The 72,089-nt window shown below is 33.2% G+C and overlaps 1 protein-coding gene and 2 long non-coding RNA genes across 3 annotated transcripts; 1 reads left to right on the forward strand and 2 right to left on the reverse strand.

Moving 5' to 3' along the window:
* Positions 1-11,885: 11,885 nt before the first annotated feature.
* On the reverse strand, positions 11,886-24,520 carry LOC119075849. Its single transcript, XR_005087484.1, has 3 exons — positions 24,510-24,520; positions 13,960-13,964; positions 11,886-12,054 (listed from the first exon to the last, which is right to left on the reverse strand). It is a non-coding gene; the product is annotated as an uncharacterized LOC119075849 (long non-coding RNA).
* A 2,587-nt stretch (positions 24,521-27,107) lies between these two features.
* On the forward strand, positions 27,108-29,855 carry LOC119075572 (nose resistant to fluoxetine protein 6-like). Its single transcript, XM_037182039.1, has 8 exons — positions 27,108-27,255; positions 27,411-27,771; positions 27,836-27,909; positions 27,975-28,122; positions 28,193-28,351; positions 28,409-28,610; positions 28,759-28,946; positions 29,201-29,855. Exons 1-8 carry the CDS (start codon positions 27,108-27,110, stop codon positions 29,853-29,855), a joined length of 1,935 nt encoding a protein of 644 aa, XP_037037934.1.
* Positions 29,856-39,062: 9,207 nt separating this feature from the next.
* Positions 39,063-42,879, reverse strand: LOC119075712. The gene is made up of 3 exons (XR_005087440.1): positions 42,745-42,879; positions 40,765-40,769; positions 39,063-39,073 (listed from the first exon to the last, which is right to left on the reverse strand). It is a non-coding gene; the product is annotated as an uncharacterized LOC119075712 (long non-coding RNA).
* Between the last annotated feature and the right edge of the window lie 29,210 nt (positions 42,880-72,089).

The raw sequence follows: 72,089 nt of genomic DNA on the forward strand, positions 1-72,089 counted from the left end.
AGTGAACAAATTATGAATTTTGTAGAAACTATGATGCTGATTTAGTGGTTGTAATTACAATAAAACTCCACATTTCTTTATGTAAATTTCTATCGTGTAAATGTTTACCGTGGTTTAATGCAATTAATCAGCAAGACATTCGTTACTATGTATACAAGTAACATTGCCACATTGCCACCCATCGTTCAGAAATGTTTAATTTGTCTGCAGCCATTATTCACTCATTCGTATAATAATTCGAAATCCATCTAAATAATTAAACTAAATAAATCAAAATCAGATCATAATGCCCGCAGATTTCTGCTTAAGCGACTTTATTGTGTTATGTACTCCTATAACCCTAAGGGCGCGAAAATCAACCGCCAGTCTTTCCCTATGATATTATGGGATGTATAAGTACTCAATAAGAACATTGATCATATTTATATTGCTAGTGGGTCTTTCATACCATATTGTAGAGCAACCCTAATTTCATTTCAAACTCGATGAAGACTAAAGAAATCTCTTAAATGCAACTTATTTGTTTTTATTCCAAATAGTTATTGTGAACGGTGTGCATTATTTTCGAATTGGATCGGAAAATGGATGGAGTACTGAAGTTATATGGGTTTTTTTCGTCTCTGTCAAAATGTATTTTTCGATTCATTCTCTACACGTGGACGTACATACAAACGACACGTGCGTGATCATACAATGTTTTTTAGTCGACTTTGTGTTTTTGTTATTTAAAAATGTTCGAAACTTCTATATGAATGCACCATTGCACCGAAATGAAAATGAACTAAATGATTTCTGATGATGGAAAGCGTATATATTATACAACATGCTGCGTTAAATGGTCACTATCATTGGATTATTTATTAAACTAAAGCAATAATTTTGTGGGACAACGGGAGGTAAGGAGTACTTTACCTGACTACTCAAAACGTTACCCTTTTGTAAGCAATCTGATCTGAGGGACCGGACACATGGTATCGTTTAGGGGAAGAAATAATAACACTGGATGTTCCCACATCGTTAAGATTCTAGAGTTTTTGAATCAGTTGCATTCCATAAACCCTTTCGCTTACGACATACCAACGCAATTCAAGCAAAAGTGCTTCAAATGACAGCTGACAAATAGAATACTATTTTTGATGAAAAATTTTCTACATTTTTTACAGTGCACAATTTGTTTGATACACTGTCCAGTTTCAGTACTCTACCACTAGTGCTTGAAGTTCGTTGTACCCTATTCTACATTCTTACGTTATAGAATTGACTACTTGCAGTTATTTAAATCTACTGAACTGCCACGTAATTTTTGTGTCATCGTATTTCTCATGATAACTGCTACAACAGACATACGGAATTAGGAAACTATAACAGCGAACGCATAAAAACCAAAGTTTTTTTCTGATGTGAATTAACCCCCTATTCATTTCGGGAAATGATGACCCAGGGATTTAATACACCCCATCCCTTTCCTATCAATTCATAAGTCTATTATGTAAAAAACACAACAACAACAAACAAACAAGAGTTTAATTCCAGGTTGTGTAGCATATTTTTAATTTCTGCTACTCGGATTTTAAATGTCAATTTTCACACGATATATATATATATTGAGGCGAACAACAAAGTCGATTGTTGGACTACATTTTCCGAACAATAGTTCTGTTGAGTACATTTATATGTTTATGCGGGTATAGGCCACGTGCCGCGACACGTAATTTATTTTAAGTTTTGTTGAATTGAAAAAGGACGAACATTGTATATGAATGATATTAGATTGCTGTTTTCAATTTCGGATGACATTAAAATATGTTCGGAGTGATTACATGTAAAGAGTTAAGTTATAAATCAAAACTCAAAAACTATAACCAGCGGGAAATTACAGCAAATGAACGCAATTTTGCAGTTCATTTAGCTTCAATTTCTATGTGAAAACTAAAACCTCTATCTGGGTATGGGTAATAGAATAATCAATTGAAATATGAAACCAACTTAAATTTGTGTGCAAATTTTCCTGACAATTATGCTGTCATAGGACAGAACAAAAACCCAATATAAACGAATACATCATATAGGATTATTGATATATTGATATATCCTTAATGGAAGTAGTACTAAAATTTTTCAAACAAAATATCCTAAACCCGATCCAAAAGCAATAAGTGAAACAAATTCCAATTTTTATGCTTGAATTCATGCGGAATGTTTTTTGCTGTATTCTCTCTGGAAAAACAATATTGTGATAAAATTGAAAAACATCAAAGAAATATTAATGCTTTGGTTGATTAACAATGCACGAATGTCTTTCAGAAAATGTTATTCATTTTTTTAAACATATTTCGACTGATACCGTTAATTCACTGTGTGTTTCCTCAATGTCATTTCGGTGAATTTCCATATTTATTATTCAATGTTACCTTTGCAACATGTAGGAAAATATTTTTCAAACTTTGATCAAACGAATGAAAGAATCAAAGAATTTCCGTCCTGTCGAGACGTTTGTTCTGCCTTTTTAATAATTGTTACGATGAAATCGATGGATTATGTTAGTCCAGTAAAATAATGATGCAAATTGTCTTCCTCTTTTTTCTGTTTCGTCAACCCACAAATCTAGTCACACTTAGAAAACTCTTTATTATCCAAAATAGTAAGACGACCTTGCATGTTTTTACTCGCTACTCAAGCTTTAGTCTTGCAAGACAACATCAAAATATTTAAAGTTGTGTATAAGAACATGTCAATGATCAAATTGCAGCATTTCAACATATGTTTATAATCTGTACTAAATTGACTGCACTAGAAATGCAACCCTTTGTGTAAATTGCGCAACAGTACAGAAACATATAAGCGATGAGTGAGCATACATTTCTTTATACCGATTTTAAATGAAAATTTTCTGATTAATGATGATCCCCACCCATATAAAATATCCTTTAAACTTTGTTACTAATATTATTAAATAACCTCGCAAGGTAATTATGCAAAGGACTTTGATACATAGCATACGACAACGATTACAGCTTTTTACCTAGAATAAGGTAATTCAATTTCAAATATAATTAAAATTTCCACACGCAAGAATTTTAATTTAATGTTGCCTACATTCGAACCTACCTCCAGTGATTCACATTTGAGGAATGCATTCTTTCATGTACAAATAAGAATCGGAAATTGAGCATGACAAGAGATTCATAGTGATAAATATAATGTGTGTATGGTTGTAATCAAAAAGCCATTTTCTGCGCGTTAGTGGAGGTTTTAATTAGCATGGTAAAAGAGTATGTGAAATTTTTAATTCTTTAAACAATGGACAATTATTCAGCGAAATTTATCACCTTCAACTAGGTAAATGTTCAGAAAGATATACGTTCCAACTTATACAAGTTTATCTCTTAGCTATAACTATACGTTTTTTAATCGATTTTTCTTGCACATTATTTAAAGTTAAGGCGAAGTATATAGCACGACGGAAAGCAACTTATGTGCGATCATGAATTTTTATATTCGTTATAAAATGTTCAGACATATATCGAAAAACGGTGATGTTCTTCTTTTCTCGACTCAATGGCTTTCAAAATTTCAACAAAAAATTCGTATGCTTCGCTCTTATTGTGCTTCAATAGTCCTCGAGATTTACAGCGTATTAATTTAGTCATAACCACTTGAACCACTTCTTGAAAAATTATGTAGATAATATTTTGCCGCAAACAATAGTGACCAGGATGAATGTTAAGGGCTATATCATTTTCGCATAACAATATCTCGGTTGCTTTGGCACTTGAGCACGTATCGGTGCTTCTCTATACATTTTTCTTTCTTGAATTGAATGTTAGAATGTTAGGAGCTCATTTTTTGCTTGTTGATATAGAGACCCAAACAGACAAATTAATTATGTTTTAAAATTAGTTGAGCTAGATGATAGCTGAGACATTGCCTTGTACCCAAAAATTCATTAAAAGGGTAGTCTGATGTAGTCAACGGAACTATTTGGTACAAAAGTTAAAAGTAGTTTGCTTCGACATTCATTTTTTGCTTGTAACGATATGTAAGCAAACGATTTGGTCTCTTTGTTGGAAATATCTTATGTTTGACACAAAATTTTCTGCTTCATTTCCTTTAACTGGAGATCGTCGATCATTTTTGTGGCTACAACGGTAACAAATGATTTTAGTTGTTCCTGGATGTCGACTTTCATAACGCTAAACACGTTGACTAGTCATGGAAATTCTCGACTTCAATCGACACACTTAAAAAAGATAAATGAAATTGCAGCTTGTGTGATATCTTAAGCCTTACATTCTCGTTCACAAAACTCTCATATATTTGGCGTAGACATTATCAATAGTGCAAAAGTAATTACACCACTTTGCAATCGGATAACAATAAATTCGGTCATAAAAACAGTTTAAAGTTTATGTACCGTTCTAATACTAAGGAATCCGGATATTTACGACTTCCTTTAAAGACCATAATATATAATGTCCAAATGTATTAAAACCATTCCCACTGATAAGTCCGAAAACAATAAAAATATTCCCTTCCTTTAAACGAAAATTTACGTCAGACGAGCTTTTCGTGCTCACAATCTCAAGTAATTATTCAATCAAAAGTGAATCGAACTGAAATGTGGTTTAAAATTGCAAATGGATTACAAATATATATAATACTCTGTATGTTTGTGTCGCGTCGTTCTTTTTCCAGAATTTATAACAAGCATAAAGTGTATTGCTAATATCCACTTTTCATGATAAACATAATGGTGTTTTACCAGCCATCTGACTAATAAAGAATTACATTTCGTGCTAAAACTAATGATAAATTTAATTCAGCGGTACACGAGAAACACGCTCACTTTTTCGCTTCCACCATGATGTTATACAGTCATTTTTATATATCCAAACAAGTGACATTAAAATACTGTCGCACAAAGAAATACCTTGACCTAGGTCATAGACGGTTAGATTAGAGAACAAATTGTAAAAATTATGGTTTTCCGAAGAAATTTTATTTCCGACGAACGAATGTTTTTGTTCAAATATTTAATGGAATTTAATGACAATGACATTCAGATATATATAAAGAGTTATATTGTGGATGATGAATGTTTTATGGTAAGTCGTTTATATTGTCGATTGTTTTGACTTTCAGTATTATTATTCCTTTATGATCCAATAGCTAAGGTTGAATGTACTTACATTATATAAAAGGCATTCGTGATGTGAGGATGAATTATATCTTTGTTATAATCGTAACGAGTCAATAAAGGCTCCAATAAAACTTCCCGTATAATATGAAACTTCATTCTCTCCAGAAGTATCGAGTCCATTACTTTTTTGATTAAATTTTTATCAACACTGCTTATTGGTAAAAAATCTTTTACTTCATTAGTTTAAACATCGTATTATGAGACCACTTTCGTCAAGATAACAGATGTCAGCAGATTGTAGTTAATTTTGCTCGAATCATTATTAACATTATTAACGACTATGTTCGTCTTTTTCATATATATATACGGTTCTGCAAAGTTATGCAAACTAGGGAATGCAATCCCGGTACCAATCCCGGTACCAGTACCGGAAAATCCCAGTCCCGAATCCCGGTATTGATCAAAAAATCCCGAGATTAGTACCGAAATTTAAAATCCAGTTTTCACTGACAAAAAAGTTTCGAAAAACTCACCTGTTGGAGGTAACTTTGTCTACAGGTAATCTACATTATCTGCCGCAGCTGTATTTTTTGCTTGGGGCGCTACAGTTGTGGCAGCTATTGTATATTACCTGGAGACAAAGTTACCTGCAACAGGTGAGTTTGAATCTTTTTTGTCAGTGTTTTTTTTATAAAATTTTGAAATCGATCAACTTGTATGATTCAAACTACTATGGCAATATAAGATAAACATTGAAACATAGGATTAATTAACGTTTTTCTCTTATGTCGTATTATTTGCAAACACAGAAAAAGACGTTTTTAAAACTACGATGGCTAGCAACGCACTTCACGCATGCATGATCGATCATAGTGGTCGGCTGCAGAAAGTACTCTATTTTACACGGAAATATTTTTATAGTGTTCTACGTTTGTATAATACACTGTCCAGTTTCAGTACTCTATTTAGAGTATCATCCATGCTTGAAGTGTTTAAAATCTTTCTGGTGAGTGTCTGCTGCTCATCAAACCAACTAGCGTTGAATCTGAACGTGCAATTCCGGCTTGCCGTTACTTGCGTAGTAAAATATATTGTGGATTTAGGCGATATTTCACAAAACTGCCACTAATTGACGCTGTCGGAAAGTCGGTCTTCTGTCACTTCACACGATTTATATTTTCAAAGGCAGCGTGCTTGAAAATTTACATTACCTAACAAATCAATTAATTTTTAAATCACAAAGCACAAAAATTTGCGATTGTGACGACAACAAGTCCCACAACTTATACGTTCAAGATTGAACGATGATACGTTAAGTGCATTGTGAGCATTTTTCCAAAGAGAAAATCGAATTTACAATGTGACATCTACGCTGTTGCAAACATAAGTTAAAGTTACCCGGCCTTCACACAGCGACGTAAGTATCGAATTTCTTTTGTCGTAGTGTCAAATTTGATTTTTAGAACAAAATAAATTCGATACGTGTTTCACTGTGAGTAAGCACACTTAACTGTACCATTAAAAAACTTAAAAAAATGAGAATAAAATGAAAATAATTTCTTTTACTGATAATTAATCCATATCTTTTCAGTACCGGAAATCCCGGTACTGGTACCGGTACTGAGTTTCTCAATCCCGAATCCCGGGATTCAAAAATCGGTACGGGATTGCATTCCCTAATGCAAACGGATAAGTCCTTTCTTTCCGAAATCGCCCTCAAATATTTGAAATTGAATGGCCATATATACATTCTAAAGCCATATACGTTTCGATCAAATAAACTCATTACTTCTTTCAGAAACGAGACAATAAATTCAAATGATTGATGCATGGATTTATGTCATACATTTTCCACATGTCTTATCTTAAATTTAAATCTGCCACAGAGTTAAAAATATAAAATCTTTCTAATTTCCATGTCCTCCACTGCAGGATGGAAATGGAAAAGCCTTCGGGGTGATTTTTAGTGTTCATATTTTATGTTTGTATAATGTGTTCTACTTTGCTTCTGTATAAAGTTTTTATTTAGAAAAAACTGGAAGCAAACAAATACATCGGTACAGTTTGATAGCATTCAACTTCAGAAAAGGTTGTTTTATATGTTATTTATCTTTTGATAGCTATTCAGAGTATAGGAGTATAATAAAAGGGAAAAAAATCCAAATAGGGGACTCAATACACTTTTATCCACAAAGTAAATATCAATCCACACAAAAATATATCGAAAATCTTCACAAAAGGAATTTTATGATTCGCTATCAAGAACTATAGCAATATGAAGACTCAAAATAACAAGAGTCATAATATTTACGTTGTTTATTTATTTAGGATTTAAAATGGTATTCGTTATGACTATCGATTGATTAAATTGACCTAATCTATGACCGGTCACAGATTTTATGGAGAGTATGTTGTTGATTAAAGGTTATCACATCCTAAATCAACACTAGTCACACATTTTCGTGTTTATGCAACATAAAAATTGTTTCCAATTTAAGAATAAAATAAAAAAAAAACAAATTAATACTTTTGAACCAAAAGCGAAGTGTTACTTTCATGACTTTAATAGCCAACCTGATTTCGATTATTTCTTTATTAAAAAAAAATTGATACTTAAATCAAGCAAATAAATTATTTTCGTTACAATGTTCGAAAAGATCTGAAGAGAGCCTAAGGTTTAGGTAAAAATTAAATTAGGGATCTGCACGGGGACAACTCTTATTTTACTAACTATGATTTTAAGAGTAGAACTCAGTTGATTGGTATCAACAAGGTATCCAAATTTCAGACCCTTCACAACAGAATTGATTATGTCACTGCACAAAATAAGAATCGAAAAAAGGCTATGCAAGGATATGTGTTTGCAATCAGAAACTAAGGAAATTCTTGCGGAACCCCATCTCTTCGCACTATCGAAATTACTTATCGTAAGTTTATTTCAATTAAAATAAACGAATATGCTGTTGGCACAGGGTGCCCGGGCTAATAGCACCAGGTGCCAATAGTCTCTTTATTATACTAATGCTAATCGCACCCGGTGCCATTAGCCACAGTATTATAAAGAGACTATTGGCACACGGTGTCATTAGCCAAAGTATTATAAAGAGACTGTTGGCACCTGGAAAAATTAAAATTTGAATAAAAAATTCGGGTGCCAATAGTCTCTTTATAATGCTGTCGCTAATGGCACCGGGTGCAAATAGTCTTTTTATAATACTGTGGTTAATGGCTACGGGTGCGATTAGCATTAGTATAATAAAGAGACTATTGGCACCCGGTGTCATTAACCACAGTATAATAAAGTGACTATTGGCACCCGTAGCCATTAGCCACAGTATAATAAAGTGACTATTGGCACCCGGTGCCAATAGTCTCTTCCTAAAATAAAATTAATATTCGAAAAGGCTGTTCGATGAATGGTGTACAGTGTTTTGGTAGGTTTGGACAGACCATTACTATCTGGGTAGGGTAATGATGAGTTCGTAGTCTCTTTGCTTCAGAAATACTATTGTTCACCGAAAAAGGTATGACGAACTTTTTCCAAAATAATTGATTACTCTAACTCATTGGTGCATATGACTTAATGATCCCGAAATTAATCATGCATAAAAATCATAAATTGCTTCGTTTTAACACTTTAAATTGTAAACATTTATAAAATTGCCAATAAAATTGAAATATATTTGAATTGTAAACCGATAAAACATAAATTAGTCGTTCACCAAACCCCTTTCGAATTAAGGATCATAAATTCAAATAGGCGATAATAATTTGTTACTGTTGGAAGTATACCCAATATAATATAAATGGATGTGCCTTCATATTGTTCCAGTTGCGTGGATTATTTTACGATAGACAAGTCAAATCAATAAAAAAAAGATTTTAAATTTAACTTTTAACAAAAATAGTCCAACTGTCATCAATAAAATTAATCACGCAGAAATGATATGTCGATATGGAAATATGGACGCATTTTAGCAGTCAAGTCATTTATGGAAGGGTTGATCATTGCATATGGCTGAGAAGTGTTGCGTTCAATTTCATAGTAGGAGATTACATGAATTTTTGTTGGAATTTCAAATGTTCTTTATTATCCACTGTATCATCGACACTAACGAAACTTGATTGATAAGACAAGAGTAATTAATGAACTATCCGGTTTATACATTATGTACCTAACAAGTCTGTGTTATAATAGTAAAATGATGCGAAATGAATATAAAGACAAACAAAAGCTCGTTGTACAAAATAATCCAGATTAATGCTTGTCCCTAAAGTTAATTAAACCAGGGCTATGTACTTATACGTGTGTTGTGTGTGCGTATGGTAGGGTGTGCTCAATGTACACATTATAACCTCCATTATCGTACCGCTTTGCCATGAAGGCACTCGGCCAAATGCGAGTAGGTATTTCGGATATGCATATGACATCATCAGTTATCGTCCCATTATATTTATTCATTTTGTCAATTTCCGACAATTGTATCACCAATTTACATAGAAGTAATATTGTGGCTATAGATTTTCATATCTCAATCGGTTACAGAGAAAACTCCTTTCCATTCCTTCTCACGCATGATGATGCCAACATTCTTTCGTCTGAACAGTTTCGTTCACGGTTCTAAGATTAATGTTCATAATGACCGATAATTAATAGATTTGCTATTGTTTCGGATATGCTATCAGTTTGATATAGGATGTTTCCGAGTTGTCACATGGGTTTTTTTTCAGATGCTGAAAATGTCAGAATATATATATGTATACTAGATGCTTGTTTGAGCACAGATAACTAAAATAATCACACTCCCATGCATATTATGTGTCTGCAAGCTAAACTAAAATAATCTTGGCAGAACGGTACATGACTAATCCCAGGGTATAAATGGCTTTTCCATAAATTTATTCCAAACATGAATTTCTGAATATCAAATGAAACTGAAGGTAGATTCGTCCGAAAGGACGAATTATTGAGGATTTCCAAATATGTATGTGCATTGCGCACACATCTACCGTGTTTGGTGTGCGGTTTTGTAAATGAGTTATTTTGAAGTAGGTATGTGGACACGATTACACATACTATGTTGTGACATCAAGGGAACGTATGCAGATTTTTCCATTCGAGAATTGACAGTTTCGGTTTAACAATTACGGTACAGGTATGTGTCCTGTACATTGTTTAAATGGTTTGTAAAAGCATTTTTGAGAACATGCAATAGAATAGAGTTTGTGACCACCTGAACATAGCGGTCATTTAACCGACTGAGTTACAGGAAATTTATTTAACAATTAATTGAATGCACTCAAAGCCATTTGTGTGCGTAATGGAAGCAGGTTAATTGCAGTTCAAGTTGGTTCGATTAATGAACTATATTTGACCTTTCCGGATCTGGGTCTGTTCTTAATTTGTATAGTAAGCTACATCAACGAAATTTTTTTTATAGATTCTGCCTGAGAATAAAAAAAAAATTACCGAAAACTTATCAAATCAAAAAATCAATTTAAAATCGAAATATAAATCTCTTGTCAACAATGATTACAAATTTAGAATTTCACCCTTTTCACAGTACCCAGCATTAAAAATGGGAAAACATTATAAAATTGAAAATTTGAACACAAAATTCCTTTCGGTGGCGTTTTATAATAAATGATTCTTCCGATAGATAGATAGTACGGGTACATTAGTGTTCAACATTCGAATGCTAAATTTTATTATTTGAAAAATGATGTGCTGCAATTTAGTTAATGGAGATTCATTTTACTTATTGTTGTATTGAAAAGGGTGAATGTGTCATGTGGTGGAAAATAATTTGATTTTTTTTTCTCGTAAAAATAGTTTTTGTATTATCGGATTTGAGACTTTAATGTGAATTCTTAGTTATGTTAGTTCAAGCATGAAAATCTAAGTCTGTATGCGATTGAAAATATAGCTGACATTGTTGCTGGTAATTTAACTTTTAAAAATAGTAATCGTCTCACAACAAAATAAATTATATCTGTGACTTCATTTAAGTTTAATGTGGAATCTATTACTTCAATATTTGTGTCATACATGATACGATACGCTATTATAAAAGAGTACTAATCAGAACTCATAGCTTGTTCTTGTGGCCAATGTCGCCAATAGATGACTATGAGGGATTCTTTTGAATTTCGACTGACCGAAATCGGCGCTATTTTTTCCACGACTTTTTTATATATGCCTAGTTAGGCCTTGGTGCCTAGGCCCCAAAACGAGTCAAAACAGATATTTTTGATCTTCCTTACCTGGTTGGTTGTAAGTGGCCAAAAGTCGAAAAATGGGGTTTCGTAGTCCGGATTTCATTTCCGAAAGGTGACGAGGACACGGGCGTGTGTGGGTTCGTTGGAAAGCTGAGGTCAAGTACTCCTGGGGCAAATATTAACTTCATAAAATTTGCTGATTATCGGACGAAAATATGACTTCCGGGAAATTTCTCAAAATCAATGCAACTACTAAATATACGTATCGCTGTAAAGCTGAGGTCCTCCACATTCATAATAAGTAATAATTTAATCAAATAATTGCATTAGTGAGGTCACAGAACTCATCAAAGTTCACCGAGGTTACTTTGATTTCGAGAAATTTTCCGGAAGTCATATTTTCGTCCGATAATCAGCAAATTTTATTAAAATAATATTTGCACCAGGAGTATTTGACCTCAGCTTTCCAACGAACCCACACACGCCCGTGTCCTCGTCACCTTACGGAAATGAAATCCGGACTACGAAACCCCATTTTTCGACTTTTGGCCACTTACAACCAACCAGGTATGGAAGATCAAAAATATCTGAAACTGGTTTTGGGGCCTATGCACCAAGGCCTAACTAGGCATATGTAAAAAAGTCCAGGAAAAAATAGTGCCGATTTCGGCCAGTCGAAATTCAGAAGAATCCCTCTATATGTTTGAATACGGTTAGTCAACTCTCCATTCTATCAGATAATCCGTATTATCCATTCCATGTTTTATTTTGAAGGATATAAAAACGAACCGAAGTAGCAACCGCTCATTTCTCTGGTCTTTAATTTAATATTTCGAAATGATTAAAAATCTCCATTATCAAAGAATTAATAGCCTTTGATACAAATATTAAAAGATACGACAAAGTTGCATCATTTCGCTATTATCAAAGACACGAACGCCATTAAAAGCTTTACTGTTTTGTGCTTTGTGTATACATTTGAATATCATCACTTTGGCGCATTATAGTTTATCTTATAACAAAGTAAAGTGTGAATAAAATTGGGTAATCTCCCAGTAGCATTCGTTTTATGATATCATTTTTATGAAAAGAGTTGCACGCTACGAAAGCCATAATGGAATATTCCATTATGATTGAGTGCATTTTTTTATTTTGTAAGCAATAAATGATTTTTTTATCTAAAAGAGAGCACATCACATTTTTCCTGCAATCCTGCATTACCCTGAAGCCAAGTTTCAAGTTAATTATTGGCTTTTACTGTTTCTACTAACAATCTCCTCTTTCAACCATTACCTTTTCAACTCCGTTTGGCATAAATTTACAGGCATTCGACCAACTCCGATCTGAAAGTAGAAATTTTCTGTTCTTATTAGATGACAAAATGTGCTTCATTCAAGACATTGAAAGTTCGACATCGAAATGATTTTACTCTCGTACAAAAAACTGTTTGTTCCTAACTCTTCTCAAAATACTATAACGAAGAGTTCGTAAACTTATCTGGCGGTCTATATTTGCGATCTAATACCTTATGTAATGAGACCCGGAAGTAGCTGTGTTGTAACATTCTCAGAACACTCCACTTTCGCTCAAAATTGATTTATTTTTTTGTTTATCTGTTGTGTTTGATTTCTTTAAAATGTTTATCAATTTTAAGTTAATCTTCAATATTCATCCATTATGTTTCTATTTATTTTGCTGCAGAATGCTCTGAATTTCGAGAAAGTAAAACGAAAAAACTTGATGGGTTTAGCGACTAATGTGCAAATATGTACACATCTAATGTTAGTAAATATTTGCAGTGCTTTAGATACTCTCTTCATTTCATAAACTGTACCCTTTATAAGTGAATAAAAGGTAGAAATTGAGTATTATCATTCACTTTACAAATCGCCTCAAAAATACTTTTCAAACAAATGTCCATAAAAATTTAAAAAAGAGAATTGAGGAGACGAGCAGTTTAACAACAGATCACCTAAAATTTCTTTCATGGTTTAATACAAGCAATAATATCAACTGAAATATTTTCAAGGCCGATGCTATTCGGCACCGGTGTCAAATAGCATGCACTGTGTTGTGTGGCTATTTGACACCGGATGCGAATAGCCAATCAACACAGTGCATGCTATTTGACACCGGTGTCGAATAGCCAGACAACACAGTGCGTGCTATTTGCATCCGGTGTCGATTAGCCACACAACACAGTAGATGCTAATTGACACTAGTGTCGATTAGCCAGACAACACAGCTGATGCTATTCGACACCCACCTTTGGGAGCCAGAAATAAATTTCGCGCGCGCGAAATTTATTTCTGGCTCCCAAAGGTGGGTGTCGAATAGCATCAGCTGTGTTGTCTGGCTAATCTAGACTATATATTTTGTTTTCTAAAAAAATCACAGGTTAACTAGAAACGAAAACTTTATTTGTTTAATAAGTGCTTTTCCCTAGCTGTAGATAAAGTATTTGAGTTTTTTTAACACTTCGCAAAGTTCATCAAACCACCATTTTTGATTTCTCTCACTTTTTCAGATGCATATCTTCGCATTGCATTTTTGAAATTGTGATAAAAAGATATCTAAATCACATTGGCGTCAAATTTTACCATTTCTAGCGTAACTTTATAGGAGAGACCTAATCATTAAGAACAGATACAGTATAGCTTCTAATTTTAACAGACTTTACTCATTAAATTATTTTTAATATAAGATCAGAAACACAAGCATATGGGATCCTAGTTTTAGACCACATACTTTTAAGGAATAAAAATTTAAACCTGACAAGAATTTATGTGATTTTGGGTCATGAACGATCAAGAAGGCTGCATTATAATACACATTGCAATGTGATGTAACGCGTTGAATGAAATCGAGTAGTCAATGCTTAGTATATACGCTTCAACAATACGTTCGGTATAATTGTGTGACTCTATACAAGGCTGTATACTTTGGGGAGGTCACGCAGACCGCCATTTTATTAGATATGCGGGAACACACCTTTTCCATACAAACAAATTCACCAAAATTAAATTTGTATGGCGTAGTGAATTTTTTGTATAAAACGTGGTGTGTAACCCGCGTATCTGCATCTGCGTGACCTCCCCAAAGTATACAGCCTTGACTCTACAGCCGTTTATAAAAATTTAGCCTTCGTTGAAGGTAATAGATTCTTTAGCGTGCGAAAAAAAGTTGGTATCTCACTGCGTGCGAAAAAAAAGTTCATATTGCACTGTGTCCGGGAATACAGTGAAATAAGTACCTTCAAAACGACATTAAATGGATGCATGGAAAGGTGATGATTATGGACCGGAATTGCGAAAAAAAATTTAAATTCTTAGAATTCGTTATTTTGTTGGAACTGTAAGACTGATATGCATTGAAAATAATAAATGTTGGGAATTACGGGTTGAGCCTGGCATTGAAGATGTTTTGGTATGTTTCATTATTTCACTGATGATTTGGATCTGGTTGTGAATTTATAATTTCGGAAATCGTAAACCGTATTGGAATGAAATTAAATTTGAAAAGAAAAATTTGGTTCACGGGTGGGGACCGAACCCACAACCTTCAACTTGCCGGGCTGATGCTCTATCCATTGGGCCACCGTGGACATCTTCTTTTCAACTCTAATTTTGAACCGTTCTTTCAAATGCTACGTCACAGCTCATATCGTGTGTTGCACACAAGCTGATCAATTGTCGAACTTTTCTACAACACACACATACTCAACATGTAACGCTGTCGCTTTCCGTACATACGAACATTTACTGTCTCCCGGCAAGTTGAAGGTTGTGGGTTCGGTCCCCACCCGTGAACCAAATTTTTCTTTTCAAATTTAATTTCATTCCAATACGGTTTACGATTTCTGATAATTATTGTACCAGTTCTAGTTACTTTAACTAACCATTAGTCAAAATTATAATTTCGCTATATTTCGATCCAGGTTTAGAACAATCATCAGACGGGGAACCAATATGATTTAGCTATTTCTTGAGTGCAAAATTGTTTTATTCTTTGATTTTTAATTTTCAGTTTTCTCTATACACTGAGAATATTTTTTACAATTGTCGGAAACTCCAATTAGAAATTCAGAATGTAATTATTTGAAAAGAGAACAACAACAACGGATCTCCAACGTTCAGAGCACCAACAATTTTTAGCTAATATGTCAATTTATCATCGTTACTAATATCGACCCCTCTTGACCTTCTTACACGAAATACCAACATTGCGGAAACCACAACCTATTGACATCAATATTTGAATTTCACATTTAATAGTAATTTTAACCATTGCGTATATTTAAAACCAAACAAATGAGTGCGTCTGGTGTCAATTAGCATGTACTGTGTTGTTGGGCTATTCGACACCGGTGTCAAATAGCATACACTGTGTTGTGTGGCTATTCGACACCGGTGTCAAATAGCATGCCCTGTGTTGTATGGCTATTCGACACCGGTGTCAAATAGCATGCACTGTGTTGTGTGGCTATTCGACACTGGTGTCGAATAGTCACTCCGTATTTTCAATACGTTTTGAATTTCTTTAAGGATTACGACCCTTACAAACTACACAGACTTTGTTTTGGTAGATGCTATTTACTGGGTGCAAATAGTCACTTCGTTTTGTTTTATTTTCCTCCTTTTTTCCTATCATCGAATTCATTTCCACTGAATAATAGATCGTTAAATTCGTTTAGCACCTTATGATAAAGTATCATTGAACGCTTTTTTTAACGTCCTCTTATTTGTGTCATATATACTATACAAGCAGGGAGCTAAGCTAGCGTCTCTATGCATGTAAGTTGTAGGTCTTTACCGACGATAAATGTTTGCTTACTCTACCAATCTAATGCTGTTGGTAATATAACGCCCAATTTTTATCTCAAAATTGAAGTGTTTTTCCGAAGTGCAGCATTCAAGACAATGGCTACATTATAACGTCCTATGTGGATGCTGGTCAAGTCATACAATCGTTATCTGATTGACTATGAATAAATAAAACGCAATTTATTTTTATGTTTATGCTTTATGCATTAAGCACATCGGAAATATTATAGGCAGAGATAAGGTGTCAAGTGGATTATTATTAAGCAATTTACTTTGGCAATATATAGTGAATCGGAATGACGATATTTAAGGACTCCAATGTGTACCCATATGTAGTATAAATGTAAATTTGCAAATCCAAAATTTAAAATGTAATTCATTTGCGTAAAGAAGATAGAACAAATTCTTCCAAAATAATATGTATAGTACACCATACCTACATTGTATTGTACGATATATTTTGAAAATAAAAATTACTTGAAATAAAATAACATGTCAACCTATTTATGGAACCATATGACCCGCTGAGAGCAGTTAAATGAACACAATAAGAAATCGTAAAAAAATATTTTTATCCCGAAAGGAACTAGTTTATTTATATAAATTAGGCAAACGAAGCAATTTGTTTGCAAATGTGTAATAAAATGCAACAATGTATGGTGGACTATGTAGGGATGCATGTGAGTCCAACTCACAATTTTTAGATGTTTCTTCGTCATTCGTTTATGTAGGTTATTATTTTGGTGAATGGAATTGTTTAGTTTTTTTTTCAAATGATAATAACGTTAAACTTCTTGTATACGGTATACACTGTCTATTAGTGGTTGTGTTACAATGTGAACATATTATATGCGTGAAAAGAATTTATTTATTTATTTGTAAATCATAAATCAAGATTAAATATTGTCATACGCAACTAAATCCATCCATAAGCAACATTGTAGATTGAAATGTTTTTGATTTCTCGGACAGATATACATTAACGTTGCACGCATCAGGCTTAAATTGTAAACCTTGTTATGGTCAGCGAAATTTCATCGCATTTTATGGTTAAACCCGTTTCTATATGAATATATCTTGCACAACAGCTAGTGCTTCTTTGGTCCTTAGGGAAACGGAAAGCCGAAAAAAGTTCAGGGTAGTCTGACATCGTTTTCTTTAGAGATTTATTAGGAAAATATGGTTTAGTGTCTCAGTCCATAATATATCTTGCACAGCAGCTAGTGCGAAATGGAAAGCCGAAAAAGTTCAGGGTGGTCTCACATCATTTTCTTCGGAGATTTATTAGGACAATCTGGTCTGGTGTCCCTGTCCATAATATTGTTGAAATTTATGCAGCAACTGATTCAGTATGTCCCATTAGTTTCTCGGTAAATTTGTTTACTACTTCCCGGGAGGGTGTACCAATGTGGACTTACATCTAATAACAATTTTATATTCCACAATCGATTCGATTTGCTACTCATCCATTATGAATTGCTGAGTTCAAAACACACCGAAGACATTATTTAAGAATGTATGGTCGAATAAAATGTATTGACTCGTTGCCAATGTATTTAATAATATATGGGGACGTAATAATTTCCATTGTGATACTGCTAGTGGTTTATTATGATAAAATCCTGCCTCATAAAAATGTTTGCGATTCTATTTTGTTATAAAGAAGATATCGTTAAACATTTTTACGGTGAGAATTTCAAATAGTGGTTTAAATATAATAGGGGTTGTTGTTGCATTGTATGCGCGACGACAAAGAAATAGACTTTGTTGCATGGAAATTTCAAGAAAAGTGAATTATAAAAGAATCTTTGTTGAACTGAATTTATTACTTATAGCTTATGACCTAAGAGATCTTCGGATATAATTTTCATATTTTATAGATCGTGTTGTCAAATCAGTTGTATATTTGTGATTACATTGTTGCATATTATGCAACCGATCAAAAAATCCAGACACAAACAGTGAAATCACAACGAAAACCTGATACACTGCACGTGAAGGTACAAATTAAAAAAAAGTCATTTTCGTTTCAAAATTTTGTCCACCATAATACCACGACAATCAATTAGGTGAATTCAGTTACAGACTTTGGCTTTAAATTTAAAATGCATCGCCGCTTAATTTATAATTCCTTTCGAAATAGTGGCTGACAAACGAAAATAATCTTTTGAACAAAGAGCAAAAAAAGACCTCATCTCGTCGTCATCTTCGATATAATTAAATTAAATCACATTCTTATACATAAACACAGACAGTGAATGATTGACAAGATCTCACCATTCAAGATTAAAACGAAGAAAATAAATACGATTTCATGATTTCTATCCCTTCACGGTCCACTAAACTTACATAATCAAATTTCTTATAGCGCACCTAGATTTATAATATTGAATTACTCAGTTCACCACACTCACCCTTATTATGATGCGACGGAGTATATTTTAATATACACATTTTCTCGCCATGTTACACGAACGAGAAGGCTAAGAAAAAAATCTCTGTTTAGTGGTATATTGTCATACTTCGTGTTATGTAACAAAATGTCTTCTTAATTCTTTTGATATAAATTGCGTTCCATTTGTTACTGTGGGATGATTACATTCAATATTTGGGTGGATGCTAGAAACGTAACAAATGAGATTATCGGAGGGTAAACCGATTTGCTTCCTACACATCTGGATTGTAACACAACACAAGACTTCCATGATCAAATTATTTCAGTTATAGACTATACTTATACTTACGGAAGAGTTATTAGATGTGACAGAACAGAAAATCACCAATAGGGCAATGAGAATCAATGATCCGAGAAAGTAGATCTTATTCTTATCTATCTATGTAATTTAGGGAAAGGTCTGCTGAGGCAACGAATCGAAAACATTTAAAGAGGACATCACATCATTTTTGTTGAGAAAATTATGAAATTATTGTTATGAGCAAATCAACAGTTATCGACCCCTTGTTCACAAGGAAATCCTACAATCAAAATCAAATTACTAACCTTATTCAAATTTAATTAAAGTGGCAATTCAAATCGACCCCTAAAATTTAACTGAAGTAGTCAAAAGTAGCGCACATGAAATTCACTTCCGTAATGAATTAAACTTTTCAGTTTTCTCATTCGAAATTTCCGTCTATCATCGTAAAGCAATTTGTAAATATCCTATCCTCTGTTATGTGTTTCTATAGTACATAGTTAGGTAGATGGAACCATAAAAACCATTAAATTGACCAGCCATCCGTTGGCTATTGGTGTTACGATACAAAACCAGACGATGGTGTCGAAAATGTTGCAACAACATGTAAAATGGGGGAGAATTTTGTAACTTTAAATTAACCGTAAAAGGCAATCAACATTCGATATATTATGTGTGATAAGGCGTAGAGTCTATACACACCCAGCCAAGGGATTATATGCAAACAAAGTTTTCTTTAATGTGAAGAACAATAAATAACTTGAGAATGCATGTACATTGTCAATCCTTTTTATGATCCTTCCTTTGTAGCAGTCGTTTGTCGAACATAGAATTCTCAGAGCTTTGACGTGTAAACATTTGAGTTTGTCCATTTTCTTTTCAGCTTTTGTAGTTTGTAATACATCTTCAAAGGATGTAACCATTCTACGCCTCACATATATGTAGTCAATGGTAATATTGTGTAATCATACAGTTTGCGTTATTGTCCCATTTGCTTTCTATTTCACATAAAGTGTCTGTTCATTCAGTTTCTATTAAGGAGTCTCATATATGAATAAGATGGATTTGACATTTTCTCGGATATGCAAAGTTTGTGCGGTATTTGTTTATACACAGCCAAAGAGGTGTTATCGTAGCTTTCCATCTGAGAAAGTTTTCTTATAAGAGTGTTGGAGGGTTACGGCGAAATGGAAATTTCCTAATATTATTTGTTTGATGTTGTTAAATTACCGTGCCTTTGTAGAATATTTCAAGGATTAATTGGTTTTAGTTAGATGATTTTAATCATTTAAATGTATGAAGGGTGTGAGAGTATGTATTCAATTAGTTTTAGTGGTTGAGCTGCTTAAACTAACATTGTCTTTGAGGTTAGTGCGTTTGATGATTCAGCGGTTTCTGTATTCTTTTTGATTGAACATTCTTCGTGTTAATTTTAGGTTGTTGATGTATGCAAAATCAATATCGTCAAAAGACAAACTTGAAACATATATTATCCGCTTTGTTAGTTCGAACTAAAATAAATGTTGCTGTGGAAATAAAATGAAATCAGTCGCAAATAATGGTGAAAGGACAATCTTCGGAATATTTGAATAATCAATTTTAGTTAGGCTAGTGATTCGGCACAACAGGTTCAACGACCTAGACTTATAACCCCTTTCAAACTCAACCCAAACCAACCTGTTTATCAAAATGTTTTATGCCCGAGTGACTTCATAAGTCGCAAAGTTCAAACCAATATGTTAACTTCAATTGATTTTCAATGACTCAATTTTGTAAACATTTCTACTCCGAAAAGGTTAAAAGTCTTGATTAGTGTGAAGACTTTTTAAGTTAAAATTGTTGACTCCTCTTAAACTATAAACGTATAAAAAAGCGCAACTAAAATTGACAAAATTAGGGGGTTAATGATATAGAAATACAATCATTAAAGCACTCTCTCTATTCCGTGTTGTTACACCAACCATATGGTTTTTTATTTGAATTTGTTTTTCAAATTTAAATTACCATGCAATGCAATCTAATAGATGCAAACAATGACATATGTTACTAGATAAGTGATATGTAGTTGAACATACAAAACTACTAATTACTTTCGTTGACAAAAAAAAAATTAAAGATGTTACGATTTAGGGTGTTCGTGCCATTAATGACTTATGGGCATACATTTGTATTTATAACATTTATCCTGACTGCAATATTCTAAACATCAGTCACATCTCATTCGATTACAATGCGGAAATATCGACGTATCGGATTCGAATTGATTCTGACTATATTTGTTTCACAACACAGCCAGATGAAAAATATTGGGGGGGTTTTCATGGTATACATAAACGCATTTATTGTTTGAGGATAACGCAATAATGAACACTTAATTGTACACGATATGTATAATACGAGATCACCATCCAAACATTTTGAGGAAACATTGGAAGCGTGTACGCCGAGTTGAATTTTCCGATAGATGTTTGATTAAACATTGTCACAGCTTTGGTCACAAACAGAAATTAAATAGATTGTACTACGGTGACCATTGCTAATTGGTATTGACATTATCCCATGGTCAATTTTCAATGTGTCCGTTCAGTTATATTGTTGTTGTTGGAGTGTGCAATTAAGGTTTGCAATACATGAACTAGAACATTTGAAGGAGATTTTGTGCACGTTTTCTGCGTATACAACACAACGTATAAACATAGCGTACGTACGCTCCATGAGCTTTGTTTATTTTCTCATGAGTTTGGTAAATTACGGGTTTGACAAAATGTTGTCTTATTGGTTTTCCTCACGCCTGCATTTTGTGGCCCAGAATTAATGTTTTACTAAAGCGTTGAAGGTGAGATAATTTATGGTCGCTTTTATCACAGTGTGTTTAGTGGGAAGGAAATTAACGAATTGAAAGGTTAAAGCCAAGAACATCAAAATTATTGTCCTGTTCATTGGTGCACGAGGAACATATACAACTTCTTTCAAAAAATTTCGCAAAAAAATTATTAAATGAAAGCAAAATAAAATGATCGATTCAAAAACCAGACTCGATCATTTTATTTTGCTTTCATTTTAATCCTTCGAAATGATCTGATTAATTATTAAATATTGAAAATCTATGTCAATTATGACAAATATCTATTGTCAGTTAGCAATAATAAAGTTAGTTAGTTAGTCAGCCCCCCCACAACTGTAGCAATTATGATTGTAACAACGACAAGGACCTACTCTTGGATTTCTAGAACAAGGGTGAATAATATGTCTAGACCTATGTCACCGTATAACACTTTTTATTGAAGATTTTTTTTTCTTCTACAATCATTTAGATTTAGAATCAATGCACCGATTTGACTTGTAGATCATCAGTTATTTTTTTGTTTCTGTGACACATAAATTCCCATTTACAATCATCATTCTTTAAATGAATCAAAATGATACATTGTGTATTAGCAACTGTCTGACAACTAAGACAGTGGTAATAAATTTTTAACAGTAGACAATTTTAATATTATGTTTTATTGCAAACCGAAAACCATTGCTCATCAAAACCATACATATAGATAAACACATTACAGCACGTACGTGACCAACTCTTTATTTCGAATTATAAAAGAAGATAACAATAATTCTTTGGAATATTTTGTAACTTTATGATTGAACTTTATTTATTTTTTGGTATTTTTTATGGATTTTAATGACCTATAAAATGTTAAAATGTTCTTTCTTCTGCATCGTTTTTTTCGTCTTCTACATCGTTGGTAACCAGATGTGCCACACAACACAACAACTATATTTTCCAAAGAAACGGTATAAAGAATGGCTGAAATAATAAGTTTATCCAAATAAAAAATCAAAATTCTTGTAATTTAATGTGAAAACGCTAATAATAATTTAAGCTGACTAATTAAAAAAATTAATTTAAAGTCAACGAAATAAACCGTAAAAAATCTATTACTTTGATGAAATGGATGTTATATTGCCGGGCTTCAGAGTAATTCATTTTATCTGGAATACGTTAAAAAAGAAAAGAAAACAAAGCATCCGAAGGGCGATGTTGATGGGCATTTATTCCTGCGATTTTATTTAATTTTAACAACTCATCATAAAACTTATTATTGTTTTATTCGTTTTCATTTTACATTTTTATATTTTTTTACTTGGCTTCCATAAATGAAAAGTTTGTCTAGAAAAGGTTTTCGTTTTAATTTGGTTATGTTCTGTCGGGACAATTATATTTCTTTCCTTCCTTTAATTTCTGCATTTCCATACTTTTATCATAAAAGTGTTATCGTACCTCAATAAATTTTTAATGATCTCTATAGAAGGGTATTAAAACGTAAAATGTTTAAATACAGCCCATCCCCTGAAAAACCCTGTATCAAAGAAAGTGTTGTATCGACGAGGTCAAATTGGTAAATGAGAATTCGCCAACACTAAGTTAAGGGTTAAAACAATTGTCCTAAAAAGAAGGCACAATGAGGGTTTCATCCGAAATAAGCATCAAAATCCCGTGAAATCCCGATTTTCACAAGTTTATCAAATGTGTTCACACCTCAGATCAAAAATGCATTGGCGCGTCGACTATGAAAGTCATATCAAAAAATAAGCGTCCCAGGTTACATCAAATCCATCAGAATAGAAGACTTATCCAATATCCATACTCCCATGACATGATTTTTTTGCATTTTGTGTCTATATATCTGCTGTCGATCTATTTTCTAACCGTTTTCGCATAAATTTAAATAAATCGGTTCGGTATCATGTTTGGTTAATGTTGAATTGTGGGGATGAGAGGTTGTCAGTGCCTTCTTTATTTACCATCCGACACAAATGTGATGCATAGGCAGTAGATAGGGGTGAATGGTGTTTTATAGAAAATCGTCTAATTGTGGCACGAGTAAATTTCAAAGTCAAAAATTTTAAATTACAAAATGGGCTATGGGATCAGGTAATTTATCATTTTTGTCAGAATAACAATTTATCTGGCGCTCTTTTATGTCGGTTTGATATACTCTGATGTTGAGTGTTGTTGATATTTGATATATATTCTGCGAACTACGAACCCACCTACATCAAATTGTAATTACAAAGCCAAAAGAGATTATAATAGGAAAGTTTGTTTCTTCTTGGTGCATATTGAATGAACAGGATCATGCCTTTCCGCACACGAAACAATAATAACGAAAATATTATTGTTATTACCAAAATTGCTAGAAGTTATTAAGGGAAATTTTAATTAGCAGTAAAAATATCAAAATTCATTTAAATGCGAAAGAAAATCATTTCAAGTTTTTGTGCAAGTCATAAAAAATAAGTTAAAGTCTAAGATAATTCCGTTTTTGTTAATTATCTTCGGATAAAATAAATTACTGGTAACATAGCCATCCTCCCCTGCACACAATTTTTTGTTTCATTTAGATATAGAATATAAACTTGAACAATAAAATATCAGTCACAGGGTATGCCTTCGGAAATGAAACGCGTGTTTCGAAATGCACTAATTAAAATGGCAAATAAAATTTATGTTATTATCCGGCTTTAATTGCTTTACAATGTACATAGCTTTTATCAGCAAAATTATGTTGAAGTGACGATGAGTAAGTAGAAAATAACTTACTTTATGATTATAACATTGTGAGAGACAGAGGTTACATCGTCGTTAATTGCACTCAATAAAACTTATCCTTTTACATTTCTATATAACATTGCGATTTAATGTTACAACAAATATATTTGTTAATTGTATGAGGGTAGTTTTACTATGGAAAACATCCACGTTTTCGTATAATATTCAGCTATTTCTATCGTCAACCACCGGTTAATAGCCAACTCCAAATTATACGTGGATTTCAAGGAAATTCTTCAGTTTAATATTCTTATAAAGCCAAGTGAATCATACACACTGTGTACCGCTCGTTGTTGGCGTTAGCAGATTTGGATTTGGAGCCGATTCGGAAATAAAATTGAAGAGCGACGACATTTCCAAGATTTTCACAGTTTTATGACTTTGGCTAGAAAATGACCAAAAATCTAAAATGAATGCGAAAGTTAGTTCTTATGAGGACAGCCTACCATCGAAACCTATTCTCCGGATAGTTTTCTTTCATCTTCGTGTGAAACATATTCCGGAGCGGAAACACCCTATAAACCCTACATGTAAACAGAGAAGGTAATAGCATTCTTGTTCGAAAAAAAAGGTATTTTTTATACGAACACAGAAATGAGTTGCAAAATTAGACTCAATCGAACCTACTGGAGGAATTTTTGGAATTAAAAGTCTGATTAAAAGTTTTACATTTTATAGAAGAAATATGTTGTCAGGTCTTATCAGCCACCATGAACGAAGGGATTGACAATATTAATTAAACAGAGAATCATTGTTATAATTAGGTTATAGAAATCCAACTCAACGTTATATATACACATGCAAGTTCACTCGTTCGCATTAATATCGAATTCAATTTCGTGTTAGCATCAATGCTGAAGCTTAACTCACGCGACATGGAACAATTTAATCAAATTTCAATTAGCTACTGCTATCACCATACAAATCAATGGAAAGTTACATATACATAATATGCTTGCTTTTCCGATAATACCTTATAATACAATCACCGCGGCATCTATACTCGTTACGATGAGGCTTTACCCACAAAACTACTGTGAAACATTTTGTGTCTGTGTAACGTTTTGTTTATTCACATTACAGCCCATAAAAACGACGGATTTCAATTTACTTGAAAATCAAAATTTCTATTTCTGAATCCAAATGGAGGTAAAATCCGAAACGCTAAATGAAATTGATGTCGATTCCAGTAGGATTGGCGCCATCTAAACAACATTTACTAATTTACATTGACTAACTTTGTACATACCTAACCGTTTGTGGCTTTATATTGCCAAAATTATTTCGTTCAATTTTCGTTTCTACCATCATCGCAGACAAATAATTCAATTACTCTTGAAACTATTTGAGAGCATGTCTTTTTCGGGTGGTATCAATGCGTTTAGCTACATTAATTCCTGACAGTCGATCTCGATAGTCACTTGTATTAATATTAATATCCTTGTATTTTTGGTAATATAATAGATACAAATTTTTGGCCAAGACATTCTTCAAATTGGTGAATAAATTCCACAGAACGCTAAAATTTCCATTTTTAAGACTTTTCAAAAAAAGGGACTGTCGTGCAAACCTTAGACCCCCTCTTGGTCTTGAGTCGAGTCGAGTCGAGTCGATACAAAAGAACTTTGTCATTTATGCCCTCCGTATGACTGTTAGGAGAGACGCTAATTACAGGCTTCCCTCTTATATGTCTAGGTGTAAAACTCTCGGGGTCGAGGCGAAGGCTAAATCTGTGCATGAGTGTTTTACGGCTTTTTCGAGCCGGTTTGGAATTTGCCCAGGATTTTTAACAATTTTAGTCGTTTAGTTGACCCGTGAGCCAATAGGGCCACGTATCGCCATTTGATCAAGTCTCTGTCAAATGATTGTGAACTAAAATTCGCTGTTGGCTCATACATGTTTTCTGATACCATAGCCGGATAGTTGGATGAAGATTGGTTTCAGTATTGCTAAGACGCGATCGTTATTTTTCTTATTCAATTTTTTTGTAGTGATAGTTGGTTTTCGTTCTAAGTTTCGTCAGGTTTCATTTGCTGTTTATAATTTTTAAGAGTTTGATTGTTAATCGTTGTAATCAGGGCCTATTTTCGATAATTTAAATTATCGAAATTATCGAAAAATTCTCTAAATTCTCCAAAAATTATCGAAATTCTTAAATTTACTTTTGGAGAATTTTGATAATTTTTCGATAATTTAAATTATCGAAAATAGGCCCTGGTTGTAATCGTTCATCATCAGTTGGCAAACATGCTGTCGATGATTATTCCGAATAAAATAAAAAATAAATAAATAAATTGAGCTACGCATTTTTTCAAGGGCTCTAATATACAAAATTCAAAATTGTGAGACGATTTTGAAAAGACTCCCAAACACTATTCTCCATCCGTATATTTTAACCTGGTTTTACCGCTAAAAGTAGCTGCTCATGATGCAAAGGTCTCTTACACTCCACGAAAAAAATTGAGATAATAAACGTAACCATCAATTGATTAAAAATAATTTATGAAACAGACGAGCTAAATTTTATGTCAATGCCAGATAACGTTCTGTACTTACACCAGAATCGATTGATTATTGAAAATTAGTTTAGTTTGATTGCAGAAATCATCATTGAAATGACATATGTAGTGAAAGTTTCATTTATTTTTTGCACATTTGTAACTTTCTCATGTGGAAGTGATCTTCATAACGATGCTAGTTGCGACAGTCAATTAAGTTACTTCGATTCTGCCTTTGAAAGGCGCGAATCGTGGGCATTGAACAGTAAGTGAAATGTGAAATAAGTTATGTCTTATGTTGAATTTTGAGCATCAGTTTGTTTTATATATATTGAACAGATCAGGTTTCACAAATATTGGCCTAAGCAAATATATCTTGAGTCATTTGGTCAAAATTCACATTTATTCTTCTTTCAAAAGTGTTAGATACATGGGGCAGAACACCATCAGGATTACTGCATGGTAATACTCAGAGTCCTGGCCACTATACGGAATGTGTGGAGTTTCGGCATAATGACATTCAGGGGCAACATTGTATGCTAACGGTAACAGCGGCTGTGAATAGTAGCAACGTAAGACGTGATTGGACCAATCCTGAATCTAATATACGAGATTATAACCTGACACCTATCATTGGAATATGTTTACCGGCATCATGTTCTGTCAACAAAATTATTGATTATTCAAATAAGTTTCTAATTGAGGACGGTTTGGAGGGAGTTAGTGCGATTTGCCGCACAAATGACGCGGTACCGTTTCAGACAATCGACTATTTTGCTATGTTAGTAAGGAGGAGAAAAATATTTAATCGGAGTTATGGCTACTGATCGGACTTCTATTTTTAGAATCATCTTCAGTTTACTATTTGCTGCACTCGTCGCAAGCACCATCTACGAGGTAGTCTTGTTAAATAACGGGAGTGAGTTTAAATTGAACCTGAGTTTATATTTTTAAAGTACGATGTCTGAATGTTAAACCTTACAGGAGACCCGAATAAGCTTTTAGCAGCTTTCTCTCTATATACAAATGGAGCTAAATTGTTCGCAATGAAAGAAACTAGTTCTCCAAATGTGATCAACTGCTTGAATGGTCTCAGAACGTTATCAATTTTTTGGATTATTTTCGGCCATCGGTTAGTAAATTAATAATGAAGAGACATCGTCGTTCCGGAAGTATCAATCAGTATACGGTCAATTTTTTAGATTCGATGATCGAGATTACGTACCAGTATTTAACGATTCTTCTACCTATTACAAGAAGTACATCTACTTAATATTCACAAACTACGATAAACCAGTGGACACATTTTTTGTAATGGGTGGTCTGTTGGTCACTTCGTCCTTGTTAAACTCCCTAGACAGGTTTGCCAAATCGTGATAAATTGTGATCATTGTATTCAAGGTTATCCACAATCACAGGAAAAACGTCAATATTCCCCGGATGTATCTGCATCGATATTTGCGTTATACACCATCACTAGCTCTGATAATTTTGTTCCACGTTTCATTCACAAAGTTTCTGGGCGCTGGACCATTTTTCAATGCTTACACAGAAAATTGTGAGAAATATTGGTGGAGTGCTCTGCTGCATTTGACGGTATACACAAATCCATTATATCCGGTGAGTCTTACAAATAGAATATTATCACCCCTTTCGATCATTTCATCCCCTACTACATACACCTGAAAAACGATACTAACTAATTATGGTGGGAACAAAGGTGACATTTGCATAAAAACTGATTATTTCACCTTTTACAACAATTTAGTGCTACGACGTCTCCTGGTATCTTTCGGTTGACTTTCAACTATTTCTTATCAGCCCAATCATAATTTATCCTATTTGGAAATGGGGTAGGAAAGCGTTTTGGATATTACCCGTAATTGTACTACTGGTGCAAGGATGTATCTTTACAACAACATACACGAAGGGAATCAACGTTTACTTTTTTCAAATGTAAGACACAAATTACTATGAGAAATGGTTAACAGGTGTTATTCACATCATCCAAACTCCCACTATAAACTAGCGTACTCAAATGTTTGTTCAAACAAATGAAGTACAAGATTTGGAAATGATGTAATGATTATATCGCAATACGCTTGCCAGTTTTAAAAGGTCAATCAGTTCTGACGAATTCCGCCTGTCTATCATTTTTGTGCGAGAGTGAGAGAGTAAGAGCAATTTTTGTAATTGTCTCAATTTAATAGGACAACCCTTGAGGGAATTTTTGCATGGCTTGAAAAGTTTTACTTTCCAACACACTTGCGACTAGGATCATGGGTAATCGGTATTATGCTTGGATTTGTGCTGCATCACGAAAAAGGAAATAAATTGAAAATTTCCAAGTTTGTTAGTGCTACGTTGTGGGTCATTTCAATTGCTGTTTTGTTGACAATTCTTTTGTGTCATTATCCATTTATCCAACTGGATGACAATCGTTCAATATTAGCGAATGCCTTTTATAATGCTTGCTACCGAATAGGTTGGAGTTATTCAGTAGCTTGGATTATTTATGCCTGTCATAATGGATCTGGTGGCGTCATCAGATGGTTCTTGTCGTGGAAAGAATGGCAGCCATTGGGTAAACTAGGGCTGAACATTTATTTGGTTCACCGACTGTATCAAATTATCACAGTAATCAATCAACAGCAACCAATTGTTTGGGACTTTTTTACACAGACCCAAAAGTTCTTCGGAGATGTTGTGGTTTCAACAATACTTGCAACGATTTTGTATTTAATCATAGAGAATCCTGTATCGTTAATTGAAAGTTATTTATACGATAAAATTAAAGGGTGTAAACTGTATCAAATGTTATTCACTGACATTCTGAGGTTTCTAGCTATGGTTGTGAAAAGCTGACATTTGAACTTCGTCCATACTGAAAATAGAAAATGTTCTAATCTAGACATAAGGGCATATTATCTTGAATTGGAGCTTTAGAGCCTCGGCAATTCTCCGCTATCAAAATTTTTTCTCCGCCAATAAAGGATTTGTTCCACAGTTTTTCCGGCTCTTTCCATCCCCATAAGAAATATGGTTTTGAAAATGCAGATGCAGACCTCCGCCAATTGCAATAGTTTTGTATGACCAGTTACCTCAGATCAAATTTTTAACACTTTGAGGCAATAGAGAAAGGACCAGTCTAATTCCTGAAACTACGACTTTTCTTAAACTAGAGTTTTCAGTCTTAAAAATTGTAACGCAACAGACCGTTTTTGGCGGAATCTACCCATAAGTAACATTACTTTCATTCTTACGGTAAGTCTTTCAGAGGCGGACATTTGTAAAACGTTTTAGATTTCAAAAATATTCTCCTGTTTTGCACACGTAAAACATCATACTTTCGTATCTAAGCTGTATATTTGTTAGTAATTATAAACTGACGTTATTACAAGATCCGAGAACTAAAAAATCCATTAAATGTACCCACATAATACAACAAGAAAATATTTCGCATGACAGAATTTCTATTCCTCTGCAATTGTTGTTGTCGTCCAAATGAAATAATCATAATCTAATAATGATTTTCTAATACACTGCGCTAAGGCTATCTAATTTAATGATGCCGTACATACAACCGCATTTCATTTTGTGTATAAAGAAACACAACAAATAAAATCCGAATAAACAAACGAAAAACCGATAATTTCCTATTTTTGTGTTAAAATGGATAAAATAAACTTTCGCTGGACATTGTCACTCTATCGTACAACCGACTTAAAATATTTATCTCAATTATAATGGCACGTGACTGTGGCCACGTGTCACATTAATGACCTTGCAGAATTTAAGTAAAAATGGGTAGATGCTTCTCGGGATCCAATGTCATTATGAACAATATTCTTCTATTGATAACACATTAATGTGCGGTTCCTTCATTGTTATTTGAAGCGAGACCAAACATCAAAATCAAACGCTTCGTTTGAGTGCATAGATTTAATGTGATGAGGTCAAAGAGTGAGTGACATTACATTCAATATTAATAAGAATTTCGACCTAGAGATTTAATGCCGTTCGAACTGGAATAAATCAGGAGTTGTAGATCTTTATGGTTTCAATCTCCAAAAAATAATTATATTGAATGAAGTACTAGATTCTCTCTCAGATATCCTAATGATATTTAGCTTCAAAATGTTCCATCATCATCATCATCATCGGACTTCTTACTTCTCGATGGACCATAGAAAGTCTAAGAATTGTCGCCATCGAATTCGGTTTGGTGCGAGCGCCTTGACTTCCGTCCATTCTTTCCCGGCGTTCCTAGCTTCGTCGACGACTGTTCGTTTCCACATGATTTTGTTCTCGGTTGTCGATGTCATTTTCCAAGTTTCACAGCCGTAGCAATAATAAGATGCAATTTGATTTGAAGAATTTCAGCTTCACGTTTCTCGTTAGTTGTGAAGATATCCAAATATTGTTTGGAGAGATGAAAGCTTGTCGCGCTTTTTGAATCCGACTCTGAACGTACATATCAGCTCCGCCGTCCTTTGCTAAGAAACTTCCCAGGTAACACAAGTTCAAAATGTTTAATGCAGCTTAATTAATTTTCTTTTTCTGACTTTCAAAAATGTACAGAATTTAGATCCTAGTCGAAATATCAAGATAATTGCAAAACGACATGAGAGTCCAATGTTTTATCTTTTGAAAACTCTCTAGTCACAATTTATGGCGACGTAGAATATTCATTTATTTAACGCTCAGTTCCTTTAAACTATCATCTGTAAAATTTTTGTTTGACACGCAAAATTCTAACAATCATAACATCCATTCTCATATGCATCGCCGACAGATAAATTGCAATACTAGAAAGTATATTGTTTATTTTATCGAATCTTGAATGTAATGCAATCGTAGACAATAAAGATTCAAATTACAAGTGGACGGGAAATTCCCGATTTTTTTTATTTTCGGTGATATTATAGTATATCGAAAATTCTCATAAATCAATTAACAATAACAAAATGAAAATGCTATTTGTTACCAGCCAGTTTCCCAATGGTTTTTTGAGTATAAAATAATAAACTCAACCACACACAATATTACAAAAATTATCTATAAAATTAAACATAAACATTTTCTCGTCTATCCAACTATAATAAATATAATTTAATGTGAACATGCAAATCTATTCAATTGAAATAACATTTGTCCATTATCCAAATCAGATTATGATAATGTTACAACGTAGTGTAGACAATTGTGTGCAGAGTTATGGTGCATTCCTCTCTATAGATGTACATTACAGACGGACTAGTCAATCGACTCCGACTATATGCCAAACATTAATTCTCTGGGATACATTGAAAATAATACAATATTGACACAGATGATTTTGCATTAAAGAGAAAATAATTGTTTTAATATAGATTTACGAGATTATTCAATTTTGTGGGATTTGTTATGCATCATTTTCCTGAAATCAGAAATTGCGAGTATTTTTCCCGTTTTTTTATTATTTTTTATCGGATCGCACAGTAAATTTATAAATGTGGTTTTGGTTTGTTGATCCTTTTGTTGGATGAAAAACTGACGAAATGGAAATAATTGGTGTTGTTCATAACTTCATTGGAAAATAAAATAAAATTGTTTGATGGGAAAAGTGGTGGATGATTCGGAATGGAAATTCCGAATTATACTCATACCGAGAATGTCATATTTGTATTACAAGCAATAATTTATAGTCACCCGGGCGTACATACAAGAGGGAAGAGCGTACAGATAATTTAGGCAGTTTAACTCCAAAGGTTTAGGTTTCCGTTATTTCAATTGATTATTACTGTACAGTGTATACTAAAGCCGTATAATGTGTCTGTAGATTTTTATTAACATTATATCAATAATTCATCAGCTTCAAACTAAAATATTTATTTTATCAGGCATTATTTACCGAAAATAAGACCATAAATTCCCCCATGAACAATGTGTCAAGGAAACCACAAGGTGATGTAGTACCAATGCGTCAGTATTTAACTTTATGTGTGCGTTTTGTTGGATTTGTAAAATATTGCAATTTAAAAGAGTCCCCTGAGCCGGACGAAAGTGAATTCGAATGAATGTTTTTTTGGTGAGTTCTTCTTGTGCTGGTCAATTCGATTATAATATTAACATTTCTTGTCAAAATAAATAATTTATCTGTTTCTTATATTTTATGGCTGGGGTTGTGGATTTACATGGATTAAGAGACACTTCGTTATGGGACGAGATATTGTTCAGGTCGACCATTTCGTGCGGATTTAGGTAAATGGAACTAGGCCTTTGTCAATAAAAGTTCTGGTATCTGTTAAGGACGTTCCTTGCAAAGAAAGCTTTTCGAAACCATAAACTCATCGACTCGTACCAATGATAAAGAATGTGAGAATACGAAGACTCACTTCCTACTGATACAATAATGCTCAGTGCACCGAGGATAAACAACGGAGATATCGCATCAATCAGCAATGTGATTTTATTATCCTTTTTAGGACTTTGGTTTTGATATTTGTATTGAATGCGTTCCTATTTCTATGGAACGTTTTATCTCCTTAACGCATAAAGTTGTTAGGAAAATAAAAGAAAATCTGGTGAACGAAAAAATTGAATTTCATGCACATGTGATCATATCAGATTTAGCCAATTTTGACCACAATTTTTGTTTCTTTTATATCTCTTTACATTTCTGCTTATGCATATAAATTGTTGACGTACCGCAATGTTATTTTGACGAAGGGAAAACGTGTAAATTTTTGTATAATACACTGTAAATTTATGAGAGCACTGAGGTCGAGAGTTTGCTTCTTCGCACTTTGAACTAAGCTAATAGAATGTACAATAGGTGCAACATTAATCTTTTAGATTCAAGTATTTTTTTTTTAAATCATAACGAAACTATTGTCCGATAGTTACAACGTAAGTAGTGGAAGTAGTAGTAGTAACTTACTGATATAGATATGAGTAAGATCTTTGACCTTTTAGTTTATATATTGTCGAAAGGGAAGGTACTTTACATCAAAAAAGTCGAATCAAACATTTTCACTCGTTATTAGTTTTCAGACATATTTATCGAAATCTCGTTTTTCTTAGCAGTGTATTTATTCAACTATAGTAATCATATGTGTAGATTTCTTATAGCCAGTCAATAAAGATTGAGAAGGGTAACTTTATGCACAGAAAAGAAGAAAGAAATGAAAAAAATTCACACAAAGGGATATCAAAAGCAATGACAAACTATGTGTCTACAGTACGTGTAACTATGGCTAAGGGGAGGAAATAAGGATAAGAAAATGACACCCTTTTCACACAAAAATAACAAAACTGCTGCATACAAATACAGTACGTATTGTGTTGTATGCGTGATATCAATTTATATATAAAATGAAATGTCCTTTTTATAGTAAATTGGGAATTAAATTTTTTGACATATTGCTCAGATATCGATACCCCATAATAATAATAAACAGAAAAAAAGATGAAAGAATGTCAAATCTAGTCTAGTCCTCTTATGTGACTGATATTTTCAAACGTAAATTTCCAGTTTTATTGAATACATTCTCAATCGATTTATACTTATAATGATGTCGTAAAAATACGCTTTTATAAACAGCCTTTATTTGATTTAATATGAATGATGATTTTAAATTGAGTTTAGCCATTGGGCTATATGATACATGCGAATGGAGTATCTGAAAAGGTAATACTATGTGCGTGCATACTGCGGGAGATCGAATTCAATGAACTGATTTGTTTCAACAAATATTTGCTCGTGCAAAAAAATTATTTCTGATTTATTTGAGCATTTGATTCAACTCGCCTTTATGGTCAAACAAACTTTTGTAAGCATAAAAATAAATATCACATACGGACGGATGAGAGATACGGTTTTAGGGAAATAGCCATTCAATCAGAATTACGAACATTATTTTATTCGTTATTGTGTTGAGGCTGGGAAGATTATGATCTTGGGGACCGATAAAGGGTTATGGAATATACTTATCGCTTTGCTTATTATACAACTTAAATGAGTCCGACTATCAATCGCAGTACATTTTGTAAGTGATTTGCGATGAGTTAAGGATAATCAGTTTTTATAGCAATGTTACACTTCATGAAGTAAACGATTTTATTCGCAGTACCGCAAGGAAGTAATTGATTTTTGATTATACGCTGGTTGAGTGTAAAATATTAATAATTTCTTGGCTTCTCCTCAATCGAAAACACAGTTCCTGCAGGTTGATTTTATACCAGAAATTATCAGAAAACATTGAATTCTAAGCCTAGAATTGAAAAAAGAATTCCAATCCTCTGGAAATATAACATAATGGTCATAACATCATTACATTATCATATCTGAATTGTTCATTATGTTATTTATTAGTGTAATTATAAGTAAATAAGTAATACTATTGCTGTATAATTGTAAATGAGTTACAACATAACTGTTATTGCTTTGTTTACATATGCGCTTAATTAACATTTAAACACAAAAATTGCCGTCGGCATTTCTGTTCCAATATCTCTTTGTTTCAATATCTTGGAAAATTTTGAGTGGTTGAATACCAAGATAATAATCAAATATTGAACCAGATCCTTATGATCCGAGCAGAAATGTTGTGATGATATGATATGATGATACAAATACACAATGTGTATATACACATATATGTTGAACGATTCAATCATAGCACTGCCTCTAGCATTCACATATAAAATCAGGGTTCAAAAAATGTTGATTTGATTTGGGAACAAAATTTGATGATTAATTTCTAGTTTTGATTTGATTTCGTCTTTTTCTGATTTTTCCTTTTTATTTGTTTTTTGCGTCACTGATGATGAGACTAATGAAAATTTCAAGTTTCACGAAAAATCAATTTTTTTTAAAATCATGATGATCAAAATCATGAATTTTGATTTGAGTTTGATTTTTGAACCCTGTATAAAATATCTGGACGCTGAGAAAAGAGTCATACGATCTTCGTGTGAGTTAAAACTCACAACAAATTCAAGTCACATACATGTATCAAAATTTTTAGGCTTTTTGACGTCTGATGTACGAGTGTGAATGCTGGAAGCAGTGCTATGTTTCAATCTATGTTCCATTTGAATTTTAGTGTACCTCAGATAACTTATGTTTTAATATGTTAAAATGAACATAACTCATCTGACTTAGGGTGATAAATTATATATCATGCGTGTAGAATCTCTACGTAAATATCATTATATATATACGGCAGTTCATTTAGAGCATAAATATATTTGTCTACTGTACTATTTGATTGTTAAACGATTTGTAATTCAAATAGCTTTTAGACAAATTACTCAACAATAATAATCTATTCCATTTGGCATAAGCAAAAGTTCTAGTTAATATAATTGCTGGTTGTGGAAAACTATCGCCATAAGCGTAAACTAATCTAAACTGATCTAGAAAAGCCAGTACTAACGTCTTTGAACATCCTTGCGGAAACTTAATATATTTGTTTTTATGGCTCTATTGTTCTTGCCAATTTCTCTTTTGCGAAGCATGCCACCACTGATTTTGAAAGCTGTTCTAATAACCCAATTTTTAATGTGCATTAGTATTCCGTTTACATTTTTATTGAGGAACCGCGGTTATCTTAGTATTTTGTTAATCATTGCACAAAAGGCATATTGAACACCGGTAAATATCGTAGCGTCGCCGTCGCTAACAACTTATAACGTCGACACGACAAACCACTTCTCATTGTTCAAATTACAAAGTCATGTAAATAGCTTTGGAGGACTACGAATGCGTTTTGTTCAATTGAAAAATATGTACACACACTTTGTGATGCATACGCGTGTTCCACTCTTCTTCGTTTTATAATTTCTCAATATTTAATTTAATTTCAAGTGTTAATGTATCGACATGGGGTAAATATTGGTGTTCGTTTGGTGAGTTTGTTTTGGGTATTGTTACATATTTTTCAATAAATAAAAATCTTTAAAAAAAACCAAACGTTTGACATGAAAAATTCTCAGCGAGCTTCCCGCTGACTTTTACAATTCGAAACGTGTTGAAAGGAAAATTAACAAATGGGCGTGTGTTGAGGTTAATAAAACTATTTGCGTTGTAATTGTTAATAATATTTTTGAGAAGAAAAGAATGAAATGAAATGAAAAGCAATTTATTATTGGATCCATAACAAATATCCCTTTTTGAAGTTCGAGCCTGTTATTTATTGTACTCTTTGACTGATTTTCAACGAACTCGTGAAGCTGCGACTGGCACTGACTATCTGTTTTCTTATAAATTTACGCTACTTGTAGTTCGTATTCCTCAAAGTTTTTCCGGTTCTTTGTTACTGTAACAAGCTATTCATTCATTAGATTCTCGATAAACAATCGCGTCAGAGTAGCAAATACTTTGTAAGCAATGTCGATGATGAAACGAATTTTCTTTTCAAATGTTGATACCTTTCATTTTCAATTTATTTTTCATTTAAATTGCAAACAAAATACCATATTTTCAGATCTACTTTGTCTACGTACATTATACGAATAAAGAGAAAAGCAATTTGTCTCATTTTGAAAGATTTATTTTTATTTGCAGTCACATTTTTCCATAAAGAAAATTTTAAATCCTAATAAACCAATCTGGTGATACTGGCACAATAACAAAGAAATGTAATTTTCCTTACGATTTTCAATGCAAAAGTGAAACACGCGAAAAATATAAATCACATGTGTGCGTTTCATACTTCAGGAAGCATATTCAAGGAAAATTCAATACACATTTCCATGATGTGTTATTATAAAACTTCCACGGCATAAGCATTTTAGTTCGTCGTCTTATTTATTGTCACTTTGCATATATATCGTGCATTGAGCTCATCTCTTCTAGCGTGTATGCATAGTCAACCCCTGATACAACATCGACAAAAAAATATTTCTTTCAGAACATCGTTTTCAAATTATATTCAAATTTGTATTTGTTTGGGATTCTTCGTTACTTGTTGTTCACAATGCAATTATGTCGCTGTTCAAGAAATCATCACATATCCCGAATAGAGCTGTGCGGGCCATGGTGTTTTCTAAAGTCCAGTCCGCAAAAATCTAACCCTTTGTAGAGTCTTATAGAAACACGACTATTTCGTTACAGGATTAACAAAGTAATAGGGGAATTCTGTTCATTTTATTTATACTGAGTATATCCAGTATAACGAGTATATCTTCGTATATTCCGTATATCGAGTATAAGTCGCATATGTTTGACAACAGCCACATGTGGAAAAATGAATTTTTTTACGCGATGGATTTCGATCAAACAAAATGTCAGTGTGTAGCTTGTGATCTCAGGAGTCTGGCAAGGTAATTAGTTTTTCAATCAGACATCAGACTAATATCGGCTGAGCGATAAGACTATGAAATCATGTGCCTAAAAACTTATTACCTTGTCAGACTCCTGAGATCAAAAGCTACACAATGGCATGTTCATGGCAAAAATTTCATTTTTCCAAATGTGGCAGTTGTCAAACACATGCGACTTATACTCGATATACGGAATATACGAAGATATACTCGTTATACTGGATATACTCAGAATATACGCGATATACTCAGTATAAATAAAATGAACGGAATTCCCCTAATGACTTGCTTTATTAATTTTCTCACGGACATTTATACAATAATATTTGAATGAGTAGTCGATACTACACCCTTACCCTAATCTAACGATATATACATCTGACCCGGTCAGGCCAGATAAAATGCCCGCAATTTTCTGCACAACTCTATATCGGGAAGAATGTTATTTTTCTTTATCAATTTTCATTTATTTATGGGGATGACATTTTTAGCCTAAAGGCGAAGGTGTTTTACTGCTAAAAAATTGATGAGGAATGTGAATGACTTTCGAAGTTTTTGAATCTTATTTTACTATGCAAAGGTTTGAGCTATGTGCTGCAATGGTTATTTGGATCACAAGGGACGAAAGTAAAAAAATTCAACCGTGTGCGAAGTTTGCAGCCCGTGGCCGAAGGCCAGGGCGGCAATCGTACAGGTTGAATTTTTTTACGTCGTGCCATGTGATCCACACAACTTTTCATTACAACAACTACGAAAATTGTAATTTGAGCTTCCTTATAATGTTTCAACTGATGAAATTTACCGAAATAAGTTGAAATATGCGGGGGTCCAGGGGGCGGCAGCCCCCTGGTAAAAGAAAAATTTATAAATTATTGGCAACGTTCTTTTCTATCACAACAATCACAGTGATCACAACGACACCAGACGGAACACATGTTGTTGCTGTCATTTACTTTCGCATCCTCGTTTGAGGGGCGAAAGTACTTTCGCTCCTCTTTTGGGAGGCGAAAGTATTTTCGCACCTCTTGTGATGTCGTGGCTAACTGAGAGTTGAATTTTTATACTTTCGCATCTCATTCGGGAAGCGAAAATTACAACTTTCGTAGTTGGTGTAATGAAAATAAATATTTATATTCAGAATTATATATTATCCTTTCGTGTGTCTTATTTATATGAAGAGAATTTATTCATTTTGCTATGCCCTCGTCGTAGTTATTCCGTCTTCCCTGGTCTTAGTATAGAACAGAAATGAAGAGAAAAAAACCCATCTGCAAAAGATTCTTTTTGCATCGTATGTGAATTTGACAACCTATGCACTGAGATATTCCGTATAATTTATTTCAACGGTTTTTCTCTTGTTTTTGAAAATGTCATGAACTTGTACGCTAGAATTTAGTCTAACATTGATTTATATCCACTTGTGTTCCCCGAACATTGTCAGTTTGTAATTTATTACTGAAACTGATTTAAATAATTTTAGAAAAGGGTCGGTCATTAGTTTGTCTTGTTTTTTTTTCTGAAATTATCTGATTCAACGTACCGGCATTTGCATATCATCTGGATTTCAGGTACCACAATCTTACACTTATAAAAACGAGTTCACACAACTAGGACACTTTCCATGTCATTGTCAAGTGCAGTGCAAATGCTGGTGCGTTGTCCGATTGCTTCATAGACAGTTGCAACAGGACACTCACTATATAGCCGATTTACACTGAGCACGAAGAACATACGATTCAATTCGATAGACATTTCAAATGTCAATAATAAAGGCCATCATAGAAGAATGCATGTGTTCAGCGTAAAGGCAAAGATTTAAATTTAATTGCTAAAATACAATGTCCGATAGTGACCATGCAGGGGAGTGTAAATAGCAGGGAAAAATTGAAAAGCTTATTTCCCTGGGGAAGAGCTTGATGAAAATGTCGAATATTTGGCACAGTAGATTTTGCAATTTTCTCTCTATTATTAGGCACACATTCAATATTCAAATTTTTTGTTCAGTAAGCTTAAAATTGAATTTGATCAATTCATATGGTGAGCCACGATAGGGAATATTGCAGTTTTTAAACAGCTCAGCTTATTCGCTAATTTTATAACTTCAGTCTAATTACAGCATGACAAAAAATTATCTTACAATCTGCGGAAGTATAATAGACTCGATGATTGCTCTGGCTCGGAAAATTGCCTACAAACATTTAAGCTCTTATAAGGACATTAGAGACTAAGTTATTATTCGGAAGGAAATTGAAGTAAGCAATCAAATTGTCGTCCGCCATGTGTGAACTACCACCACTGTGAATATTATCATGATCTTTCATGATTTCTGTGTATTATATGCCAATCATTTAATGAAGCAACACAATTTTAGATGTAACAGATGTTATGAATGTCTTAGGCAGACTGTGTAAGCAAAATTGCATGACAACTAAAGGATTCATTATACATGCCATAAGAATGGCACTTTCTCTGTATTTTGATATGGCCAAGCAAACATGACGGCCACATTTGAAACAGACATTAAAATGAAACGAAATTTTGAAATTTCTATTAAGGTTTGGTGTAGTAACACCGGTCTCGGTATTATTAAAATAAATTTATATCCAAAAACGGACATTATAATATGGCACATACTTTCCATATATCCGTTGTACGTACAACATCAACAAAGTTTATGTTTTCCTGTATAATTGCCAACAATTTGTACGTAATTAAGCTTTTCGAAACACACGTTCTAAAATTAGTAACTTTGTTGCACTTATATTCAATGTCCATGGGTTTATGCATAAGGAGTGTGTAGTGTATGCTCCCAGTGAAAATGAAGTCTTGAACAACGGACGTTAATAAAGTTGGTATTATAATTGTTCTCTTTCGTTGATTCGTTGAAAATCCTATATGGTATGTTACTGTTGGAATGGTGCACATAATATGCTGTGTGTTTGCAGTGTGTACATACAAAGAGAACTTTAATTAAATTTATTGTGTTATAATCGTCGAGCGTAAATAATATGTTGGACTATTTCGAGTCAATAACTATTCCGAGTGTACAACCCTTTTTGGATTTTAATTAATGTTCCAGAGTTACGAGTTTCAGAAGTGTTGTAATAATAATTATGAAACAGCCTGTGTGATCATTGAGAGCGCAATTAAAATAATGACAAGCAATTGAAGTTGTTTCATCGTTCCTGCTCCAAAAAATGGGAAACTGATAATTTTCTATCCATTACTCGTAATTGAATCATCTATGGAAAAAATTGTAATTGAATCAACAAAAGCACACTCTCATCAAATGTGTATATAAAGTAAACACACACCCTATGCCAAACCATACTCATTCATTCGATCTTTTAACACGTTTTCTCAATTTTTTATCATTTTCGTTCAAAAACAAACATTTTTCCATTTCAAAAATGTGTACACACCATTTCTTCGTGTGAACGATGTAAGCACAACATAACATAGCATAAAAAATTCATCTTTCCCGTATAACGGGTATACACAAAAGTTACTGCATACGGCAACGACAGACAAAACCATCAATGATTATTTGCACTTTTCCGGCAAAAGTTTCCAAAAATTGTTTTATTTCCGCATCACTAACCATATGATAAATGTTCTTTCATTCAATAAAGTGGAATGGTCATCAGTCAACTTCATCATAAATTGTAACAGAATCAAAAAAAAGAACACAAAAAAATACAGAAAGTCGTATTATTGTGTGTTGGAAACGTGGATGTACACAAAAATATTCGATTATTTTGTAATGATTGTCGATGGGTATTTTTGGGAAAATGATAATTTATTGTTTTGATGAGAAAATTGGGCGTGGAGAATATTTTTCTGTATTTGCATTTCGAATTAAGATATGGCATTTGAGATTTTATCTCACGATATAGACTTGAATGTGCATCGACAAGGGCGATTAATTTTTTTCGAACAAGTGCTCGTAAAATCGAGTTCTCCTGACAACCACAGTTTTATTGAAGCAATAAATCTTTTAAAGTGATTGATTCAGTTAAATTGATATTCTCTTCGTGTATATGCATGTTCATACTAAATCGGTTTTTCGTTCATTTTTTGATTTATTACGAGTCAGTTGAAAGGTTTGTAGTACAGAAATAGAGCAAATCTCAAACGTCTAACGGGAAATTTCAACATTTAAAGGATTCCGATACGAAACCCTAAACGTAGAATTTTCACGGAAAGTACCGAATCTGAGGTCACAACGGTAAGTTTCAGAAAACATGAAAACTAACACGTTAATATTGACGAGGTCAAATGTAAGTCTTAATATTTTTTTTTGTGGCCAAATCCTAAAATCTTAGAACCAGGAAGGAACCTTGCACACGTCGTCACATACCCAAACTGTGAACTCAAACTTTTTTCTTAAATATTGAACTGCGTTCCGTCGGCTTATAAGCCGGCATTCGTCTATTAGAAGTACTTACTTTACTTTACAGGCGCTACAGCCACTTGTGGGCCTTGGCCTGGTCGAGAATCCGGTTCCAGCGTGTCCGGTCATTTGCTGCACTTTGCCAACCTCTTATTCCAGGCGCACGAAGATCTGATTCGACGCCATCTGTTCATCGCATTTTAGGGCGTCCTTATGGATCATTTCGGAATAACATTGAGGGGGCTCTGTTTCTATCCATGCGTGCTACATGCCCGGCCCACCTCAACCGTTGTACTTTCACCACTGCCACTATATCTGGCTCGCCAAAATCACGTTTCAATTTAAAGTAGTTGTATCGTCGCCACCACCTTTCACCTTCACGCATCGCTCCGAAAATAGTATGAAAGACCTTCTGCTCGACCTATTAGAAGTATAATATTCATAAAATTATTGAATCTGTCACTTGAAGTACCTATATAGAAGTAAGTAATAGTAAAATATGGAGGTCATAGCTTGTTTTGTCGAACCCTTTCCAAAATATTTGTTTTGTATGGGCGGAAAACTGCAAACGTTCCGCCAGGCCAGAGTTTTGAAAATTACAAAAAAAATGTAAAATAAAAAAGTTTAGCAAAAAGGCTGGCGCTTTCCTTTTCTTTAGCGCTTTCCGCCCGTTACACCTCCAGAACAAACTATATTTAAAAAAAATAAAAATATTTTGTATGAAAGTCGGACCACGTCCGACAAAAGATTGAAAAGTCGATAACAAATGATTTTTAGAAATCTGAGCGGATTTAACTATATTTACTTAGATTTAATGGGTTGGCCTTCGGAAAGACAACGAAATAAGTTGAAAAATTCTTTTGAATTGTTTCAAATGTTTGGTTACCACTTATTTCAAAGGAAAATAATTTCGACTGATATCTGTAAAATTTATAACATCAAAGCACTGACAGTGCGTTGATAACATTCTCATTTTTACAGAAATACATTAAGCAGTGATGTTGTGATGATCGTTGAACATTAAACTAATGCACTAAAACAATGTTGTCAATCATATAGTAAAGCTGAATCTTTTCTGGCCAGCAACACAACAGAATCTACAAACAATAACATAAAAATTCGCTTCAACTTTTCGCTTTTATTTCATCAATAGCGATGTGACCAATAATGTTCTTAGCTCCTACATTATAGCAAAATATCTTGTAAAACCCGAAGAAATTTTTATTGTCTCAGTTCAATTTACTTTATTATTCAGCAGCATACACAGTATTCAATTTCAGTTGCTACTTAAATTTCAAGTATCAGTAAAACTTACTATCAAAATCCTAATGTAATATTGTCTCTCTTTTCAACTCAACCTAAAGTAATAGTTTCGAAAACTCAATCATCTTTCGGTTCGCAGGTCTCACTACTATTGGTATGAAATCGCTTTGTTTCTGATATGCAACTCTAGTTTCTCCTTTGACATTATATCCTAGTTGTAAATGTGAAAGGAAGCTAGAGTAGATTGGTATAACATTGAGTTTTACGTTATTATGGCAAAGTATAAAGTTTCTATTTAAGATCATGTCATGTAAGAGATTTACATTTTACATTTTTACATTGAGAATGGCTGGAAATATTGTTATTACAATGAAAAAGCGAAAAATTTTCAAGATAACGTGAATTTATGGAAAACATAATAATAATGCAATAAATCATCCTCAAATCAACTTTTAAGTAAAAGCTTTGTATATAGTTGATGAATTAGTCATAGTTCATAGTGAACAAGTTCATACAGTTGTTGCAGCAAAACTAATGAGTAAACTTATACTAAAGAGTGAATTTTAGTCATTACTTTGCTACCACTATCTTATTGAAAGAGGAAAGAGGAAGTTGTAACACGCAATTTACTATAACTTCAGGCACGCCAGAAAGTGCAAAGGGAGTCGAGGAATACCTCCAAATAAATTTCTAAAAATTAAAAATTTGACTTTTGATTTTTAGAAATTTTGGAGGTATTCCTCGACCCCCTTAGCACTTTCCGGCGTGCCTAAAGTGCCTGCTCGAGCATTATCTCCTACGTGTTAAGGAGTACTCTAATATGCAATTCCAGTTTTACAGCTGATGTTGGAGTATTTTAATTAATTTCACAATGTATCGGGATATTACATGGATTGCGAATTGCGATTTAATGTAATTTTGATAAGTTCAACGCACCACAGAACACAAAGCCAAATATGTTTACAGATAAACCATTGCTTACATTGTACAAATATTAACCTAAAGCATATTCGTATATGTTATTCGGAAGATTTAGAGAATTTAACAGAAATATGTTAGATTACAACAGAGACTTTCGTTTGACTTTCGACAATAATTTCCATTTTCGGTTTAGCTCATGTTACGTTTTGTTGGAATTGAATTCTTAAAACAAGACTTAACATTGAATTTAGTTTCACAGCAATAAATTGCCAATTAGCTTAAACAAAAGCGCAGTACGGAGTAAGATAATGGATTCATTGCATTAAAAGGAAATATTTTCTCTTCTTGCAACAGATAGACGAATGTGAATGTGTGGTATGCTAGAGTTCTTTAGATTGGTATCTTATTGTATTTTCAATATGTAGAGCTTTTGAAACTTACTGTCTCGTTCTTGCTGTGGACTTTATCGGTCTTGATCCATATCGTTTTTAATGAAACTTGAAAACAAATTTATGTGAAATTTAAGCTATCGGTGAATAGAATTTCAATGAGACTGTTTAAAGCAGAAGATACTCCACTATGTCATCGGCTTTGAACATTATTTTATATTAGAAAATTTGTGGTTGAATTGATGAAGTACAAGATTTGGTTTCGATCTATTGAAAATACTTAGATCGAAAGTAGAACAGAATCGATAATTATACTGGTTGCCTCTGTGCGAAAGGTGAACTGACATACCCATAACTCTAAAGTATAAAACAGCTCTAAGGTCAAATTTTCAAATGAGCAGAGTATATTTTCAAAAATACTAATCTAACAGTAAAAACGAATGAAATCTCTATCACCATTTCGTTCCATCGTATTCCTTAAATATGATTGAATTTAACCAGAACCGAAAAAAATCTGAATTTATCGTAATCATTTGTAATTCTTCAATTTGAGTCATAAAATGAAAACCGTATAATATTCAGATAAATTGTTCCTTTTTGTTATACGTTGCAGTCAAGTTGATGTTGCCACAAGTTGCATTTTACGAAAATGCAAATCATTTTTCGTTTTATTATTGATGTGACAAAATAATAAATGAAAAGGGTTAACCGTAAGAAGCGAAAAAGGGTTGCGACGCAATGATTTTCTATTGTAAAATCTATTTACATTTTGTTAACTGCTATAAACACATTGCATACCAAAATGCCGTTTTCTTTCGAAATGGATGACGACGATCTGTCTAAATATATTACCGTCATTGATTTAATTCAATAAATTCTGTTGGAATATAAAATACCACAAATTAAATTATCACAAGAAGCGAGATACAGGAATAGAAAACGGAATTGTGAAAACTTTAAAATACAGTGTGCTGTAATATGTTTTTCAATTGTTTGTACTAGCACTTATTATGTTTTTATGCAAATTAATAGAATCGAGAGAGTCACTCGGCTCAATTTTAATGAGATGTAAAGTAAGCGGCATCAGAAGTTTGCATAAATTAACTTTATATACTGGTACGAGTCGTGGTATTAAAAGGGTTAAATCTTTTCCCATATAATCGAGCGTCATATAAATGATATGTGTGGATGGATGTTGTGTTATACAATACCAATTGTTGAATTTATTTTTAGGAAAGGATTAAAACTGATTGATTGGTGAAAATTTATCTCGACAACCGCGACGAGAGTTATATCATATTTCGTGTCAGTGACTGTAATGGGAAAGCAGGAAACAAACCATTATTTCCAACGACGTACCATAAATATTCGGTAACCCTTTTTGATTCAAAATAATTAAAAATTGATTGAACTCAGTTTGTTAATTGCGTTAAACGAAGATAACATTTCATCATTTAAAACTCTCGACAACACTTTAACAGTTGCCGATGACGAGGTTTTTACTATTAATTTTTGAGTTGTTATAATTGAATCATGTGCTCATTAATTGAGTTAAGAAAAATTCTATCTATGGATTCATTGGACTGGACATTTAAGAAAAAAGACCCAATGATTCCCAGAGTAAAGGATTTGGATAAGCATATCACCAGTGTCATATAGCAGATATGTAGTAAATGACGTATAGAAGTATGACGTAGTAAATTTCAAGGCACATTACTTGTACTTGTCAAAGTCGCTTGTCGTTTAAAAAATATTATTAGGCGCATTAAAGCTAAGAAGACAGCACTCGAAAATTAAATTCCGCCAAAAAATTTAGCAATTTCATACTTAGATTTTTGGAAATATCAGCAGTCAAAGTAATGTTCTGTTTTTGTTCTGAATTCCTTCGGTATACATTCATTCTCGCCGCTTTCTCAAAGTTTTCCCAGTGTTCTCGTTTTTGCTATACTTCACAAATATTTTTTCACAAAAATCTGTTACTTTCTTGTAGTATCAAAACATGAATTTTGCTGAATACCAGCCGTGAATCGTTTTTGTTATTGACGCTATCGATAACAAGTCATTAGCATTTTTTTAAAGTTATTCTATACTTGATCATGAAGTCCATTCACAACCAATGGACGTTGTCCCTACACCTATTTCCTTTTTAAATAAATAAACCCATTTTTTACTTTGATAAAACGCAAACAATTTATTATAAATATTACAATAAACATCACAGACCTATGAATGGATAACTATAAAATTCATAACGACAGATCATACATCAACGATATTATTGTGGCAGTGGTGGCCATTTATAACAGACAATTTTCCTATTGTATATGTTAAGTCTCTCATAAAATTTCCATATCTGCAAATAACGTTTTTTCATATCATTTCGTATTTTTCAATTTTTTTTTTCTTTAAGATCCGGTTAACCGCACAATATACTTAAAATAAAAAGATTTTATCCCTTTTTGGATATATCCTCGACTGTTGTGTCAGTGCTTACAATCTACGTGAAAAAGTGGGGTTGATTTTGATACAGAAAATGTATCACTCGAAGAGAATAAAACCATAACGAAATATTATGTACCCCTTTTTGTTCGTGACCACTTGACCGTCCCATCGGGACATTTTCATTATAATATTTATCTGTTGTATTAGGTTGTCCGTATAGTAAATTGAACCGCATCCTATCGACGAAATTCACATACAAATTACCAGTAATAAATCATTTTCATGTCAAAATATAATTCTTTTGAGATCGAGCATTTTGTGTTTTTTTTTAATGTTCTGTAAATGATCTATGACCAGAATCCAGAAAACCATGAACTTGTTTCTTTTATGTTGTGTGTTTGTTCAATCTTAGTTGTTGTTTTCTTGTTATTTAAAATTTAATCTACTGCTTCATGGTTTGGTGATTTATATTTTGTGAATTAAAATTAGATTGGAAGTAACAATAAAAAGGAAGAAGAAAAAACTTCAATTTGATGGCTTTTTGTATATGTTATAAGATGGACAAATACGATAATTTAAAACCGGTTTCAATGTGAAGCTGACTTAATTAAATAAAAAATGGATTTTATTTGATTGACTGAACACATAATCCACTATAGTTCCAGAACTTTGAATTTTTTGTACCACACCAACCACTATTTTTCCGACTTTTAGATTTATTTTTGATCGAAGTATTTTCGAACTTTTTCATTATTTTATAAATTTTGCAACATTAGAAGACGTGTCCATTATTTATTTGGTCGGCGTCAGATGATTCGTCAGTAAAGGCTAGTACACAGTTCGTGAAAAATGCATGCAAAATCGACCTCTGCAAAATGCTTGCAAAATATGACACAAAATGTATGAGCTAGCTGTCAAATATTTTGCAAGCACAGAGTAAACATCAGGTTCACACCGAGCTTGCAAAATATTTGACAGATAGCTCATACATTTTGTGTCATATTTTGCAAGCATTTTGCAGAGGTCGATTTTGCATGCATTTTTCACGAACACATCTTAAAAGCTGAAAGGTAACACAATTTCTTGTATAAATTGTTCAAATTGCTTGATTATCACCAAATATTCTAATACTAAACTGTAGAAACTTAAGGCAGGTACACAGATCGTGAAAAAGGGACCCATACAAAATATGACGCAGAATGTATTAGCCTAATCTCAAATATTTTGCAAGCGTGTTTTTACATTGTGTTTGCAAAATATTTGACATTGGGCTCATACGTATTGTGTCATATTTTGCAAGCATTTTGCAGCGGTCGATTTTGCATCTTTACATTATAAATTATTGATGTCTGAAATGCCCTTGGAAATGCCACCCCTAAGACTTTTTTCCTAACATTAAATCCGCAAAATTTTCACTGGCTGACTATGATACAGGCCGGTTGTTATTGTTGTCATTTTCGCAAAGAACAAGTATAATAGACAATTATGCCACAAATGGTATGTCATATATTAAGGGTATCCTGACTATTTACAATTCATAGCAAAAAAAAACAATCACAGAAACACATTTAACTAAATTGGATTTTACATTCGCCGAGGGCAAAAATACAACGTAAATAGAATCCACAATAAAAAAGTGTGTCCCCAGAAGAATTTAAATTATAAAAAATGTGACATCGTCACTAATGCTAGAACCCATAATCATTATGTTAAAGCTACCCCTAGATTTAAGTTACAAGTATTTTGTGATAAAAAAACGAGACATTTAATCGTCAACTAAAAAAAAAATCGAATAAAAAACACATCCAATAAATCATTGACCTTATCTGGAATCTATAAATGTAACCACACCACACACATAAGTAATTTCTATTTTGCCCCATTATGTGAATGTTATCGTAAATCTCAAATAAAAATGAACAATCTTTCATTATAGCCTCAATTACCTTACGAAATATAATTTACATTTAGCAGCGTCGGTCGGTACAAATAAACCATTCCACGTTGGAAAACGCGTTGGGGAGATGGACTCGAAATAAATATTTTTTCACCAAAAGAAATGAGACCTAACATGTTACGGAACACAACGTTTACGTTTTACAAGTTAAATCGAAAACGCTTTGAGTAATGTCGTTAGATGTCCTTTATACAATTCAGCATCATATTGTGCAAAATTTTCAAACTTTAGATGCGTAAATCGTATGAATCTCGTTTTATAATAACAGATCTAGATCTTATAAAGTACGTTTGCACTCGACTTCATAAATAGCCATTTTATTATCAGAAACCCGGCACAGTGACACACAAGTCGGGCTTCTGCGTATAAGAATCATTTCCGAAGAAAGTAACTTATGGTCGTTAGAAGCAAATTTTTCAACTTAAACGAATGTACGGGCTAAAAAAGTAATTTGTTCCCTCTTATTATAGACATAATTAACAGGGTGATCAACATGTTGACAAGCTTGTTAATTATTTGCGGTAATTTATTTTTTCTTAGGGACTGCGTTTTATAAATAACACCAAAAGTAAGAGAAGAGGATTAACATGGTGTTATGGCTTATGATTTGTATGTGTAATGTGTGTTGAATAGGCTGTTATTTATTGATTAATGTTTTATGACTGCGCGTACATAAAATAACATCCACATTCATTCATTCATGGTCGAGTCGTAATTAATAAATGTTTCCAGAAAATAAACAGGGAATTTAGTAAAAATGATTTAAAAATACCGAGATTTATCTCTGATTCGGGAGTAATTCTGGGAACATTATGTACATTAATTCTTTTAATAGCTACCCTCCGACAGGCAACACCATTAATAAAATAATTACATTTTTCGTGTAACTAAATGTCTCTGTCAATTGTTCGAATAATGAACACTATGTTCGCAACGTTTTCACGTTCACAGGTGCAATACTGCCTACCTTTATTGGCGAATAAAGCGATTACTCGCTAATTAACGCTCTCTGAATATATGTAGACTATTTAAGACGTAATTCTACATTTGTTAGGCACAACAATTTGTGTTACTAGGGGTTCCAAATGAAATCCATGAACAATGATGGTTGAAAGGAAAGTGACAATATTCGTATTTACATTTAAAAGTTTATGTAAAAGCTGACAATTCCAACGGCATATTCATGTTGGTGGTTCTTTTCGGTGTGATGTAAACAAAAATTGAAACTCTTCTTTTTCGATATTTCGAGCCTTGGTTCAGCTCTTCTTCAGGCTATTTGCATTAAACAAATCAAAAAGAAAAACTTTTCATTCTAATTCTTTTGCTCATACATATCACAGCTGGTGGAAACTTATGGAAACTTTCGGAGCCCTAATTCCTAAAAACGAGATAGACCTAAGGAACTAACTAACTGACTAACGTAGCCAATTTGAGTTTTCTGAAAATGCGAAATTTTGCTTACAAAATACAAGATTTCGAAATTCAATATCTCGGCCAAAACGTGACGTACTTTAACGTGTGATAGCTATTTGAACTCGTATTAGATTAGAGCCTAGATTGTAGATATCTAAGTTTGGGGATCGTTGGAGTTAAGGGGGAGTCAAAAAGTTGCTGTAAATATGCTCCGGAGCCTTAGTACATAAAAAAAGGAAAATTTTGTGAAATAGTAACAAAGGTCACAAGCTTAAAACCTACGGCTATTCATCTGTTATCGTTAACGCCGAGAAAAATAATGACAAGCTCTGGGTAATACGGCCTTTTATACAGTAAAATGAATGTTAAAAAAATTGAAGTACAAGATTTGAAATCAACCTATTAAAAACACTTAGATCGATGGAAGTAATCGACTATTAGATTATAATACTGGTCATATGCTTGCCGTCTGTTTCCTTTATCATTGACAATTTTGCAATTACTGGAAGGTTAGACTTGCTTAATAACGAAAATTTCAATTACGATATGAAGCTAGTGTCGAGCAGTCCCATAATGGGTATTTGGTTTCGACCTACTCCACGATGAAGAAATATGATATCTTTCCAACAAAACTAAATTAATTGACCGTTCGCCCATATCAAAGAAATTTTACATTCCCTAGTTTTAAATGGACCAGGAAAATTCAATTTGTAAAAGAAATGTTTCCCCCGTTTTAATGAAAATGTTTAAAGGTTTGTTCCTTTGCCAACAGAAAAAAAAAATGAAAATAAAAATAACCCCAACGTAATGGTGCAAATCCTCACAAATTGCTTCTTGTCAACATGTCCAAATCAAATTTCCTAATACTTTCACCATACACGCACATACATCCGATTACGTTTCGTTTTACCACACATTTGACGGTGAAAGGTAACCCTCACTTACTTTTACTTTTTGATAAATCAAAAATAAAGGGAAAAAAACGGATACGGAAAACGAACATTTACTTTGTTTGGTCAAATTTGTTTGTTTAAAATGAAGTTACAACACAGTTTTCCTCTTTGATGCCAGTCCAGCAGGTTTAAAAAATAATGTAGACAATATTGTCATTCAAGTGGAATGTTATATTGAACGCAGATGGAAAATGAGATAAAATATTATTTCGAAGTAATATACGTGAGCCGAGCCGACAGAAACTCTTATTTACAAGAATATGTTCTTACGTTTTGCATTATAAGTCAGTATTACAAAGGATTTATTTTAATTGAAAAGCAGACCAGTTTCTGTTCCCTTAAATCTTAATTTTTGGTTTTTATTACCCAATTATTCATGAAATAATAGCACTAATCCCCAACATAAATGACTGTAATCTGTAGTACTCCTTTTTTCCGTTTCATTTGTACCTAATACTTCCAATTGATTGTATTTATTTACTTTTGCCTCTATCTGTACGTTCCTAATAAAAATCCACCCGTACAAACACTTCAATTGTTTTTGAAAATGAGCCAACAATTTTGCCAAATCTTACATATGTGCCCCAGTCCTTGTTTACATGCAGCGATAAAATCATCACAAAGTACCAGACAGCAGCAGAACGAGAATAGAAAACATGGAGAGTGGTTTTATGGCTTCCTTTCAGTGTTGTAATAAAATTGGATCAACCTTATGAGCTTTTGGGCACATCCTGTTATGTTGGCCATTTGGGATCGTAAAAATTTCGTCGATTTTTTTTCTTTCTGATTGCATTTGCTTTTAGATTTATGCTGTTTGCTCTTCACAGTAGATTATTGATGGATATATGTCGGTTCGAACGATTACGAATTATGTCATATGCCAGCCCGTATGATCCACATAAAATAAAGTGTAATTTTATTACTGATGGAACGTTAACAAGTCCTCTTGGATTATGTCGACACACGACTTCGGTAATGAACTTCTTTATTTATGCACATTGTTGACAAAATTCGATTTCATAATTAATGAAAAGGGGGTGATTTCGGAAATGACGCCACATTATCAAATCGACTCTGAAGTTTTGCTCTAAGACTGAACAATCATTTTAAATCTGGGAAATGGGTGGTGCGTCTACACTAAAATTACTTGAATTGGTACTTCAAAATTTTCACGGGGTTCCGATTTTCTTTTCTTTTCATAAGATAAGAAGATAGCAGCTTATTGTAATAAAATGAAAAATAATTAAAGTCAAACGATTATTGTGAAAACACTCTTCGGATTGCCCGTCAATGTATTCTCGATATTTTATTCTCACAGTTCACAGCATAATATCAAATCCGATCCATCATGTTTGTAAACACTCAAACTTAAAGGTTTGTAAAATATATATTTTATCAGCAAATATCAAATTAAATAAAAGTTCCTTCTTGTATCGAACATAAATAAATAAAAGTACAGTAGCAGTGGAACAACCACACCATGCACTATCTCCATAAACTTTTACGATAATGACTCGTCTTCGACTATAATATGTTTTCTATACACACATGATGTGTGCATCTCGGCGTGTATTTATATGCATTATGTTGTTACAACCGATCAGTAATATTATGTTGTTTGTTACACACTCATAATGTTTATGATTTTTAGCTGGATTGATACGTCTTTTATTGGGTATATAAGCAAAATGATTCCGAACCATCATCAAAAATAAAATAAATAATTTTACGTTTATTTATGGTTGTTATGGCGTTTTTGTTATCTTTGTGGCGGTGTAGAAATTATGATGCATTTTATGCATTTCTCGATAAAATTGTGCTCTGAGTACACTCACAAGTCATTGAAATGCTTGAATTATGTTTACAGTTTATTAATTATGACTTTTCTTTAATGCATTTTTGAAGTATTCGTTTCTGCAGTAGGTCCTTTAAAAGAAACATTTTTACAGTCGGAGAAATAAAGGTTTCGGTTGAAGACTGACTAAAATAACATGCGAAATGATGATATCGTTTTTGTAACAATTTTTTTTTTGATATCAGATGATCGATTATAAAACTCTAGCTGTGCAGCTCACTTATGAAAAGCTTAATTTGCTTATGCGGATAATTAACGTCGCAATTTTGCCAATTCCACTTAAAAATATTGATTTGATTTATAGGTTCCTTTTGGTTTGATTTTGGAGAGTTTAAGGCCTTATAAAACCTTCGAAATTGATGAACTGAATCTTTAAACCGATATCCAGAACAATGAATTCAGTTGCATCTATTTCATAAAAATTAGTGAGACCACAATTTATTTGGTCAGAAAAAAAGAAATTAGAATCCGAAGAATGAGGAGCACGAAAATGATGTGCCTGAAAAAAACGTTTTCAATTAACTCGTTGTCGTTTTAGAAAATTATTTCTATAGAATTGAGATGATTTGTTAAGCTCAAATACAACAAGCGCGTCTCTATTACATAATTGTGCAAGCATTAAGAACATTTCGACGAATCTATTCATTCAATAGCGGATGAATGGAAACACTTTTTCGGCTCAATATCACAAAATGATTTCTTGTTTATATTCAAATTTTCAACAAAAATAATTTAAAGTAAACCGTAACGCGTGTGTCACAACGCTGGACACGTTTTTGAATTATTTTTTGTTTATGGAAATCAGAGTTTATATTGTCAGTCGTGTAAATTTCATGTAATCTAATACTGAGCAGCGTAACATGTTTTTCAAACTTTTTTCATTTTGTTGTTATATTTTTAAGATCCATCCATTATCTCTGTTATTTTACATTTTAGGTCTTTTACATAACAGTCAATGCATTTCAATTTAAATATGTGTGAAAATAATCGCATTTCAATCATAAAAGAGGGAAACGTGTTATGTCGTGTATCAATGAATTTTAATATTTTAACAAAACGTTTGTCGGGAATTTCAATAAGATTAAAAAAAGGGGTTGAGGCATTGTATACTGGTTGAAGATTTAAGGTTTCTTCCTTCGCGATGCTTCCTAATATTTCAATACCTTCTTTCGATTTTTCTTTTTAATATGAAATATTAATCGGTAATGGATGATTATGAAGATGACAGTGGCACAAATGTTACAGTCTAAGCGTATATATGTTGTCTTCTTTATTCTTTTTTTTTCCTATTATCATTCAGCTGAGAATAAAAGTTTGAAAGCAATTCTTGTCGTAAATGGTTAATTCCTTGTGCTTATATTACTCAATGTTCCATCATAATGAAATCGAAGATGAATTATTGTGTTGAATATGAGAATATTCTCAATCAATTGAAATTAGCTTGACAATCGTTATACCCGCATAGGATCTCAATTGGAAGTTGGGTTGTCTTTTTGTAAGCTACTTGTAAACTTTTATATATTATGGAAGAGTAAGATCACAGTAAGGAAGACAGCCGATTCGTCATTATACCCCTTTCGAATGAAGTATTTGTATACCACCTTTATCTCTAATCGGAGGACGACAATTTTTACAATAAAAAAAATATTCAAAGAAATACCTGCGTCAGAAACTCATCTACAGGTAACTTTTTTTGTGAACCAAAATACTGTTATCAGTGTTAGGTAATGGGCTTTTTATATATAAAAAAAACGGATTATCCGGAGACGAATGTCCACATTTCACCACATTTCTCCACGAAACTCAAGGAATATCCAAATTTTTTGACGATCAACACAAAGTCATAAATCGGTTATATTGTTGACAGAATAACAAATGATTCAGGTTAGATTCATCCAGAAATGAATTTATATGACCCTGGTATTATGAATGTTCAATGTCAGTGGGTATTCAATGAATGGCATTGTAATTATTTCGTTTGGATCGCTTGTATGTTCCCATTGGTTACTTTTGATGACTTGCCAAATTCGTTACGATATTTGATCAGAAACGTTTTCTATATTTGTGTGTACATGTCAAGCCTCCAAAAAATTATTATACGTCTAACATAATGATAAACGAAGCCATGGAAATCTCTTTTAGAAGAATTTTATCCAATTTTAGTGTGCCTATAACAGATAGTAAGTATAGGCAGGTTTTAAGCACATGAATAAAAATACATTAAAATTGTGACTTGCACTATTTGACTCGATGTCAATTGGGCTTTATTTGGAAAATGTGTCTATTCTTGCCGGAGCATTATGTGAAATATGGACAATGTGCAATCAGGAAATAGAATAGAGCTGTGGTTTGCTTAGTAAATAAAGTAATTCTTTTGCCTGCGTCAAAGGGCTGTGTTGAAGATTTCAGGATATCAATTGAAATAATCGAAGATCTGGCAATATGTACGTTAAAACAATTGAAGTCGACTGGAGATCGCCGCTCAAAGAATTTCCTAATTCAACGAATTTCTTTGGCAATTCAAAGGGTTGTGTCCAAAATATCCTTCCGTCTTCAAATGCATTAAGTGAGATTTATTATCTATAAACAAAATATAAAAATTTAATATAATCAGAACATTAAAAAATATCGATATAATATTGAAGTCGAAGATTTTCGTACTTAAATGACTTTTTTTGAACAAGAGAAGTAATAGATTTTAGTGATTCGTTTGTCACTTTTAGATTGCTAATGCGTTCTAAACTCAAAAACGGTGTTAAAACTATGTCAAAATAACATCAATTTTTAGTGTAGATGCATAGCACTTTCAAAGTGATTAATGACTTTAAATCAGCCGACTGAATAATGGTAAAGTTAATCAGCTTCGCTATTGTGTTTTCTATTAGTCTGTTTCTGATGAACATGGAATTGAGATGAACAAACATACACGCTGAATCATTTGTTGATTTTAGATTAATATTTCGATGTATACAACTATTGTATGGTTGGAGTGCTTTCGTCCTATACTACAGTTGATTGACGAACAATTCAACAATGTTTTATTATTAATTTAAAATGGTTGTGAGTTTGTTTGCATGATGCGTGAAACCAAAGATTCTGGTCAAAGATATTCGGAAGAATGTGTTAGTCTAATACCACCGTCTGTTAAACGTTTGGAGCGATTGTGATCCGAAATAATCACAAACCCAACCAATCGAACCATTACAGAAATTGAATATAAAATTTTATGTGAACATTTCGCCTTATTACTTCATTTGGTAAATAGCATTCGCCGGTATCGACTGGTCATACACCCTTTTCTCACAATGCAACCGATCAATCGTTTTAATCCAATCAAAAGCTTTTCAATGTAAATCCCTACTTTAATATGCTTACTGTTGCCAACAAGAATAATGACCACGTGAATATAAGTCCATCCAGAGTGGCTATTAATGTAAAATTTAATGGAAAGCTTTTGTTATGAAAATTCTATTGGATTTTTTCTCCGTTCATGAATAGGTGCAAAAGTAGCTGAAGGCAATTTGAGATATAAATTGATTTGAAAATTTTCGTCGTTCGCGTTTCTATATAACCGTTAGTCCGCGAATAATTGAATGACAAATGGATTAACGGGGTAATTATTGTAGGGATTCATTTTGTGTTCGAACCGAAAGCGAAATTCACTTTATTAAAACAATTTTCGTAATTGGTATTGTGTAGCAAAGACGATGCGATGGGGATATTCATATTCATAAAAATCATAATGACATTATCATATTTCCATTAATTTTGTCTTCTGCTGCTTTGTGTTGAACAATATTTTCTGTCTAATATCCAAACTTACACTATTGACCTGGAAACGTGTGTCATGTGTTAACGCCTGCTCGTACAAAAAAAAACATTTCTTCGAGCTATACCTATACCAACTATTGTGATGATCATCACAGTTCGAGCATGAAATTCTGAATGGAGTAAATAAAAACAGAAACATTGTCTCCTACCAAAATTGAAACTGTTTACAATTTTTGAGTTCAATTTTTTTTTGTATGTCGATGCAGAGTCCACTTCAGTCAATCTATTTATTACAAACGTACTGTCACAATTCATATATCCTCACGTTCACGTGTGAACATAAACCCAAATAATCAACATCTCTCTCCAATATGTTTTATGTATTAATGCGTAAAGCATAATACACATTGTGTGTATCATCAGCGTATGTGATAGAACGTAAGAGCAAAGTGTGTGTACAGTGTTCTTATTTATAGCCTTTCCAACATCTTGTAATTTGATTATTTGATCTCAGCGGGAGATGTTTAGAATTGCATTTTGAGATTTGTTTTGGGTTTTTAGCCCCGTACGAAGTACGAAGGGGCTTATAGGATTACGATGCCGTGTGTAATTGATGGAATTCGAAGCAGACAGTAAGGGCAAAGTGTTTGCCTATGTTCATAGATGACGAATCCGCAATAAAAACTTGGGCCGTCTGTCCGTCTGTCCGTCTGTCCGTCTGTCCTTCTGTCCGTCTGTCCTTCTGTCCGTCTGTCCGTCTGTCCGTCTGTCCGTCTGTCCGTCTGTCCGTCTGTCCGTCTGTCCGTCACGTCGATATCTTGAGTAAATCAAATCCGATTTCAAAATTTTTTTTTTTCCCTGAAAGATAGTCAAAATAGTGACGCTAAGTTCGAAGATGGGCATATTCGGGTCGGCCCTTCGTGAGTTAGGGCCACCTAAGTGATTTAAGGTCTTTTGGTGATATTTATGGCAAAATAAACGATGGAAATGTAAATGACACGGCAAATGATAGGTATAGTCAATACCAATCCAGGAAAAAAAAGTTTTTTAAAATCGGGTGAGTGGACCGTGAGTTAGGGCCTTAGAAGTGAAAAGCTACTAGGGCCCTATGTGTATTTTACATAGAACTCGAGCAAATTTCATTCGTTTTTCGTAATTTTTGTGTCATTTGGAAGGTAATCAAAAGCCGAATAGAATGTTGTTGAAAAAAAATTAAATTTGGGTCCTCGGACTAAGGCCGTTGCTAGGGCCCTATGCGTATTTTACATACAACTCGAGTAAATTTCATCCGTTTTTCGTAATTTTTGTTTCATTTGAAAGATAATCGAACACCGAATAGAATGTTGTTGAAAAAAAATTAAATTTGGGTCCTTGGACTAAGGCCGCTACTATGGCCCTATGTGTATTTTACATATAACTCGAGCAAATTTCATCCGTTTTTCGTAATTTTTGTTTCATTTGGAAGGTAATCAAAGACCGAATAGAATGTTGTTGAAAAAAATTAAATTTGGGTCCTTGGACTAAGGCCACTACTAGGGCCCTATGTGTATTTTACATTGAACTCGAGTAAATTTCATTCGTTTTTCGTAATTTTTGTTTCATTTGGAAGGTAATCAAAGGCCGAATAGAATGTTGTTGAAAAAAAAATTAAATTTGGGTCCTCGGACTAAGGCTGCTACTAGGGCCCTATGCGTATTTTACATATAACTCGAGCAAATTTCATCCCTTTTTCGTAATTTTTGTTTCATTTGGAAGGTAATCAAAGGCCGAATAGAATGTTGTTGAAAAAAAAATTAAATTTGGGTCCTCGGACTAAGGCCGCTACTAGGGCCCTATGTGTATTTTACTTAGAACTCGAGCAAATTTCATCCGTTTTCCGTATTTTTTGTTTTATTTGGAGGGTAATCAAAGGCCGAATAGAATGTAGTTGAAAAAAAATAAATTTGGTCCTCGGACTAAGGCTGGTATTAGGGCCCTATGTGTATTTTACATACAACTCGCGTAAATTTCATCCGTTTGTCGTAATTTTTGTTTAATTTAGAAGGTAATCGAAGGCCGAATAGAATGTAGTTGAAAAAAAATAAATTTGGGTCCTCGGACTAAGGCCGGTACTAGGGCCCTATGTGTATTTATACTCAATAAATTAAAATTTTAGGGCTATTTGAAATTTTTGTTTCATTTGAAAGGAACGTCGTACGGGGCTTCGTAATTGCGCTATGCGCAATTTCTAAGATGTACACATTCCATAATAATTTTACTTTAACTACATTAACCGGCGCAATAGGTTTACGGTCAAAGTAGGGTGACAGACGCAATAGGGTCACGTACGCAATAGATATACGGTTTTGTACGGGGCTCAGTCGCAGCAAACGCTCCGACTGTTCTGATGGCTCGTTTTTATGTGTGTTATGTGTTTTGAGATATTTTTGAAAATTATTACTATTTGTTAGCATTAGAATAGAGTTTGTTATATGATTACATGGATGACGGTGATAGTATTTTTTTTGATGGATCATGTTTACAAATAAAATTGAAGAGAAATGGTTTTAATTATATTGTGGTTACCAGTTGGAAAAATCGTTGAAACAAAGCGGGTTAATCCTACTTGAAGTAGTGATATTTTTGATGCTCGATCCAAAATTATTCTGTTTTCAAACGAAAATGTTCTTCCAACTCTTACTCCCTTCTTGGAGTGGTACTACCATATAACGTTTGAAAACATCCCCAACCCCAATGACACACATCACAACATTCACTACAACTAAAAATCATTTGTATTGAGTTTAATCCGAACGCCGCCACTATCATTACGAAGAAGCCGGATATCCCTGACTGAACATATTAAGTTGATTAATTATCATCGCATTGTAATGTGTCTTCATGTCGCTATTTCTAGAGCATTTATTTTGACAAATCTATCGCCTCCGACATATTTTTATTTTTCTCGTACATTGCTTTTAATTTAGGGTTAAGCAATTTCAATCAGAGCAATTATTTTGAACCCTCTATATATTCCACGTACTACGATGCTCGATATGTGTCTGCATTCTTTTCAAATAGATAAATAATTACAGAAGTATTTTTATGTGTGTACACATTTTTCGACACAGCACTTTCCAGCCCGCCAAATACCAAAAACACTGTGACACTTTAATTAATGAAACAGTCGCCCAACACGTTAATGGCTCGCTTTTTTAATTAACTTAAAATGAGAAGATTTTAGATGATTTGGAATAGCAATATTTCGAAATGAACGTGGAACATATGTCTGAATAGAAGAAAAAACGTTAATTTTCGAATGTTTGTTTTGATTATAAATGACATCAATATTAAAACCAAACCAATAAATTATCAAGAGTTATTATATTTTGAAAAGTGGAGACAATGTGAAGTGAATTTCAATGAGGTCACAAAATGGAAATTTTTTGTTACATTTTTTGTGAAGTAAGGTCCCTGACCATGATTTCAAGACGAAAAGGCTGACCGAGATTTGCTTGTGTAATTTTACATGTAAAATAAATTATCCAAATAGCGGTCTGTAGGAAACGTCATATGAAATGCCACAAATCATGGTCACCATAACGCAACTCTCGATTCTATTAAAACGTTAAACTTAATTAAAGAAATTCTTTAAAGATCATGGCACTACGTTAGTGAAGGGCCGTGACGCAAGTCCGTTCACACTGAAAAATTTGTCAAAAAAATTTTCAGGAGGACTGAGGAATCATGGCCCTACATTAGTGAAGGGCCGTGACGCAAGTCCGTTCACACTGAAAAATTTGTCAAAATGTTTTTCAGGAGGACTGAGGAATCATGGCCCTACATTAGTGAAGGGCCGTGACGCAAGTCCGTTCACACTGAAAAATTTTTAAAAAATTTTTTCAGGAGGACTGAGGAACACATATACACGAACTTTTTGACTTTTGCCCCTTCACCCTACTACTCCCCACTTATTTTATTCGTAATCTAGGAGTCCATACGAGTTCAACGAGCTATCACACGCCTCATATTGTTTTGATTTGGCCGAGATATTAATTTTCAAAACATGGACTGTTGTATGAAAAAATGTTTTTAAATGCGTTTTGAAATTGATGAATTTTACCAACCTTTGTCCCTTTGTCCCTTTGTCACTCTGTTACAACGAAATTTTTAATTTACCGGTGGATTTGGCTGGATTTCAGGGTATGTTAAGGACGTAATTCTAAGAAACTAATTTGAAGGAATTTTCTTAAAAGCTTATAATTTCGGAGCTATGAGCGTTTTGAGCCATTGAGCTGCCACTTGTTGACGCAATTTTTTTTGTTATAATTTTCTTTCTAAAATTTTTCGGGTTAAATTTTTGTTGATCAAACTTTCGCGTGCTTTCCTCATCAGCTGCTATTTGTGACGCATATCTTTTTGCGTGTCGAATCTGTAAGCGTCACCTACACCGATATCAGTTCCTTTGTAAGTGGATAACAGGACTTGCGTCACACCTCCACTGTAAGTGGTTTTGGGCGATTGATTAATTACGAAGCCAAATGTTAAATCTTCATAATAAAGTTAGCCAAACGACGTACAAAGTTAAAAATTGTCACGACACCACAAATCATGGGCAGGGACCTTATATTGGACGAATAAAAGGTCATAGAACATTTATACAATTATATTCATACGGGATAAAGTTTCGAACTTAACTTTCTAGACTCCTTGGAGATTCTTATGTATTTGCTGTCAGAAATATGTCAATTTTTTTTGCTGATTATTCGTAAAAAATAATAATTTGAATTTTTTACGTTTTTGTATTTTCATAAGATTGAGACAGTGACAGTACTTGATTATTTTTACTTTGTGTATTATGTATATTTATACGTAATATAAAGTTTCAAACTATTCCGTAAGTTGTTTTCTCTGTAAGCCTTCGGAAAATGAGTTTTACCGCTCATACTAATGACATAATGAGAGTGGCGGGAAATTGCGATTTTTTATTAAGAAAACAAAAAATCTTTGGTTTTACTTAAATATCATATGACAAATGCAATGAAATAGTTTAAAAAATGCATTTGGTGGGAAAATTTATATGATTTCTTCAAAATATAAAAATGAACATACCATGATACGCGGTATCACTTAAATATTAAAGTCTCTGATGCACCTGTACATTAATCACAAATATTTTAAATCAAAAGAGCTGCAACTTACACTGTTCACGCACAGCAAAAATAAATGCAAGGGGAAATTGGTACAGGTAGGAAACACAACTAACTTTAAATTACAGACAAGAACATACCCTTCTAACGAAACACAAATAAAAATCATAAAACATAAAATCTGCACACAATCACCACGACGATCACATCGCTTTCATATAAACAGCCTTTTCGCGCAATATTTTGACCGAAAAAGGAGGAAGAATTATCAATAACAATAACTCCTTTAATATATGTGAAAACAATAATCCATTCAATTTTCCTTTCGATTCGTTAACCACATCCACACACATAAACTCGAAATATTTTTTTCATCATCATAACCGAAAGAAAATCTTTTCAAATCATTGATTTTTATGTGAAATGTGAATATTCTTACCGCATTTTAATATTCATCTACATAAACATCCAATCCATGCACTCCTATGTGTATTATTCATATTGTCGAAAATTTCCTTATTTATGAGCAATCAATGAGCGTGTGTCAAAAACATCAAAATCATCAAAAGATTCATCAGATTCGAGTGCATGCCAAAATAATGGATAGGTTGAGAGTGTGAAGAATAATATTTTACACGAAAATATTCACTTCCTTCCTCGTTTTATTATTATGGAAAATATCTCGGAAAATATGTTTTTGTGGGAAGCAGTGGGGCTTCAACTTTGCTTATTGGATTTTGTGGATTGAAATTATCAATTTTTTGGATTATACTTTGAAATTTGAGGTCAGCGTTAGAAAAGAACATTTTACGCCACTTACAATAGCGAGCAAATAATGAAAAATTCTACAAAAGGACCGATGTATCCCATCTCATAGTGCAGATTTTTAACAAATAATATTTTTATGGAAATTTTTGTGATTGAATGTACCTTATGAAATTGAATAGATCTATGGGATATTGGTCTATGTCTCTATATAGATACCAATTCAAATAAAACTTTCTGTTAATTGAGCGAAAGCTAATCAAATTATAAATTTAAATTTTAACTGCGAAACCCACAACAACGCTATGCACTCAGGATAAGGTTTTTAATTGAATCAGACTGAAATTGAACAGAAACTCATAAAAATACAAATTTAAATGCAACGATATTGTACGGTACACATTCGTGTGCATCAATTTATTTGCAATGTAAATGCTGTCTCTCTGTTCCGTTCCGAAAACACGAAAGTTTTTTGTCGAATAGTGTTTGAAAAGTCGTTACGTTGAACGTACAACTTGCTTCATGGTCGTATACTACCGGTACACATAATAACCATAAGCTACAGCGAAAATTGCGACGAAGAATGTTAAAATGGTTATTTCCTTTCGTAACGATTTTGCATATTTTTAAACTTATAAAATAGGAAAACATTTCTCTTGTTCATTTCTTTTAATGCAGCGAAGACGGGAAAAGAGAACTCTTACGATGCCATTCTTAAATAAGAGAAAAACACTTTAGAGTTGATCACCTCTCTTTATGTTTAATACGAAAAAGATATTCGTGACAAAGGAAACTTTCAAATTGATTTTCATTCGTAAAATCTCCATAACGAAGCATTAACATTTAATCCAGTTAGCTCTCAACGTAAAAAATACTTAATCACACTACCTATATGTACATTCGATTAGAATGAATCCCTTTCCAAAAATTATTATTTTCGTTTTTCGGATACATTTCATATAACGAAAATTTATAGCCAGTGCTAAAAGCGACCAATAAATCATTACATGCATTGACATGTTGGTCGCAATCGTGCGGATTTTGTGCGTATAAATAAATTAATCAGGTCTCGACAAACATGTAGAGCAAACCATCTATAGAGTTATTTACGTGGGATTAACTTCCATGTGAAGATTAAGCTTCGGACACTACAGTAAATCATTTTGTGTGTAATCGAATTGTTTTTCCTGATACTGTCCATACTAAATCGATATACTCTTATTACCAGCGAATATCGAACAACAGTAATGCACCTAAAGTGTGTGTTACGTGGTCCAATGTTGAATATGTTAGAAAATGCTAAATGGTTTTAGCCGGTGCTAAAAGATTTAATTATAATTTAGTTTCGATGAATGGTGGATTTTCCGTTGCATTTCATCTATGCAAAAAGCTTTGTTGCATTACAATTGCATTGGAATTCGTATGAATAATCCTACTGTTTCATGAAGACAAAAGGCTCGTATTATTGCAGGATTACACTTCAACGTTTCGGTTAAATAATAGACAAAAAGAATTATACCGAGAGGATTTAGCAACGATATTGCGTCATTACTCAATTGTATGTAAATTTGATCGATTTACATATTTTAGGCGAACAACATACCCCATCACAACTTGCATAATTCCTAAATAAAACCACCGACAAGTTAAAGACGAAAAAACTGAGATAACAACACCGGCATCGCGTTATATTGCGTATAATTGAACGATTGTTTTGTTTTCAGAGATTATACATCAAACTTAAACATCTCATTTCACCTCATTTGACATGATCTACATATTTATTTTCGTTAGAAGCGGTTGAGATTGACATGACCCTCTTTTTCGTGTTCTGTTTTCTTAGCCATTAATGTTGAGAAGCTATTACAAAACAAAAGATCTATTATCTTGTGTGCCTATTTGTTTTAACAACACTCCTAAATTTAAATTGTGTGCGATAATGTTTGTACGAAAAACTTGCATCGGGATCATTAGCAATCATTCTAGCAGTGGACTCAGAGCCGGATTAACCCATGGGCAAAGTGGGCCCGGCCCAGGGCGCTGGGAAAATAGAGGCGCTGAGAAATTAAATTTTTTCGACAGTGTAATCATTTCACGTTCAACATAAGTCATGCACAAATCAACGTCGATTAAAAAAAATTCGCGCTCGCTTCGCTTGCGTCTGCACATTACATTCTTGGGGTAAATGTGAGCTACAAGAAATGCATATATACATCTAACTTGATATTTTTGAATAATACACGCACATCGACTAACCCAAGGCTGTTCGTATTTGGTTATTTAAAGCGTTTTTATGATGGTCCTGCTATAGAAAAGTTGAGCTTTGAGGCTTCTGGCTGAAGACACTATAAATAATTTTCAGTCAGCCGCCGGTGATAGTCGGATGATGGAAAGCTTTTAGCTCATGAGGAATTTTCGAAAATTTTGCAAATTCCTCATGAGCTGAAACCTGCTCATGATCGCCGGACAACGGGAGTTTGGAACAAATAAAGCAGCTGGAAAAGCTGCAGAACAAATCCGTTTCCGCCTATTGAAAATAGCATATAATGGCATATATTCGCGATTTTTTTTGTCGAAATCCAGGGCCAATTACCTAAATTTCAAGATCTAACACTTTCAGAGTGAAGACAAAGGATCATTCTAGAGTGCCCTAAACTTCAATACTTTTGGGATCCCGAGTCCTAGATCCTTGAAATTGCTTCAACGCAAGTCGTTTTTTCCGAATCATGACCTTACCCAACGCACTGCTCCTAGCATGAACATAAGAAATATTTGGAGGCTGATGAAGTCACAGTGGGCACTGCGTTTCTTTCGTGAAGATAGGTGACTTGTTTTAGTTGTGTGAGTTCAAACACACAATACAATCAATCTTAAGCGGTAGCTCTCATCACAAAAGCCTCCAAATTCGACGTTTGTCAAAGTAGTTTTCATGCTAGGAGCAGTGCGTTGCCTTACCAAGTAGAGTAAATCTCGCAATATAATGAAACTGTAACAGTATCACAAATATTGTGTCAAAAATTCACGTTTTTTTCTTGGTTTTTCCTCACAAAGCGTTCATGTTCTAACGATCTTCCAAGGGAAGTGAAAAGTGAGAATAATGAGAGGACATTCGAGTGTAAATTGAAAGAACACCTGAATGAAACTATAGAATTGTGATGTAAATTTGAAATGTAGTGTTCATTTTTCAATGTGTGTGATTATGGAACTTTGTATTTGAAAATAGCTATTTGCTAAATAAATTTGTTTGATTTGATTTGTTCTTCAAGAAGAATTTCAAGAAAAAATTGTTTCGGATTCATTCTACAAACTTCAAACTTAAAATCCCGAAAAAAAAGAGCGAAACCTTTTTATAACTTTACTTGATTTTTGTTTGTGGGAAAGTTTTGCGAATTAATCACGAAAACTCTGGTTATATCATATATCTCTCATTCATATATGGTTATAAGCTTGCCACCTCGCCTCGCTCGCCGTTTCTAACTACACATTACTTAGAAAATAATATTCTTGAGGAAATGTTGAAAACATTTTATTTGATTTGGTTGACAATGTAGGAAACATTGTTTCCGAAACAATTTCTTTAATAAATTTTTCATGCGGCGCTGCAAGGCTCGTTGCCCAGGGCGCTGTAAATGCTAATCCGGCCCTGAGTGGACTATTCGCCCCCACATATATTGTTTTCTTATACTACATCTTAGATTGTGCCATTTATTTCTAGTTGAAAATCTAGGATTATGTGACATTTATACTTAACTTAACAGACGATTTTTGTAGAAAGATTTATTTTCGATATTAAAATCACTAACACGTCTGACGTACGATATGTCGTTTAAATTAAGTGGAAGCAAAAACCAATTCGATGAGATAAAATTTTAAGTTCACTTGACAGTATTAGACATAAAATTGACAATAAAAATTTGACGCTTTCCTACAAACAGTATATTATGTCACTACGCTCCACTACATTCTCTATCGTATTCCCAACCTGGGTCAAAAACACATCTTTATGGTCCTAGTAACATACAATACCGAACGAAAGTTGACACAAGAAGAAAAAGTGGGAAAAATTGTTTCGTTTTGGTGAGAGAATGTGACGATTTTGGTCCGCCTGAATATAAAAGTAATTTAAGATTTGATTAGGATCTGTAAAACTTTTTTTATTCTATGTATTAGCAATAAATGGGCTTGAAATACAAATAAAGCAAAAGCAATACGTTCAACATTGTGCAATGTTACAGGGTCGAACGAATGTAAGTTTGAACGTTATGTGCATGTGCACATGTTTTGTCTGCTCTGATTTACAACTGTTTGGGGAATTTAAAAAGTCATAAAAGTCTGCTAGAACAAGTATAAATGTGTTGTTTAAAACGAAAACTTACTCAAAATAATATAAATTAAAACGAAAAGAAATAAAATGGAATAATACAACACCGAATCTATTCAATAACATCGTACCTGTGGCTTATATCCACACAATTCTCGATTCGAATGTTTTATTTAAATATTTAAACAATCAAACAGAGAATAAGATTTATATTAATGACTACAAAAAACTTCAGATTTTATTTCGAATATAGATAAAACGACAATAAATTGATTTTTAACAATAAATTGTCGATATTCGAAGTTTTTGAATATTGGTTTTCGTTAATTTTAGTTTTTTTTCTCCTTAAAGAAACAAAAATATTATTTTTTTCACTGCTTGAAACTAAGTGCATTTTGGACGATTAACTCAATAAATTATTACAGAACTGCTGGGTCATTCAGATCGAAATGCTTAATGTTTTTTTCTTCTGGTAAAGTGCCTGCCTATTTCTACGTTGAATCAATTTAGGATCTCTATCTCAATTCATTAAAGTTGTTGACCTATTTCGTTTGTTTATAATTTTTTGTTAATTTGATGGTGAATAAAAGTCTTAGCCATTAGGTGATGAAAAGTTGGCATGGCCGGTTACCAAAATGCCTTGAAAATTAGAACATATGACTCGTGTTACCAAACGATGCACTAAATTCTATATTTATGTTGACCAAGAAATCTGCCGTAATATGCATAAGAATTCTTTTGTTTAAATTTGTCACTAAGTCACTCAAGCAATTTACGGCAGAAATGGTATGGTATGTAAATGGAGAGAATAGGAAGTATTTTCAATGATCAATATTTCAGGTGAGCCACAAGTTAGGTAACAACTTTTTATTTACGAAAAGAATTTGTTTCATCAAATGATTATTTACTCATGAAAAAATTAATTTCTGTTCACTAAAATTGATCGCGAGAAAGGGGCCGTGTTCCGAGTAGTAGATTCGTAAAAAGAACGTTTTCGTGCAGAAGATAATTTTGGCAAATCGTTGATGGGGTTATTTTAATCATTGTAATGGTCAAGGGTACTGTAAGTGCCTCCAACTGCAGAACGGCCGAGCGAAGACATTGCTGATGAGCCAATTGAACAACACTAGCTTTTGTTTTGAACACAATTACTTTATTCATTAAAATTACACGTCTCTCTTAACTGGTAAATGATCATCACTGATACCGATTTACCCTTTCCACATCAATTTATACTTAAGATTATTATTAGTAATACTCGAAGGGACCCTCAATTCGGTTTCCTGAATAGGGAAATGTCCGTTATTGAAGACGCCTCGAATTCGGACTGATATCTTATCAACTCATTATGAAATGTAAACATCTTATTTACTCAACAAGTGGTAGTGAATCCAAAATCGACATTCGGTTTGTTCGAATTTTGGTTTCATAAAAGGTTTGAAAAGGGTGAAACATCTAATTCACGACGCTATCGCTTTGGGAATGGTTCATATTTGTCTTGTTTGTTGATAACGTGATATCATCTGACGCGACCCGAAATTCAGTGATGTGCTTTCATTCATGAAATAGTACATTACTGCTATAATGCTGTATATAAGAGACGTGTACGTATACGAGAGCTTGCGCGAGTATTAGTACGAGTCTCTTATATACAGCCTTATTCATTTCTAATAATGGAAGAGTGCACATAATCAGTATTCATATTTGGGAAATCTACTAATAAGTGAGAGCACATTACATCATTAGGTAAGGTGAAAAGCAATAATGGCATGTTTAATGTTCAACTAGACAAAGATCTGGAAATTTGTATTTCCACTGAAAACCAATTTATAAGTTCATGCTAAAAATTCGAGAGATTTAAAAAGAAAACAAATAAACAGCAAAATCTGACGTAAGTTCAAGAACCAGTTCGAAGTAGTTTTTCTTTCCTTATTCGAAGAAATAAATAAAGTGCAAGCAATATCCTCACATACTTCCCAGACAACAAACTCTTCGTCTATGCCATTTTGTAGAACATCTTCTGTTTATAAAGCGAGCTAGTTGGGTGTGTGTTATGCTTTTGTCACAAAATTTATTTACCATTCTCAGGAAAGTGAGCCAAATTTATGTTATTTGATATCATTTTGTTTGTTCCCGAAGAGTAATGTGAGACTGTATGTTGTTGTTGTGTCTTTCGTGCATTTTTTTTTCTCCAAATACAAATAAGAAATAAGTTACAAAAACGTTGAATGTGAACATTACCAGGACAGTTTTTGCTCTTTATCCCATTACATAAGATTGGTTATTTAATCAAGTCTAACTGTATGTAGCTTTTCTGATTAAAAGATTCTTGTAGTTGTACTTTAGTGATATTTGTTGTTTGCTTCGAATCTACATAATGAATGAATCAGCAGTTCATGAACAAGATCTATGTTAGCTAAAATTAAATGCTTTGTCTAAAATGTGGATATCATTCATGCGATGTATTAACTTGGTTAATTTAAGTTTTATTCAACATGGCAGCTTCAGTAAATGAAATAATTTGTTGCAACCGCGCAATCCACATTCCATAATGATATCGCCAGTATTAATTTTTAAACTGGCCACCCTTTCATATTTCATCACCCTTCACACAAAATGCACCCATTCAACATGCCCCGAAACGAAAAACCATACAACTGTCCAATGCAAGCATAACAAACAACAATTTAATTTTTTTTAATAATAAACTTTTCAGCAACGGACATTTATAAATGTCGATCATGTTATTTGTTTGCCGTATTTAGTTGCACAGTTCGAGAAAATGCAATAGCATTGCAGTGCATATCCATCTGAAAACACATTGCAATGCTCTAATTAAAATCCGACACCTATATTTGCATATTGGAATTAATAGGGATAAAGTAACCCCCTTTTCGACTTCAAATTAATCAAGAAGACAGAACGATACACGATATTGGATGAATTTGAACAATTATTTGACTTAAATGTTATGCATATTTTCTGCAGCATGCATCACATCACATATGCATATTTTAACGACAATGCATTTTCGTCCATGATTGGTTTTAAATTTAATTTTCGCTGCAATATATTTCGATATGGCTGAGTCATATATGAATATAGTTCTAAAACCAAAGACTTGTAACATGTCCTTCTTTGGACAAAATCAAATGTTCTTAAAATAGTAGATTTTTAAAATTTCTTAAGGCCCGTCATTGGGAAATGACAGGACAGTTTCCCGAAAATGTATGGAAAATGTTATCACAAAAATTCACCGATAAAATTCAAAGAAACTCACCTCTTATGCTTTCCATTGTATTCGGGCATGGTCCATTTAGGTCGCCAAGGCATATTTGAACACAACACTTTTTACTCGATGCAAAAACAAAAAGTTTCATTCAAAAAATTGTCGGACATATTATAAAAATCATGAAACAGTTGACAAAGGGCGTATACATGTAATAATGCTCATCGATCATTTTTGAAGCTTTACGAGAGCTCAGACATTCTTTCAACGATAGGAGAGCATTTATTAAAAATTTAGCCTCTCGTAAGACTGCACTGAGCGTAAATAAATGTTAGTTCCTCTTTAGTAAACTAAGAAGACTTCGTGAAGTTTAATTATGCCACCTCTTTGAATAAAAATATCGGCTGAGCTCTAATAATTCTTCGCTGAGCTTTAACAAACTTCCGCAGAGCTCTAATGATTCTACGCTAGGCTTCAGGAAGTGTCCATTAGGCCTAAGCAAGTTGCAGGAAGGCTTAATGGAGCGAATCGGACACTCAGCGGAGATCTGCCAAAGCTAAGTGGAGTCTTATTAAATCATAGCAACAATTATTAGGTATCCGCTGATGCTTATTGAGTGTTCGCTTAGCTTCATTGCCTTACTACAACGTGCTAAGGTCTGACCGACTCTTACTGAAGCCTAGCGGAGAATTATTAGAGGTTTGTCAAAGCTCAGTGGAGAATTATTAGAACTCAGCGGAGAATTATTCGACCTCAGGATATGTTTTTATTCAACGAGGTGGCATAATTAGACTTAGCGAAGTCTTGTTAGCTTACTAAAGAAGTGGGAGAGGTTACAATTTTAATAAATGTCTACCATCGTTGAAGTGTCGGACTCTTTTTTGAATGAAAATATTTTACCGCCGAAGTGAACACAGCAAACATTCATTCCAGTACTTATAATAGCGGAGTGTCACAGTTGTATTTACTGTGTTTTTGTCACGACAAA

This window comes from Bradysia coprophila, unplaced genomic scaffold (assembly GCF_014529535.1).
Source record: "Bradysia coprophila strain Holo2 unplaced genomic scaffold, BU_Bcop_v1 contig_232, whole genome shotgun sequence".
Classification (NCBI taxonomy): Eukaryota; Metazoa; Arthropoda; class Insecta; order Diptera; family Sciaridae; genus Bradysia; species Bradysia coprophila.

Bases quoted from the DNA above. Each gene is read 5' to 3' on its own strand.
- LOC119075572 (XM_037182039.1), top strand. From the start codon at position 27,108: ATGACATATGTAGTGAAAGTTTCATTTATTTTTTGCACATTTGTAACT. The intron at 27,910-27,974 runs GTGAGTTTAAAT...TAAACCTTACAG, and splicing joins AGTCTTGTTAAATAACGGGA to GAGACCCGAATAAGCTTTTA. The intron at 28,611-28,758 runs GTGAGTCTTACA...ACAACAATTTAG, and splicing joins ACACAAATCCATTATATCCG to TGCTACGACGTCTCCTGGTA.